The 69756-nt window shown below is 42.5% G+C and overlaps 7 protein-coding genes and 1 long non-coding RNA gene across 12 annotated transcripts; 3 read left to right on the top strand and 5 right to left on the bottom strand.

Moving 5' to 3' along the window:
* Window positions 3091–4294, bottom strand: LOC8068877 (NAC domain-containing protein 104). 2 transcript variants are annotated; one of them, XM_021458895.1, is made up of 3 exons: window positions 3843–4294; window positions 3444–3748; window positions 3091–3326 (listed from the first exon to the last, which is right to left on the bottom strand). In XM_021458895.1, the coding sequence occupies exons 1-3, from the start codon at window positions 4000–4002 to the stop codon at window positions 3177–3179; spliced, it is 615 nt and encodes a 204-aa protein (XP_021314570.1). In that variant the 5' UTR covers window positions 4003–4294; the 3' UTR covers window positions 3091–3176. The 2 variants fall into 2 exon arrangements, with proteins under 2 accessions (XP_021314570.1, XP_021314569.1); XM_021458894.1 differs by having other exon boundaries at window positions 3444–3772; window positions 3843–4279.
* On the bottom strand, window positions 6254–10105 carry LOC8064267 (pentatricopeptide repeat-containing protein At2g13600). The gene has a single exon (XM_002452218.2). The coding sequence runs from the start codon at window positions 10092–10094 to the stop codon at window positions 8253–8255; it is 1842 nt and encodes a 613-aa protein (XP_002452263.2). The 5' UTR covers window positions 10095–10105; the 3' UTR covers window positions 6254–8252.
* Window positions 10177–13831, top strand: LOC8068876 (GPN-loop GTPase 2). The gene is made up of 10 exons (XM_002453936.2): window positions 10177–10479; window positions 10813–10857; window positions 11006–11085; window positions 11179–11253; window positions 11630–11733; window positions 11816–11972; window positions 12109–12196; window positions 12706–12778; window positions 12849–12979; window positions 13378–13831. The coding sequence occupies exons 1-10, from the start codon at window positions 10388–10390 to the stop codon at window positions 13445–13447; spliced, it is 915 nt and encodes a 304-aa protein (XP_002453981.1). The 5' UTR covers window positions 10177–10387; the 3' UTR covers window positions 13448–13831.
* Window positions 19404–21389, bottom strand: LOC8064266. The gene has a single exon (XM_002452217.2). It carries the CDS (start codon window positions 21087–21089, stop codon window positions 19740–19742), a length of 1350 nt encoding a protein of 449 aa, XP_002452262.2. The 5' UTR covers window positions 21090–21389; the 3' UTR covers window positions 19404–19739.
* On the top strand, window positions 24004–32462 carry LOC8064265 (phosphoinositide phosphatase SAC7). The gene is made up of 19 exons (XM_002453935.2): window positions 24004–24220; window positions 25167–25543; window positions 25664–25755; window positions 25942–25999; window positions 26546–26602; window positions 26875–26908; window positions 27337–27417; window positions 27670–27776; window positions 27915–28001; window positions 28094–28171; window positions 28476–28546; window positions 28649–28747; window positions 29332–29431; window positions 29910–30018; window positions 30116–30188; window positions 30665–30758; window positions 31162–31254; window positions 31340–31406; window positions 32059–32462. The coding sequence occupies exons 2-19, from the start codon at window positions 25178–25180 to the stop codon at window positions 32187–32189; spliced, it is 1797 nt and encodes a 598-aa protein (XP_002453980.1). The 5' UTR covers window positions 24004–24220; window positions 25167–25177; the 3' UTR covers window positions 32190–32462.
* LOC8064264 lies at window positions 36793–50788 on the bottom strand. 4 transcript variants are annotated; one of them, XR_002451890.1, is made up of 20 exons: window positions 50528–50788; window positions 47353–50430; window positions 47059–47266; window positions 45028–45167; window positions 44821–44900; window positions 43422–43553; window positions 43225–43341; window positions 42999–43091; window positions 42641–42718; window positions 42426–42482; window positions 41570–42239; window positions 41436–41491; window positions 41095–41171; window positions 40938–41020; window positions 40769–40848; window positions 40302–40381; window positions 39839–39884; window positions 37498–38919; window positions 37144–37247; window positions 36793–36982 (listed from the first exon to the last, which is right to left on the bottom strand). XR_002451890.1 is itself a non-coding variant. In XM_021458327.1 (18 exons), the coding sequence occupies exons 2-18, from the start codon at window positions 50309–50311 to the stop codon at window positions 38161–38163; spliced, it is 5715 nt and encodes a 1904-aa protein (XP_021314002.1). In that variant the 5' UTR covers window positions 50312–50430; window positions 50528–50788; the 3' UTR covers window positions 36793–38160. The 4 variants fall into 4 exon arrangements, 1 of the variants encoding a protein (XP_021314002.1); XR_002451889.1 differs by having other exon boundaries at window positions 37144–38919; XR_002451888.1 differs by having other exon boundaries at window positions 36793–37247.
* LOC110434533 lies at window positions 65315–66306 on the bottom strand. The gene is made up of 2 exons (XR_002452040.1): window positions 65986–66306; window positions 65315–65644 (listed from the first exon to the last, which is right to left on the bottom strand). It is a non-coding gene; the product is annotated as an uncharacterized LOC110434533 (long non-coding RNA).
* Window positions 67127–68374, top strand: LOC8068874 (protein transport protein Sec61 subunit alpha). The gene has a single exon (XM_021459548.1). It carries the CDS (start codon window positions 67127–67129, stop codon window positions 68372–68374), a length of 1248 nt encoding a protein of 415 aa, XP_021315223.1.

Genomic DNA, 69756 nt, shown 5'->3' with positions numbered 1-69756 from the left:
TTCAGAAACTTTCTAGAGATATGAGGTATGAGTTTGGTATGTTTCTCCAATACACAGTCCATTTTAATAAGGCTTTGTTAATTGTCCCTTTCTTGGATATACTGGCAATAAATGCAATGGATTCAAAAACTCATCTATTATATTGTTAGGGAAGTTCAATCATAAAGTTTGCCCATCGCAATGATTTCCCTCTCAAATGTTAACTGCTAACTCCAACAACGTGGAATTCACGGGAGATGTTAGGAGGGTACCTAATTTTTGATACCTGCTAAGCAAGGATCTGTTTGTGGTCCCATGAATGGGCGTGGGCTACTAAACTTGCTAAACCAATCATAAAAAAACAAAACATTTGAGCTATGCCTCAGAAGCTATCTCAGTGCGCAACCTTCTGCTTATAAGTTGTATTCCTCTTACCAAAAACCAATATGGGACTGTCCCAACTTTCCAAAACCATGAGTGTGTAAATGGGGTATGAACATAACAACTGAAGCTAGTAGATGAGCTAATAGAAATGTATAATTTCAAAAGTTGTTAGCTTTTGAAATGACTTCAGGGGCCCTACTTGCGAGTTAGGCCTATGTCCTCTTCAAAGTGTGGGGTAAATGATGTTAATATGGAGCATCTCGACTATTGATTATAAGATTAGCATCATTAGCTGGTTTGAGGAGCTAAAGTGATCTCTGGTCGTGTATACAAGTGAAGTGCAATGTGAACTATCAGATTTCATTCCAATCTAGGTTGCAGGTTCAACTACTTTTCAGTTTCCAGACATTTGCTGTAAGGTGATGTTGCTAACTAAGGGTATGAACTGGATTTTTTATGTTTAAAGTTATGATTTAACATAGTTGCAGAAAGCCAAAAAATTGTTGCTACTGAACATTTGGGAAGAAAATGACAATTGTTCTCCTGTAAAAAATTTTAAAAGGTCTCTTGTTTTACAAGTGGGGTCAGGATCAGGATTCGCAAACATTGCTATTGAATTATTATCCTGATATGGTTCATTCAAACATAAGGCATTGGACAAATCCCTTAACTGAAAAAAAGGATCTTCGAAAATAAATCCTTTAACTGAAAATACTAAGCTAACATAATGCTGCTGTGCTGTAGGATTTTCTGAAGCACTAATTGTATTGCACATCAACTCCACTTTCAAATTTAAGTGAAAAAAGATCCTATCATAGTCCTTTGTATCCTGGATATCTATGAAACTCAGGTGTTTGCCTCTGCAATTTGTGCTTGGCATGGTTGGTTTTATACTCTTATCACTGCACTGATGCTTTATTTTTTGGTTTGGTACTCTTTAGTTCTGCATGATTGATGAAACTGCTTCTAGTATAGCATGCATGCTGCATTTAAGATAAGGTCACTCTTATGTTCTTTTGTTATTGCGAGCTGATATCATATATGACCTAAGCAAGATGCATCAGTTCTTCAAAATGAATATGTTAACAGATCTAGGCTCTCCTTTCAGCTAGAAAGTCTGTTACGTTCTAAAAGAAAAAAGATCATGACGGAACAATCAAAATGATAGCATGTGCATGTATATACCACTAACATAGCTATAATTAATCTTTTTATTATTTATCCTTTGAAGTGTCCCCATTCAGTTATATATGTTGGACCTTTATCATGTTCGTGATGTCAGAAAAATAGGACAATAGGACATGCATGAATCATGAAGAAGTAATATAAATTCAACCAATACAAGGGTTAGTTATAGAGGAAAGTCCTCACATTCTGTACACCAGTATGATCTAGGTGTTAAGCTTGAGCTGGCAAGGCGTTTGTGTAAAATAGTTATCAAGGCTATCGTTACTGGGTTTTGGGACTGTTTAGACTGCTCTAGAGCTGTAAAATCTTTTGGTCCTGAACGTGTATCAATGGACCGGGTTGTGCCATGGAACTTTTTTTCTCTCGAACACGCAGGAGAGTTGCCTATCTTTTATATTAAAAACAAAAAAGGTATAAGAAATTCTAAAACAACAAAGATAACACCTTAACAGACCCCGACACATACATCCAGAACAAGCCCACAAATACTCACAAAATAAACACTCCCAGACACAAACAACCACAACAAGCTCACACACATAAACAAGGGATGAACAACCAATAATCCAAACAATTATGCAACACCGCTAGATCCCATAACTTTACTTCAAAAGACCAAAGCTAGAATACCCTGCACCATCAAAGACACTGATTCCGATGGGTTCAAAGTGACGTGCCCTGGAACCCTAAAATGTTCTGTGCACCACTAAATAAGTGTGAAATTCCTAACTGATAGTGACTTTTGAGGGCATGAGTAACATTTGTGGGTTAAAATCAATCTCAGCGATCCATCCAATGGTATATAAGGCCATATATATGAAATTATTCAAGTTCTTAGAAACATAAATTTCTACTTTTTTTCTCTAAAAATACTTGGGTATTAGAACCTATGAGTTTACTGTGCAGTCACTCTCCTGCAATTAGTGACCTAAAGCCATCATTAGGCAATGAGCAACCATCAGGGCTTTGCACTTCAGTTTTGCAACTGGTCTGTTCATGTGTGCACTACTACTTCCCGCATGCAAACTTGCCTTGTGACTGCATAGATGTACAATCATACGACTTTGAAAACTTATCTTATTGATGACATAGATAACAATATGGTTGCGTATGCTCCAACCGCCTTTTCCTTCTTACTCTCTGTTAAATAGAAGTATCTCAAATTCTCAATGTCCCCTTCTTGTCGTGAGTGAAACACCATTTTTCACATAGATGCAATGGTAGGTTTGGGAGAAATCAACAATCTGCTGGTCATATTTCTACATCAGTCTCTTCATCCACAGGTAGTAAGCAACAATGATCCACAGAAAATTAGTCAAATTAATAAACCACCAAATGCTTGAGAAAGTTAGTTGATCTTTAGCTAATAAGTGGCTTGTGTTCACACTCATATGACACACGTCATGGTTACCAGACACAAGCTCAAGCTTTTAACCCATTGCATGATAGTTAATTACATGGTAATGATTTAGGATAGACTGGATTAAGTTCGATGCCTATCAGGCCATCTGAATCATACACAATGCAAATTGCAACCACTTACGTAGATATCACCATCACAGTTATTAATTAAATGGCCTGATAGGCATAGAACCTATCGTGAGCTCTACTTTCTAGCTATGGTTCTAATTATTTGGCAAACTCACTTCGTCATAGTCATCTAACGACAAAAACACCTCATCTAAGCATGAAAGCTCTGTGCCCTCATCATGGAAGCTCACTTGTGAACCGCAGCTTGATTCGAACACTCTACATATCACCCAGTTGTTGGACTCCTGCAAAAGAATCATCATTGACATTGATTAGTTTGTGTACCCCAGTCAGTCGCCACATATATAAACTGCTGGCTGCCGAGAAGCAATATAATAGGACGTGCGAGATCAATCACTCACCGTGCTTGAGTGAAGTCTCTTCCTCTGGGATTTCCTACTGGAGCTTGAGCTACTTGAGGTGCTGCTACCGCTGACATTGTATCCTCCATCTTGAAGGTGGTACTCATGCATGATCCAGTTTGTTTTGAAACCTTTGAAAGGCTCCCCGGTGCAGAAGATGAGCGTCTTCTTCAGGCCAACAATACAGCCACTGCTTGTTACTGTTTCATCGGCACCAACGGGATTCCAGTACCCATTCGGAGAGGTTCTGCTCTGCGCGGCATGGCTAAAGAAATACCATTGGTTTCCAGCTTGCAGCGCCGTGCCTTTGGAAGTTGGAAGATTATTAACTGTTGTAAGCACACGATGTTTTACCATGCATATATAACAAATAGAGAGATGGCTGAGAATAATGCAAACCATTCAATTCCCACGGATCGTAGCGGTGCAGAAGTATCGTCGGGACGATGTCAGGGCGGCATGGGAGGTTGGCCACTTTGCGACGGAGGAAATGGACGATGAGATCTTCATCTGAAGGGAAGAAATGGAAACCAGGAGGTAGGTTGGTAGCTCCTCCCATGCTAGCACTAGCAGTGCAACTTCAATTTGCTGGCAAGGACGACGATGACGAAGAGGGTGAAATGAGACGAGGTGAATATGAGGGAGTAGTTCATGGCGGTCATAGCTAGGGTGGTGCTTTTATAGGGAGCATATGGGTGTGGGCTGGCTTAGGCTTAGCTCAGTGAGAGAGGGAGGGAGAGACGTGCAAGTCAAGGAGTGTTGAGAGGTTTTGGAGGCGGCTAGCTGCAGCTAACACAAGGAAAGAAATGCGCGGTTCGCCTTCCTCATCCCCCTCCCCTTTATTTCTTTCGTGGATGGAGCTAATGATACTAGGAGGAGACAATATATTCGTCAGATCATGATGGAGTCCTATATATCTGCCCTGCTGTGCAGTAGAATGTAAATTGTATTGATCGATTTTGAACTGAACCAATCATTACACTGTAAACAAAAAAAGATTATCAAGAGGTTTACATTCAAAATATGCTTAATAGAGGTTCTAATGATTGTGATTTTTGGAAGTCCCGTCATGGAATGGTACTGTAAGTAGAAAAGCAGGAGTAGCTAGTTAGCTAGGCATCATGTTTGCAGTTAGTGGCAACACCACCCTTTAATCTCTTCTCCTGAGAAGAGTACATTTATATGTTGCAGTTCCAATTTATGCATGCTTTCGCTTTCTCTTTCCGGTTTGGTAGCCTAGCCAAATAAGTTCGTATTAGTCATCCAGCTAGCTTTCTAATCTGCTGGTGAACCTCATCAACATGCTGTTAGACTAGCTATGTGCAATGGTCACATAAAGTGCCGGCACCCCAATATATAGGTACACTGTACTGTACTGCTGTGTACATGCTTTTTTTTTTTCGCGAACAAGGCTGCAGCTCTGCTGGTGAAGAGTGACGAGTGCACTCTTCCCCCATGTCATGCATTCGTCACCCTTGTCGATCGATCGATCAAAGCCATGCTGCTTCACGGTTCTTGACCACAGAGCTAGTATTATAACATATAGGTATATAGGTAGATATATAGATAGATAGCACCCACAAAGGCTGCACAGCACAGTTTTGTGTGGACTTGTGTGAGTTATTAGTACAAGAGCATCGCTTGGTGAAGAAGCAACGACCCAATGCAAGGATTTCTTGGTTGGTTCGTTCCTGCGTCTCTAGCTCATCTGTGTGCATGTTGCTGCGTCAAAGGGGCACATCAATCATTTCAAATAATTCCATGTATATCAACTGGGCTAAATTATATGTATCCCTGTCTTTGCAGGCACTATATGTCATCATCATTGCAAACTACAAGCGCGCAAAACAAGATCTTGTCTCTTGGATCATGCGAACAAGTTGCGCCGCAAGTGGTAACAAAACAAGACCCCTCCTCCTCCTCCTCCTTCCTCTCTTGGCAACAAAACAAAGCATCCACATTCTATTCTGAATTCTGAATCATGAGTGGAGAAGGGAGAAACTCAAGAGCAGAGAGATGATATCAGAATGGAAGGCCATGCCATTCTTCTTCTTCTTCTTCTTCAGTAATAGTGTGTATATGCCAAATATATAATCAGCTACGAGAACTGCTGTAAATGGCCTGTTATCGAGATGCTTATCCTCATGTGAGGATCGATCGAGCTAGCGTAATCATGGTCTCGTGGACACCGAATCTTCCAGCAAACGTACTATGCCTAGCTCTCAGAAAAAGATCTGGCTCCACCAAGTGCATTCCATTATTTTCCTTGGTGCACAATCACCAGTAGTCTGCTGCCCCCACACCCACACAGTGTCTCCAGGCACCACCCTGCTGCGCTTTTGCCTTTGCCTTTTGGGTGCCCCAACCCTCATGCATGCTCGCTCGCTCTCTGCTTCTTTAATGGCAGGCCATCAAAGAAAGCAGTATTAGGCTCAAGTCCACCACCGGAAGAGAAGCAGCCGTGCTGCCGGTAGTACACGTGAGGGAAGGCCACCCACCCACCCACCTAATAATCTCGGGACCCCACCTGTCATGTGTTGTTTGTTTGGCGCCATGCATGCATCCCCAATGGTGACGTGCACATGACGCAGTTGTGCGTTCAATCTGTCGCAAGGTTGGGAATCCTTGGAACGTGGATGGCAGATGCCCACGCGCGCTACTGTGTGTGTTTTTACTGAATGCAGGAGGTTTCGATCGAGGGGCGGGTTTTTATTTAAGAAACAAGGCAGAGGTGGCGAATTCTAGTCCAACCTTATTGGCAGTGGCAGGGCAGACGTCGTTATGGTTATGGGGGGAGCTAGGACAGGAGAGAAGGGAGTACGTCTCTGCATCTACAGAGCAGCATCCGATGAATGCAGCAGCAAGAGTTTAATTTGTTATGGACCCCGATGATGAAGCACTCATAACATAAACCTGCCTTCCCTTTGCAGCACTTTTGCATCCGGTGAGCGTGCGTGCACACTGACGAGACACATGGGGATAGAATATAAGAGGAATGGACACGGAGGAGTGGCAGGCCTCCACATTCCTCTCTCGGCATATGGTCTCAACTCAAGGATACCATACCATACCGGCACGTTCTGTCTCACGCGCGGCGCGGGATAAGGCAAAGTGATGGATGGCAGCCATGGTGCCCGACCGTACCCCGTGGTTGCTGGCTGCAGGATGCACCAGATCGAGACGCCAGGGGAGAGGAGAGGACACACGGTGTGCCACGGCTGCTGCGTGTGGGTGGGTCGCCCACTCGTGCGCGCCGGGTGTCAGGCGGGCCGGAAAATGCAGCTCGCTTCGCTAGCTGGTGTGGTGGCAGCTAGACTGGCCTGCAGCGGCAGCGGGGCCTGGGCCGGTGAAGTGAATGAAACCAACGGTGATGCCCGTCCCGCCAGTTCAGTGGTGTGGGGGAGTACTGGATGGCCACTCCCCTTTTGCTCCTCGTGTCTGTCTTCATGGGCTTTTGTTACTGCGTGTCTACATCACCTGTGACGATCGCATGCTACTCCCTGTACATTCCCAGTTTTTTTTTTTAACAAAAAAAAAATCATCAACTTTTTGTTTGTTTCTTTCTTCTTTTTTTTTTCATGTTACCAAGTTGTGTTTTTATATGTTTCTAACTTATGCTTTTCTTTTTTCTCATGTTACAAAAGTATCTATATATGTGATTTGTATAATGATGATGATGAATGGATGATGATCTGGTTATATTGATGGTGACATGGTGAGAAGATTACCTCTAACTGGCCATGGAGTGTGGGTTGCATTGCATGCATCTGTCGTCCTGTCAACACAGCACAGTGCCGCCCAATATACAACAGCCATCATCGCTCAAGGTGTTCATCCATCCAGGCACCTTCTTATCCAATTGCTGCGGCGTTTATGTGCGTACATCAGTGCTTACATTCTCTCCATGTGCCCCACTTCCATATTATTCTCTGCTGCTGCAACCAGTGCAAGTGTCCATCAACCTGCAACCCGGTTGGATGGGAATCAACTCGCAGCCTTGCAGGGAGTCACGTTCGGCGCACGCTCAAACTGAGTGGCCCGCCAGCAGCAAGTGGCAACTGTTGGCCTGTTGCACAGAATACGACAGATGCTTCACAGACCCCTCTTCCAGCGCTCCAACACGAACACAAACGACCTCTAGCTTGAAAGAAAGAGACCTTCAAAATCTTTGAGCGATAGAACTCTTCAACCACAGCCCAAAGACTTTCTGAGCAGCAAATATGCCCGACAAATTATCCATTCACACAATTATTTGGATGCTCAGAACTATTTCCCTCGATTTGTACAATAGATAAATCAGCTCACATGGTGGTGCCACAGCTACAGACTTAACTAAATCAGAATCTCTCTGAACCTTCTAACATAGAATCATCGTTCTCAAGAATCAGTGTTTTTTTCTTAAGGAAAGGGAAAGATCAGCCGACAGCACAATGCAGAGGAATATTAGACTGTGAAGTCAAGGAACTCAAACTGAAATGGATCAAACTCTTGCAGCTTCTGCTGTGGTTGAAGCCACAGATTATGCCATGACCCAAGACTTGGAACATTGAATCAACTGCAGGTGATTCTCTGGGTAAACCTCGTTGAGCACTTGACCTCTCAAACTGAAGGTTCAAAAAATCAGCACGCACAGAAGCCCTGACTCTGGAGCTATTTTGCAGTCTCACAATGTTTTAACAGAGTGTATGACAATGAATGAGGATGCTGATGACAACGCAGCGGACCTTGCCTACCATCATCATACCAGAGTGAGTGTTCTGGCAACACCAGAGCAAATGCTTTTTATACATGGGTGGTTTCTCTCAAATGTCAGCAAAAATTAAGCTGGTGTTCCGTAGGATCCTCTGCTGTGCTCATATGGTCGAGAAGCTTGCCCAACATCTCATATATCTCGTCTGCCTCGCAATGAGACATGTCATCAGCAACAAATACGTGCTTTAAACTCCGCACCTCAATCCAACTGTAAGCCTGATCCTTCTTCAGGCCCTTCTCCTTCATGAGCCCCCTGACTCGACGTGCATCATCCCACTGTCCTGCAGCTGCATAGATGTTTGACAACATGACATACCGACCACTGTTGCCAGGCTCTAATTTGAAGAGAAACTCTGCCACTTCCTCTGCAAGCTCGATATTTCCATGAAGGCGACATGCACCTAGGAGAGCTCCCCAGGACCCAGCTGTACCAGGACCAATCCTGGATGGCAAATCTTTGATGAACTCAATTGCTTCTTCCAACTGCCGATTCCGACCAAGAGCATCAATGAAGGCAGCATAGTGTTCAGCCCTTGGTTCAACACCATGGTCCTCCATTGATTCGAGAATGAGGCGTCCATTAGATACTAGACCGGAATGGCTGCAGGCTGTGAGGACAGCGAGGAAAGTGACATGGGTTGGACGAACTCCAGCCACCAGCATCTCCTCAAAAATAGCAAGCGACTGCTTTCCCAGGCCATTATGCGAGAACCCAGTGACCATGGAGTTCCAAGAGATAAAGTCCCTCTCAGGCATCCGGTGGAACACTGCCATGGCAGCCGTCATGTCCCCACACTTAGAGTACATGTCAACGAGTGCATTGTGGATGAAAATGTTGAAAGGGTCAGAGCCAATGCTCCGTCGCAAGATGGAGCAGTGCAATTCCTTCCCCCGTGTGACAAGCCCAAGTTTGGCACATGCACCCAAAACTGATACCAATGCAAAAGTCGTTGGTGATACTCCCTCGGCTAGCATCCGTTCGAACAGCTCAAGAGCAGTGTCCTCCTCTCCATTCTGCTCATGCCCAGAAATCAGTGCTGTCCATGCAACCCTATCTTTATCTGGCATCATATCGAACACCTGCAATGCCTCATCGAGCTTCTTCACTTGGCAGTACCCAGAAATCATCGACGTCCAAGTGACATTGTCTCGAATGCTGATCTGATCGAACAAATGCCTTGCTTCTTCCACCCTCCAAGCCTTGCTGTAGGCGTTCACCATGGCATTGGCCATGATGACGGTCAACTCCATCCCTGATACCACAACCGCGCCATGCATTTCCCGCAGCGGCCTGGCAGCTCTGATTCCCGCACATGCAGTCGCCACGCTGACCACCGTGAACCGATCCATGGCCAACCCTGGCCCCAAGAACCTGTCTCTGGCCAGCCGCGCAACCACGCGGAGCGCCTCCGCCTGCCTCCCGTGGTGCACGAGGGACGACATGAGGGTGTTATAGGAGACGAGGTTGCGTGCGTCGGCCGGCATTGTGTCGAACAGGTGGAGGGCGTCGGGGAAGGTGTCCGGCCTGCGCAAGAGCGCGGCGAGAAGCGTGTTGTAGGAGTGCGCGTTCTTGTGCGGAAGGTCGTCGAAGGCCGCGACCGCAGCGGCCGACGATGGGAGCCGGGAGTAGAGCGCGACGAGGCGATTGGACAGGAGCGTATGGCTGGTGAGCGCCGTCTTGACGAGGCGCGCGTGCACTGCGCGGCCGAGACGGAGCACGTCCCCCGTGGAGATGGCCCGCTCCAGGAGCGGAATCAACTCCGGGATGGCGAACGCGCTTCCGCCGGCCGTGGCCGCGGCTGGAGGAGGTGCTGGGACTGGGAGGCATGGCGGCGGGTGGACGGCGAGCGGCGGGAGAAGGCGGCGCATGCGTTCCCGACGCGGCGAACGGCAGCACATGCGCTCACAGACGCTCAAGCTATTTTACTGGGCCGTGTACGGTAGCGGGCCTTTGGGCCAATCAAGCGGGCCCAGTGAGTACTAGAAGGCGAGCAAGCTCTCGAGGCGTCTTGTCGCCTTGCGAGTTGCGATTCCAGAACCGTCCTTTGCTCGCGTCGCCTCGCCGCCGCTGCCGCTGCCGCCGACGCGGCTATATACGGCGGAAACCCTACCCTGCTCGGCGCCCGCGGCCGTGGAGAGATAGATCGGTGACGAGCGGGAAACTCGTAGTCGGAGCAGAGGAGGGGTAGGGGATGGTGTTCGGTCAGGTGGTGATCGGCCCGCCGGGCTCCGGCAAGACCACCTACTGCAACGGCATGTCGCAGTTCCTCTCCCTCCTCGGCAGGTACGAACGCCGCCTAGTTCCTCACAATCGCTTCGGTTGCCCCTCACGAGCTGCTCTAGCTAAGTAGAACACGCTTGCCCTTGACTTGCTGTTTACTAGTATTTACCTGGAGTCCGGCTCCTTGATTCAATTACTAGTAACTACGGAAGTCAATAATAGTGCCCTCCTCTGCTAAGGTTGATCGCGAATGTTAACTGGTACCGTATTGCTGGTACCAGAAGTTGTGCTGAGAGTTTAAACTTCACCCTTGGCTTTGTTTTGGTTGGACTAAAGTTGAAGTTGATAATTTGCTCAAACGGATTGTTTCGTTTATGTGTTTTGTTCTTGTTGCAGGAAAGTTGCGGTTGTCAATTTGGATCCTGCAAATGACGCATTGCCGTATCCTTGACTCTTTGAGCACCACCTTTTTTCTCTGTACTCACTCTCTTATATGTCTTAAAACATACCTTATATGTCTTAAAACATATTCTCTCTCCTTGATGTTCTCTGGTCACAATTGAAAATTTTCCTTGACAGTGGTAAATAGGTATGAGTGCGCCATAAACATTGAGGACCTCATAAAACTCAGTGATGTCATGGCTGAGCATTCGCTTGGCCCAAATGGAGGTTGCTCCTTGTCCTCTATTGCTGTCCAGTAACCTACCTGCTTTTGTTCTAATAATATGGCTTCTTTCTCTATGGTGTTAAAATCTATGTCAGGGCTTGTGTATTGCATGGATTACTTGGAGAAGAATATTGACTGGCTTGAAGAAAAACTGAAGCCTCTTATCAAAGGTGAGTAATGAATACCTCTCTGAAGTCTGCACATATCTTCAGTAGCAATATCTGTACAATGGTCATATCCCAAAAGGGCAGCATCTGCACTTATTGCTGATATCAATAAACTTGTTATTTTGCATTACACAGGGCTTTCCATGTGCTTGGACTGAACCAATTACATACTAATAGATAATGATCCAACCGGAATTAGAATTGGAGTTAGAATTTTATAAACTGTATTCTGTTATCCTGAAGATTGCACCTCAGTTAGTTTAAAAGTATTTCTGCTGTTTATTGTGCTATTTCTTAGTGTTCAGAGTCAATAGACTTATAGGAGGTGAGCTCTGAACATTGTAAACCCTCATACTGCTCAAACTAAATATTTCTGCAGATCACTATCTGTTATTTGATTTTCCGGGGCAAGTGGAACTTTTCTTCCTTCACTCAAATGCAAGAAGTGTTGTTAATAAACTCATCAAAAAGATGGACTTAAGGGTATGCGTGTGTTCTTGGTCCTGTTTAGATCACCTTAATGCAAATGAACTGGATGGTTTGATGTTTTTTCTGTATTCTGCAGCTGACTGCTGTGCACCTTATCGATGCTCATTTATGCTGTGATCCTGGAAAGTATGTGAGTGCTTTGCTTCTTTCACTGTCCACAATGCTACACTTGGAATTGCCACATATCAATGTCTTGTCAAAGATTGACCTAATTGAGAACTATGGAAATTTAGGTATTATGCTTTGATCTTCCTGTAATTTGAACATTTTTTGTTGCTCGTGGAATTGGATGTCCACACCATCTTTTATTGATTAATACTCCTATATTTCTTTACTGTAGTATTTATCATTCATCTTCTTCATTGGCAGCATTCAACCTTGACTTCTACACTGATGTCCAAGATCTTTCTTATTTGCAATATCATCTTGAGCAGGATCCTCGCTCAGCCAAGTACAGGTGAATTTCTGAACACAAATGTTACTGCAGCAGCTAGGATTGCTGAGAATTTAAACTCGATAAATTTTAAGTATTAATATGTCTCCAATTCACTTGACCAAATACTGAGCAGTGCCTATTTTCTAGTTTGTATTCCCTTGTGAGTTTAGTTTTAGCTGCCATCTACTGTACCTAGATAAAATTCTTGCAGTCACCCTGTTCCACGAGATTTATTGAGTTTTATTTGAGCAAAGGTGGAGATCTAGAACTGGGTTCAGGATATGTATACTGTTTCAACATATCTAGGTTGCTAGTAGATTATTCTTCATTCATTGCAAATCATTACTACTGTTCTTGTCCACCAATATGACCTGCAGATTCTGTAACCTCTATTTGTGTATACAGTTGACACTGACAGTGATATATAGCAATGTCATTGGTCATCATATCCTAAGATTTGTATTACCCATTTTCAGTGCGAACCTTTACATTGTGCCATTTATAACCTTTTTGAGTGAACCTGCTGACAGGAAACTGACTAAGGAGCTCTGTGATGTGATTGATGATTTTAGTTTAGTCAACTTTTCAACTTTGGACATCCAGGTCTGTATTGAAAGACTATTAAAATCTAATTTCTCATTGTTTAGTTCTTATAAGCTTGTGTGGCCTCTAGGACAAGGAAAGTGTTGGCAATCTTGTGAAGCTGATTGACAAGAGCAACGGATATATATTTTCTTCTATTGACAGTAGCGCTGTTGAGTTCAGCAAAATTGCGGCGGCGCCTCTTGATTGGGACTACTACAGATATCCTTTACTTGTTCTTTTAATAATATTCGCAAGCAAGTCTTTTATCTCCTGTAATTTCTATGTTATCTTCAATGGCCCAGACGCCCACTATCAAACCACTTGCTTGCACAGGTATAATATACTCACAATATGGACTAAGCATTAGACTTCCTTTGCAGATCATGTAGGCCATTAAATTTTGCAGCAAAGCATATGGTTACTGGATCGTAAGTCAACCATGCAAAATTGCAGCCAAGTATGCTGATTTATTGCCAGCTTACTGTTGCTGTGCTGGGTTGTGAAATCTGGTGTAATAATATTTCTCTGTTACGTATGCCTTAGAATATATACTGTTGCACTTGGTCTTGTGCACCAACATCTTGCAAATTGCCTTTGTTTCCTTGACGTGTGGATACAACAGGAGAAGTGCAGGAGAAGTACATGAAAGATGATGAGTACGTGCAACAGACAAGCAGGATGCAATGACCATTGAGGCTGGCGGTGTCCCCCACTTTTGTAGCACTATACGGGTGAATCACGTCAGTGTGGTACAAGGCACATCGAGAACTTCGGTTGCTAGAACGACGTGAAACCTGTCTGAACTCATGTAGATCAGTTGTAGATGTTTTCTGAAGCTGCTTGCTAGTTGCCTGATGTGGAGTGGTAGGGTACTGCCATTATCTTCTGGTAGTATACTTTTGGGCAGTATAAGAAATGCACCTATCACCTGTAATCAACCAATCATATGGCCATCTGTTTTGTTTTATGGGGCAAACTGATACATGTTCGTTGTTTAGTTTGTCCTGATCCAATCTCAGATTCTTGAGCAAGTACAATTGAATAACCAAGGGACCGTTTGGTTGTGTGAAACGATTCGGATCCTCCGGAGAATCACTAGAAATGGCACTGAGCGAAATGTTTCTGCTGAGAAACGTTTCACACCCTTTGCCTTCAGTCCTGAATCAGAAACGTTTCACACCCTTTGCCTTCAGTCCTGAATCGGCCAAAGGTTTCACAGTGGCTCTGCTACCTTTCTTTTTCCCTTCCGCATGACCTACTAATTTTATTTAGTTATAATACTTTTTTGGTATAATAAATTAAATGTGTTGTATTTAAGTTGTTCTTCACCTTAAAAAATTTAGATTTTTTTGAAACGTATTTTTATTTATATTTTTTAAAAAAAATATTTTTCTTATGAATCAGAATCTAATCTACTAGCCAAACAATTTCATAAAGTGATTCTAATTCATCTCATGAAACATTTTTTGAGAAAATCTAGATCCAAGCAAACAGGTTGCAGGTTTGAGTCCTTGTTTAGTTCTCAAAAAAATTTGTAAAATTTTTCAGATTTTTCGTCACATCGAATTTTACTGCACATGCATGAAACATTAAATATAGATAAAAAATAACTAATTGTATAGTTTGACTGTAATTTGCGAGACGAATCTTTTGAGCCTAGTTAGTCTATGATTAGATAATATTTATCAAATACAAACAAAAGTGCTATAATGTTTATTTTGCAAAAAAAAAAAAACTAAATAAGGCCTGAGAGTTTTCCCTGCATTTGCTGGTAGTCAATATGAGAATTTCATAGCCATGGCAGAGAAAATGAGAAATGAGTAATGGCTGACTTCCTCCACACATTGGATGCCAGTATTCTTCCACGAGGTGATGAGGTGTCAAAGGGCTTGTGGTTCGGCTATCTATGCCGCAACATTCGACTGAATGAGCAGACGCCGGGTCTCATCGGGGGAAAAGCACGCCCGCATCACTGTGTGGCCGCACGGGCTATCTGAGCCATTGCACCAGTTAGATGGGGTATGAATAAACAAATTCACTTATGCTAGTTTCAGTGGAGGTTTCACCAGGATGTCATGCACATTTATTAGAGCGCCATGTCAGCAAAACTGCACTTTTTGCATGAAACGAAGAGGAGAGAGAAGGAAGTAGTTTCACCATGGTGAAACTCCGCTGGCGTTGTTTCCTACGCGGTGAAACAGGATGAAATTCCCATTGAGGACTAAATCGTTTCACCATCTTACATGTGATCCAATCATTTTGCAGTAATTAAATGTTTTGCTCAGCCTAGAAAACATCAAGGTGAAACTCATGCATTGTAAATGTTGTTTCATTGTTCGTTTCATTGATGCTCTGTCAGCAGATTTGTCTTGGAAACAATGCATTGAAACGGACCATTGAGACTGGCCTTAATACTTGCGCAAGGAATCAACACAACCGATTCACATGTGCCGTTTTTGCTGTTTGTAACACTACAGGTGTGGCTTGGTTGCCAATTATTATTGAAAAAATGCAGATGAAATAAACCAGCACGGGGTGATTTCAGAAAACATTTTGTTAGCCGAGAGGTTGAAACTAAATGTTAGTGTTGAACTAAAACTTAGACTAACAGGATTTTAACTTAGCCTAAACATGATCACTAACTCATCTTAATGCGGAAATTAATCTTAGATACTAACCAAAGTCTCGAGATGCCATCTGAATACCACCGTGGACGACGTATATCTTAGTTTTCACCAGATCAGGGCTTGATGCTCCTAGTTGGTGAAGAACGCGATGAAGATCTTGCAATACCTGGATAGACATGGGTAGAAGGCCTTCCTAAACCCTCCGACGCCTAATTGATCGGTTATGTGAATAGTCACATGGATGGATGAGATAGTGACGCCAGAGGCGTCTCTCTTATATTTATAACTAGGTGAATTCCCCGCGTGTTGCTGCGGAATTTTCTTAAAAATAAATCATTATATACATAGCACTATTATACGGTATTTAGTCTATTATGTATGTACATATATGAATTTGACTTGCATGTATTTTATTGTATTAGATCTAGTAAAAAATTGCTAAGCTAATAAAACAAAAACTAATATTTAGTTACATTATAGAGGAATTAATTGGTGATGAAACAAATAATGTATGTACATGACTTGTATGTGAATATATTAAAGATTTAAAGTATTTCACATGATATAGATGACATGGTTATTTTTTATAATTAATATAAAATGACATGAACTTAGTGGAGAATGATGTGGACATATTTCATGAAGAGATAAAATATTTAGTGGATCACTTAGTGGAGAATGATGTGAACACCTTGCATGAAGAGAGAATTCATCTAGTGGGGTTTAGCTTTATAAGAGTTGGGGTTTAGCTTTATAAGAGTTATAGATAGCGATGTGGGTCAGGGATCCGAACTCTTGAAATTATAAGGGCTGACACCGATCATGGCAGTTTTTATTTAGTTTGAAATAAATGAGAGTGGGTTGACCAAAAGTTTAACGTTTAATTAATCTTGTAATTAAGTTCGGGATTAGCCGAACCAATCACATTCTAAGAGTTAGGCCATTCATGTGCTTTAAGAGTGTCACATAATAAGCAAGAAGGTGGCCTTTAAGAGTCACTTCTATGAAGCTGCAAAGCAATATGGTGAGAAGAACATAAGTTTTCTGATTGGTGATTTCCAGGTCTCCTTTAGAAACTTGCACTATTTTGCCTTGTGGCATTTTAGTTTCTACGGTTTTCATCTAATCACTTTCTAGTGGAAACCCTGCAGTATTTTGGCCTAAAAGAAAGTGAAGTGACCCTCCTCTTCATACAAGCATCTTCAGCAAGATATATCAAACCAACTGTGGAGCCTGATCAAATCTTACCCTGGTTGAAATAGTACACAGTAAGGCCTAATTTTGATGCGACATCCCTTATCTTCTGTTTGCCATGCATCCATATTCTTATTAAGTGATCTTGTATTGGCTTGAAGTCATTTTTTTCCCCATGGTTCTACGAAGGTCTGTTCATGTAAGATTACTAGGATGGTACCTTATTTTTAGTTTCTCTTAACTTGTCTTTGGCTTTTTGTTCATGTAGGATGGTACCTTATTGACACACATTAAGTCAGATCCAATTCCAGCGGTTAACGACCAACCTGTTAAGGATGTTGTTGCCAATAGTCTTTGATGTGGTTTTCAACTCTGGAAAAATGTTCTTTACAACTGGTTTCATAAGGAAGTTGTGGTTTGCAACTTTGCATACTCAAGTCTTTTACTAATAAGGGATGCTATCCATAATTGGTATGTTTTTCTGTAGTGCAGTTTTATGCGCCATGGTGTGGCCATTGTCAGAAGCTGGCCCCAGTCTTGGATGAAGTTGCAGTTTCTTTGGAGAAAGATGAAGAATGTGATCATTACTAAGACGGGTAATGTGCAACATGATCCTGATTTAATCGTGTTTTCTTCATTGCTTAAGAAGATATATTATAAAGAATAAACTTAAGAAACCGTAAATCTTAGATTTCATTTTAGGATCTAGAACCTTAAGACAGTACTGCCGAAGATCACATGATCCTTTTGCTATTTTCAAAACTAATTCCATGTCTGAATCTCAGGTTGATATTTGTTTTGTTTGGGTATATTCATCGACCTAAATTCCTTTATTTTTTGAAAAGAGGATGACCTCTGCTTATAAGAAAGCAATCGACCTAATTTCCTTTGCTTCTGCAGGATCGCACCAGCAGTGACATACCATCGGATTTCGCAGTTGAGGGCTAACCAACCATGAATTTCTACTCATCTGCTGGAAACCTCCTTTCATACGAAGGCGGGAGGACAGCCGCGGATATCATTGACTTCATAAAAAAGAACAAAGGCTCCATCCAAACCAGGTGAAGCCGATGTAGAGGGTGCCACGGTTGAAACTGTTGGCATGGAGGTTGAACAAACAGCATCAGCGTCTGTTATTGTTCGTTTGGTTGATAAGCCATGGCAGAAAGTACCAATTCGGCTGATAAGCCTAAACGAAACTGTGACCAAGGTGTGTATCACTCAAGATCCTACATCTCGAAGCGCCTGTGTTTTTTTTTGAGACTTGAGAGGATACTGAATTGTATCTTTTGCTACACCCACTGGTTCTGGTCTTGTTTAGTTCCGAAAAAAATTCGGATTTTGGTACTGTATTATTTTTGTTTTTATTTGACAAATATTATCTAATTGTAGACTAACTAGACTCAAAAGATTCATCTCGTGATTTACAGTCAAACTGTGTAATTAGTTTTTGTTTTCGTCTATATTTAATGCTTCATGCATGTGCCGTAAGATTCGATGTGACAGGGAATCTTGAAAATTTTTTGGATTTCGGGGTGAACTAAACAAGGCCTCTTTGTATCTTTTGCTAACGTTTTGATGTTGTAGTGTCAGTACATTACTCGGGTCTGATTTATAAAGTCAGGTTGAGCTTTTCAGACAGCCTCTGCCAGACTCAAATTAAAAGGCGTGATGAGAAATTCTACAGGTGAGCTGGCTCGTTTGAGGATACTGAATTGTCTGAATCGGTGAGCAATCCAATTCGCTGGACTCGACCAGCAGATTGTTGAGATCTCAGCTACTCCTGTAGTTCTGTACCTTTCTGACTGTGGTCCCCTAGACCCCTATTATCAGTACGGCGTCCGTGACAGTGATGCACTCTGAATCTCACTACTTCAGGGAAACGCTTAGCTCAGGTCTTCAGTCTTCTCGTGAGTAAATGGTATGCTCAGTTGCACTCTCCTAACATCATTTCTGGACAAGAATCACATGGTGGGTGTGCCCCATTCGTTTTGGCCCAGACGCACCATTTGGTCTAGACGAGGGTTTCTCAAGTCTCAACGGGGAATTCTAATCTATCTATATGCGTTGCGCGAAAATTCTCGACAGAAGCAATTAACGTTGACATTTGGGAGACGTCAAAAACTGTAAGGCCTGCTGCAATTTCCTTTGGATGCCTACTAGTATATTCTACTTCTATACTTCCGCGACATTTCTTCGTCACCTTGGCACACGTACGGTACGTGTAGGCATTAGTTGGAGTTGGGACCGTGGACGACCGCTATAGCTTCTTCCGTCCGTGCTTCCATATGTAGCCGCACTTTGACTGGTGGCGGCAACGGCAAAGTGCTCCGACGTCGTCATCAGAAAATAATCCCACTAATGAACACGCACTGATTGATGGCCCCTGCTAGCTAGCTGTGTGCTGTCCGTCGCCGGCGGCCCACCGCGCTTGCGCTTGGTGATGGCGAAACCATTCACATGCAGGCTTGCGTCGCGCTGGCGGCGGCTGCCTCGCCTGTGCTTGCCTGGCCGCTGGCGCCGTAGAATTAAACGTACCTACAGCTCCGCCGTCGCACTCACGCCGGTCGTTGGCTGTCGCTGTCCTCCGGGCCATTAATTGGCCCTCCTCTCTTTCCATGCGAATCATTCATTCATCACACACACACAGTTCCTTTCTCGCTCCTTAGTTGAGCTACCACTAACTTGTTGGTTGTTGCATTATACTATTCAGAAGACAAAATTAAAGGAGAGACGCACTTTATCATCGCCACAGAACAATGCTGCTGGTAGCTGCTGCTGCTGCTGCTTTGTTTTGTATACTATACTCTCTTGACAAATAATTAGCAATGCTGTCTTTCCCTTTAATCACCACACACATGCCAATATCCCATGCCTTGGCAGCACCTCATCAAAAGATACACGGAGCACAAATACATGCATCAGATTCACTGTGGATATTTACTAAACCCTACTCTCTGTTCTTGTTTCAGGGAGAGAAAACAGACGAACAGGCAGTGTACAGACACTTTCGTTAACTAATCATGCAATGCATGCATCTAGTAGCTAGTTTTTGTTTTTGACGTAAAAAAAAAGACGAGGAGCTGTGAGTGCCGTACGTAAAATTCTGCAAATTAATCAGTTGGAGACAAGCAGGAAATGAAAGTGAGCGGTAATGATCATGGCACGTAGAGGCTGCTGTGGCTGCGTGACGGCGGCGGCGCCGTCTTGTCGACGGCGAAGAGCCTCCGGAACAGCCTGAGCAGGAGCGCCCACCCTGCCGCCGCCCCGCGGCCGCGCCGCCGCCGTCGGCCGCCGGTGCCGGGGCTGGCGGCGCCGCAGAACTGGCCGGCCCCGCCGGCGCGCGACGACGCGCGCAGCATCGTGGGCGCGCACCCGTACCCGCGCCGCTGCTCCGCGGGCGACGACGCCGACGTCTCCCGGTCGTCGTCGGACGACTCGCCGCCGTCGTCGTCGGCGCCCGACGACGGCGAGCCGTAGTTGCAGAGGTACCAGCGGTCGTCGTCGTCGGCCAGACCACCTCCCGCTGCTGCTGCTGCTGCTCGCGACACCTTGATGTTGATGCCGGCGGCGGCGGCGGACTTGGAGCGGCGCGCTCGGTCTCGGTGCCGCAGGACGAGGTCCTCGTTGAAGCTCTCCCACAGCTTGTCCATCCGCTCCGCGTCGGCCAGCGCCGCGGCGCGCTGCTTGTCGTAGTCCGCGTCGGCCGCCGCGGTGGCGCGCTGCTGCTCCGGTGGTGGTGGTGGTGGCGGCCCCGCGTGGCCGCCGGCGACGCTCCTTGACTCTGCAGGCGCTGTCGCGACGGACCTGGTGCTGGTGGTGGTTGTAATAACTTCCCATAGCAGGTCCATCCTGTCCTCGTCAGTGGCGGCACGATGGTCCTCCTCCTCCTGCCCTGCCACGGCGCTGCGCTCTTGTTCGTCGTCCGACGTCGCGGGCGGGGACGCCGCCACTGCCGCCGCCGTCGTCTTGGGAACAGAGCCCGCGAACGGCCACAGAGGGGAGGCCGCGGCGAGGTTGGGAAGCGCAGGGAGCTGGTGCGGCAGGTGCGGCGCCGGGTCGTCGTCGTCGTGGCGGCCGAGCTGCCTTTCTGGCAACGTCGGCGGCCCCCTGGCGGTGGCAACGGTGGGGAAGGTGAAGTCGTCGTCGTCGTCCATCGCGTTGTTGTATTCGCTCGCGCGCTGCGCTGCGGGCTTTAGCTGCTGCTTCTTCTCCTGCTGCTGCTCGCTCGGCTCTGCTCTGACGATAAGGCAGAGTATCAGATGAGTGACTGTTGTTGAGGACTGACTGGCGGCCGGGGCTGTCCGCTGGAACAGTGTACGGCAGATCTGGCATGCGGGGGCGGGGCCCAGCAGCAGACAACGGCGGCGGTGGGGGAGGCCCGCGTGCGTCGTCGTGGAGGAGCACAGAGAGCACTCGTGTGGACACTGGGAGCTCCTAGGAGGAGTGCGGACTGCAGTCTGCAGAGCCAGCTCATGGAACCTTCTTTGCCGATCTGGCAGCAGCATCTCATGCTTTTTTATCAGCCGCTGATGCCGTGGATCAACCAGCAGTCTCGTGTCGGTACAAGGGGGCGTTTGGTGACAGGTGATGAAAGTTTAACAAGTAGCTCTTTTGTTTTATTTTATAATTAGAGCATCTCTAGAAATTTAGTAAAATAATTCTCTATCTTAATATTTTAATAAAAATAAAAGAAATAACTTTTCTCGGTAGTTTGATAAAATAGCTTCTTAAAACCAAAAGCTCATCTACGGTTGCTGGAAAATGGAAATACCCAAGAAATAATTATACCAAAATACATATCTATAGTATATGTATTATGAGGCTTACAATTCTCTCATCTATATATATATGTTGTCTGCAAATACATGGTGAGATATGAAATCGGTAAAATTTAGTGGATATATTTTGCTCAAATTTTATGTCAATCTTTGAAGTACAATATCCAGATTTTTTTAGAATTACATAGTACAACATATATACTCATAACACATGCAAATTCATCCCTATGATCACAATATGCAAACCCTACCCCATACCCTACCTTATAAGCACCTCTAAAGAATTAAGTTGGCAGATTACGAGATTCACGAAGTCACCACAGGTACCTCGCTGTCGATGGGAATGTCGCCTACTACTAAAAGCATAACATCATTAAATCCTATAATAAATCCAGAAAAATGCGGGCACCCGTGCCAAGTCAAATACTTGAACCCAGATGGCCGGATAAGTTCCACCATAAGGAACATAACCATCTGATTTGCCTAGACTAAAGCGTTCTTGACATGTGTAGCTGGTGTTGATAATGCCCTTAGTACGAACTCCAGTCCAAGTAGGGGTTCTCTTTTTTCTATGTAGTGCTTCATCTTGCATAACACAACATGGTTTTCCATAGGAATTTCATTAGTTGACCTCTCTTGATATCCAAAAATGGTTGCTTAGGTTGTAACGGATTTTCGGATCGTTATCGGAGGTGGTTGGTGTGGGGAGATCGGGAGCTTGGCGTATGTCAGCATGGCGGTAGCAAGATCTGGATGGGCATGAGTGGAGGTGTTGTGGTCGTAGATCGGCACTACGGAGGGGTTGGCAAACACGTCATGCTCCTACAGTTCCACAGAAGCGAACGGGACAAACAGAGATGGTCGAGTGAGGGAGTTCGACAAGCTCAAGCCACCTCCTCGACTACGGTGGTGGTGGTAGGTGTGGGCATAGGAGAGAAGGTGTAGGGAGGGATGGAGGAGCAACAATGTGCACATGCCTGAGACGACGACCTCTTTTGCTCTCTCTCTCTCTCTCTCTCTCTCTGAGTTTGTGTGAAGCGCCACCGAGCAATAGAGCTCCAGTGACACTGTCTATGTCCATGCACAACTAGTGCTCGGTGTTCAAGCGCGTCCTATGGCCATGCGCAACTGCTACAGTTGATCGTGCAGTGTCTTAGATACTGCCATACTGGGGAGCCTATTCCTGATTGTCGGCAAGCACAGAAGTGAGGCCGAGGAGGCGGGACAGTGCCGATGGGACGGAGAACCACCATTGGTAAGAGCAAAGGAAGGGGAGGACAAGTAGAGCCCACATGTTAGTGACTAGTGTGAGGAAAATAGTTCAGACCAACGAGAGCAGCGAGGGTCATCGCCTGCTGTTGTGCCCCCACCCTGCCTGCTGCTCAGCCCGGCGATGGGCGGAAGGAGAAGACGAAGGTGGCACCAGATCCACCCGTGCCCCCACCCTCACCTGCTTCTGCTGCTCGGCTTCGCCGCCGTCGTGACGACCGGAAGGAGAAGACAAGGGCAGTTCGAATTTGCCCGTGCCCGCCACCGGAAGAAGAGGCGAGGCGGGCCCACAACGAGGAGCAGGTGACACTCGGCGTGGAGGGAGGCGAGCGACGTTCGACGAGGTCTGGGGCTCGCTACTCGGGGTCTTTTGCTTGTGCGTTCGCTTGGAGAAGGTGAGCTTTTGGAAGCGTCAACAGTTTGGCAAATTTTTTTTTTAAATCTTGTTACTTGTCTACTCTTAAAATAATATTGAGAGGGAAAAAAGATCTCATCTTCAATAGTTTGGTAAACTTCATTTCAAAAAACCAAAAACCCGCTAATGAAATAAAGAGTCCCGCTAAACGAACGAAGAGCCCCGCTAAACATGAGGAGAAAGACCGATGCCAAGCACGGAGCCCGCGCGCATATTTGCACGCTACACACAAAGATATGCCAAGTTAGAAAATATGAGGAATTAGGATGTCAAACTGTTGGAGAAATTTTTTTCCTCATTTTGCTAAAAAGATTATGAATGAGAAATTATTTGCCAAATTGTTGAAGATGCTCTTAGGCTTTCCTCAAAATTTTATTTTTGTCTCATCACATCAAATCTTTGGACGTATGCATAAGTATTAAATATAAATAAAAAATAACTAATTGCATAACTTGCATGTAATTTGTGAGACGAATCTATTGAGGCTAATTAATCTATAATTGGATACTAAGGTCTTGTTTAGTTCGTAGATTTTTTTGGGTTAAACTACTATAACACTTTTATTTGTATTTGGTAATTATTATCCAACCATAAACTAACTAGGCTCAAAAGATTCATCTCGCAAATTGTAGATAAACTATGTAATAAATTATTTTTTATCTATATTTAATGCTTTATGTATCCGTCCAAACATTCAATAGATTCGATGCGATGAAAAATATTAATTTTTTTAAACTAAACAAGACCTAATTATCGAATAAAATAAAAACACTGTTTGCAAACTAAACAAGACCTTACCGTGCATCACCCGAACCATGGAACGGGTCTTTTTGGGTTTTTTTGTGTGTGTGTGTGTTTTTTTTTGAGATAGTCAAAGTCAGCCCATCGCTCTGGGGAGAGGGAGACCGGATCCCGCGGCGCACCACGAACTCTTCTTTCATCTCCGCTCCCCGCCCCTCCCGCCCTGCCTCCCGCGCCATCTCGCCTCTCATCGCCGCCCCGCCTCCCGCCCCGCCCCGCCTCGCCTCTCATCGCCGCCTCGCCTCCCTCCGTCCTTCCTGGCCGCCGGGCTTCCTCTCCGTCGCCGGCTACGCGCGTGAGGAAGGAGGAGGAGCCGCACCGCGTGGATCCAGGGCAGTGGTGTCCATCCCGCGTCAGAAGGGAGAAGGAGCCGGTGAGATCTACTTTTTTCAGCTCCATCTCTCGCAGCTCTCTCAGCGCGTTTTGCGCATATTCGTCTGTAGCGACGGCGGGGCAGTCCCAGGCTCGGCGGCGGCGTCAGCGGACCCCCTCCCGTCTCTCTCTCTCGAGTCGCCTCGCGCCCTCGCCAAGGCTGGAGCCAGCAGCCGCTGCTCCACCAAGGCGATCGCGCCGCTTTGGGAGCGCTTATGCCCCAAAGCGAAGCGTCGTTACCTGTCCGCTTAGCGCTTCAGCGTGCTGAAGCGTGCGCTTAGTGCCGCTTTTTGGAACCCTGGGGCCTATATAGACATATAACGATAATTATGGAAATGTGAGAAATATTTGGTGCAAAGGAGAGAAGGAAGAAAACAAAAGGCAGGCTGTTGGGCAACCATCATTGGCTAAGGGGGTGTTTAGTTCTTTCATCCAAAAAATTCTGGGTTTGGTCCATCATTTTGCATAATGGAACAAAACACCATACAAATTTTTTGATAAAAAAGTGGCTATTCTCCATTTTGGATTTTGGCCTCAAGAGGCCCCAAAAAGCCTAAAAGCGCTTGGGAGCCCGTGCCCACCACCACCAGCACCATGAAAACTTTGAAATTTTGGATGGAACTAAACACACCCATGAAAAAAATTGGCATTTTGCATTTCATCATTCCAAAGTACTTGGCATTTTGTATTTTGCATTCTGTAGTGTTCATTGATAACTTCCTTTTCAACACCTTATCTTTTTTCTTATTTTAGATTAGATTTAATGAAAGATGGAGGTGCCATGTGTCAAAAGTATTCACTATAATTCTTTTAATATATTTACCTCCTAGTTCCAAGTATCTTGACATGAATGATATTTTCTGATATCAAATTGACCAATACTCTAAATGAAAATCTAGCCATGTCATTGTGATGCTAATTGTCATCAGTTTCACCAATTATTTCAGGTTATCCCACCATGGATGGGACAACTGATGCAAGCCCTTCGTCAAAACTCCATACAAGACTCAGACTCTGGGAGTTTCCGGACTCTTATATATTTGAACCAATTGATGGCCTTGCTGACTTGTACTTGTCAGTTAGCCGGACCAGCGGAACAATGAATCTAGTTCAAGACTTGCCGTCACGTGGATCCACTACAAAATATAAAGTTCAAACAGTATATGGTGTGATAGGAGTGCTCAAACTTGCAGTTGGATCATATTTTGTGGTGGTCACGGATCGTGATTGTGTGGGATCCTACTTTGGACATGCAATTTTTAAAGTGACAGGACTAAAAGTTCTTCCCTGCAAAAATGCACATAACACTACCTCTGCTGAGCAGGTCTAACATATGCTTCTTTTGTTCTCAGCTAAATTGTCTGCGGCACTTTGCTTGCTTTTATGAATTGACTTCCAAAGTCCATCAATATTCCATTTGAACATTCAAATATGCTGTTGGCAGAAAAAAATGGAAACAGAATTCTCGGAACTCCTGGATGCTGCAGAGAGGACTGTTGGCCTTCACTTTTCCTATGATATCAACCTAACACTTTCGTGAGTATCTTATTAACATTTTCAGTTACATTCTTGAGCTCTATACTTGAAACGTTTAGCAGGTTTAGCTTTTCTAGGCAGAGAGAAGCTATAATAGAATATGCACGTCTCAATTAATTAAGTATTTGGAATATTTCTCTTTATTGATCGCTTACCGCATGCTTGTCTTTGTCTGTCATAATCCAGTGCACAGAGGCTACATGATCTAGGCGATGAGTATAAAGCTCTTCCTCTTTGGAGACAGGTTCTTTCGTTCTCCATTTCTAATTCCAGAGTTTGCTTACAGATGGAGGACTTATGCCCTTATCTTTCTCCATTTCAAGCTTCTGCTGCAGTGCTGCTTATGCTTTATTGGAACATGTAGTACCAGGTTACTTTTGTTAGTTGCTACTTTTATTGGTAGACAAAAAGAGTGTGACATAATCTGACTATTCCTTTTGGTGACAAAGTTTGCATTCTCTAACGCATAATCTCAAAGTATGCCATTCTGCGTTGGTAATGCTAATGACTTTTGTAATGCCATTCTCCTTCAACATGGATAATTTGTAGGACTGTTTTTATTTTTGGTAGAACTTTTATGGTGTGAGAAAAATCAAATGTATTTGATTTCAACCTCGTAAAGTTGATTATGAATTTTTTCACTTAATCACCTCAAAGAACACTGCAGAAATATGCAATCTAGCTCTTCCAAGTTAAGCATCAGTGCTTAACAATTTCTTGTACTATAAATCCACGATGCCTTGTGCTTTTCTAACTACTATTACTAATCAATTAACACAATTATTTTCAGGCGGAACCAAGATTTCTATGGAACGCGTACTTGTTAGAACCTCTAATTGAGAACAAGGTAAGATTAAGAGTGTCTCTAGGTATTCTATTTGGATAGGAGGGGTTAGTAACCGGTCACCTTAGTATTCAGCTCACATTTGAACGAAATCCTAAAATTTTGTAAATTGTAATAGTAATTTTCCCATTCTTTATTCTTAATATAATGATGCGCAGCTCTCCTGCATGTTAAATAAAAAATTCCCTTTCTAGACAGGCCCTTAGTTCATTTTACTTTTGATTTAAGAGCCGATATCTGCAAAGTATTCTGATTTCTTCTTTCTCCCTTGACAGCTGAACCAGTACTTATTGCCAGTAATTCAAGGCAGTATCCTTGGTATATCGTGACATTTTCAACAATTTCACTACTAGAAAAATGGGCCTTGCTATGGTACTCCGAGAACCCCTTAGGAAACCGCGTTACAACTAATTCTGTTGAAAAAAGTTACCTATATAGTATAATGCATCTAACGTGCAACTATCATATACATTTTTCATAACATGTCACACATCTGTGACATAATAAGTCATGTTAGCATACACACTTCTATTCATGTCTCCTTTTTTTATGTCACATTCAAGAACTAAAAACTTTATTCCTAGGAGGTAATAGTTGATCATAGCCATCTAGATCTAAGTGGATGGGTCCACAGTAATTTCATAGTACCATAGCAAACCTGTGGAGAAAAAAGATATGTTCTATTAAAATTTTGACTCAAGTTTTCTGTGAGTTTCTGCAACTTAACTAAACATCAGGTTTTCAAAATATCCAAGCAGAAGTTGGGTCAGAGAAGGTAAATGTGACCCTGATTGCACGTAGGTGCACACGAAGGATAGGTGAGGGTTTGTTGTCATCAAAATAAGTTTTTCAGGTTTTTCAAATTTCATTAACATTTTAGTTCAATATGTGGTTGGCTGGTCCTTTGCCAGCCTCCTCTTGTACAGTTCTTTTTGTTCCCTTCTTCAATAAAATCTTAACAGTCCCCCCCCCCCCCCCTCTGCTGTGTTTAATGTTAAAAAACCAAATCTGTCTCATTTCCAGTAAACTCAGTTTCTTAGCATTGAATAATAGCTCTCTGGTTTTTTAAGGTACTCGAATGTGGAGACGAGGAGCTGATGCAGAGGGTTATGCTGCAAACTTCGTTGAATCAGAGCAGATAATGCAGTCAAAAGGGTTTACAGCATCCTATGTACAAGTAAGTTTCTTCACACAATCTAAAATCAACCAATAACATTGGTTTTTGGTTCCCACACTTTTTAAGTTGTGCTCCATTCTGAATTAGTTTGTTGTTATACAAATCTTCCAAATATTTAACAAATTATATGTTTTGTAGGTTCGAGGCTCTATGCCATTCTTGTGGGAGCAGATTGTTGATTTGACATACAAACCTAGTTTTGACATTGTTAGACAAGAGGAGGCAGTGAGCTCACTTATCTCGTTCCTTATTTTGTTCTTTACCTTTACTTTAATGGCACTATGCCTAATTATATGCTATCTGTTTCTGTTGTTCAGCCTCGTGTACTTGAGAGGCACTTCCATGATTTGCAAAAGAAATATGGAGCTGTCTTAGCTGCTGATCTTGTCAATACAGTAAGTGCACTGCTCTTGGACTTTGAACTAACTTTAGTGCTATTATTTTCAAAATTAAGAAAGTCAGAAGCTCCTTGGTTAGAAGTATATGCTCCATGACCATTGTGTATGAGATTTGCTCCTCTTTCCAAAATTGAATTTATTTTCTTCATATTAGGATTGACCTCTGATATGCATTCTGCATACTTGCATGCTTTTTTCCCGACTGAGCATATTTATTTCATTGAAATGCAATACCGTGATTCCTTCGGCTTATGTTGTATAGAGTATTTTACTCGCTTATTGGCTTTATTCTATCTTTCAGGGTGGCGGTGAGGGTCGCCTCCGTGAAAGATATGCAAAATCTATTGAACCTATTCTTAGTGAAGATATAAGGTAACAATTTCTTCCTCTACCATTGAATGCCCACTTCTCCTGCCTCCTAAGTCCTATCATGTTGTATTAGAGCTAAGCATATATGAATGCCATGTCTTGCAGATATGTGCACTTCGACTTCCACCGAGTTTGTGGTCATATTCACTTTGAGCGCCTTTCTCAGCTGTATGATCAGATCAAGGACTATCTTCAGAAACATAAGTATGCTGTTAGCTGATACAGTATATTCAATGCCACGTCCTTTATCATTTGTGTACGTTCTTGTTGTCTGTCAAAGGAACCTTGTTATATTGGGGCCAAATCAATCACAATCGTGCTTTGGTAAACACAAAACCACCAATTTCATCAAATCTGCATGCCAAAAAAAAAAAAAAGCACAGGAGTCACGCTCGAGTGAATCATTTAGTTCTTTAATCTGTTGGCATATAGATTTTACTCTGATTAAGCCTGATGCAACGAACTTCTCTGCTTGAAGTTAAACCTATCTAATCTTGCACATTGCCACCTGAAATACTGGTTGGAGCCTTTAGGGGCTATAGTACAGATGCATTAAGGACCTACCGTGCAGATTTTCTTTTTCGTATTCGGAGTTTTTGGCTAAGCAGTGCATTCATTCACTAGTCATACTGTTATTGGTTTGTTATCTTCTTGTCTAGTGACTAGTGAGTTCTTCTCTCTTCTGTATATCTAGCAATATGTTCCTTTATACCTTGTTTCCAAAGTCTCTACATCTCTGGATGTTATCATTTACTTCGCATGGTCTTGCTAATATGGTTATATGATAGGTACTTCCTTGTAAATGATAAAGGAGAGAAAATTGAGGAGCAGACTGGCACTGTAAGAACAAATTGTATAGATTGTTTGGATCGCACCAATGTGACTCAGGTACTTACTAAAATTTATCACATTCACTCGTACTTCAACATTTGTTGAATAATCTGTCTATGCAATACCGTTTGCCATCCAGTTACCTACTTTTTCAAACCAGCGTATGCCATTTATTGTTTGTCGAAGGGCCCTTCATGGTTCATATAGCATTGGTGTATGGAATATGGATTGATGTACTTTTAGGACTGCATGCTCGATACTGATCATATGGTTTAAGTTGCACTCTTGTTTGGTTTTTCAGATTGTTTGCTCTAAAACAGCACACACTAGTGATACATTTCTTTTTTACTGGAACATACACATAGTAGCAATACTGATGCAATACGAATCCCATGGCTGGACTTGCAAATAGATAATCGTTGCACTCTTGTTGATACTTTTATGACATACCATTACTATTGCTAGATATTTTATGTTATAAGTTCTCTTCCTGTTCAACTTTCACTTGTATATCTAAACTGACATTCCTGAACAGAGCATGATTGGGCGAAATATTCTGGAAAGCCAACTTCAACGTATAGGAGTTTTTGGTGCTGGTGATACAATAAGCAAACATGCAGCCTTTGATACAAACTACAAAGTTTGTGAGTATTATGTTTGCCATTTAATTAATCCAGGTTCATGGTTCTATTTTTCCATGCCATATAAACATGTTTCTATAGTAAAATGAGCCTTTTTCAGTGTGGGCCAATCATGGAGATGCAATAAGCATTCAGTACTCTGGAACTCCTGCTCTGAAGGGAGATTTTGTTCGGTAATTTATTTAGAAAAAAAAATCATGTTTCTTATTTTTTGTTCTTTTATTCTATTTCTATTTGTTTCCATTTCTATGTAGCAAGGACAGAAACTACTTCTAATTGTACATTAACTAAGAATAGTTGTAGCTTGTAGCCACTTTTACAATGATCTCTATACTCGTATCACCCAGATAATGGGCTACTGTAAAGTTTTATTAATCATCTGGAGGAAAGTCTCTGTCTAACCAGTAACCAGTAAATTTCAGTGCAACAGGGCACAAGATGGTTCCACATGTCCACATTAATATTGGCTGACCAAGTGCATATTAAGTAGTGTACTTTTGTTTGTCAGTCTCTAGATTACTTTAATTTATATTCATTTTGTTTGTAGTTGGGTGCTTTAAAATGAAGACAAATGTGGAATATTTTTTATTCTATTTCTACTTTTCTAGGATACTTTTGTCCATAGCTTGAATTTGTGTTTGTCTATTAGGTATGGGAAGCGAACTACTGAAGGAATTCTGAACGATTTGAAGAATGCACTCGGTAGATACTACTTCAATAACTTCGCTGATGGGACTAAGCAGGTAAACAGTTTTTTCTCCCAGATGTCAAATTTCCATAACTTAGCCTAGTACTATATTATGTTAATCATATATTAGTGCCAGTGCGATTCTTGAATCGGTGGTGGGGGGTGGGTAAGCCTAAGCAAGAAAGTGCTGAAAAAAATATGATGAAAATGGCAGCTTACATGACTTTGTATGATTTAATTGAGTGGTAAGGATTTTCACTAGTGTAAGAGGACTATTATGCCAGTTGATTAAGCATCCTCTATAAAACCTGTTGCTAATGTCTCCACTCTCCAGTCTAACTGATTTCATATGAGGCTCAGCTCTCTTTCTTCTGAGTTCCAGTTTACCTTTCGTTGAAATATTTGACTTATGTGCTGTATAGGCAGTGGCCTCAGTATTTATTTATTACCTTACACAGGATGCCATGGATCTTCTTCAAGGACATTACATGACATCTGTTAGTCGAGACATGGCAGTCCCAACCAAAGCAGGACTTCTGGACAGTTATGCGGTGGGTACAATTAGCTATAGCTTGAAGTTGCATTTTATGTAAGCTATCACATTGTAGACTAACTTGTGCAGTTTTTCTTTCGCAGTCCTTCCGCCTTGCTTTTGCATTGGTTATGGGAGCTCTAATGTTCATGATGATGTCACTAAGACAAGGTAAGAATTCTGAATCGTCTGGAACAGACATTTGGGGGTGTTCTGCTATAAATTTATGCTGATTAATTATCCCCTGCAATTTGGCAGGCAGCAACATTTGCTCTGTGTTTTTCTATCCAACATACATGGACTAAATAAAGGAACAATTTCTTAAAAATCTTGCATTTAGTCTCATCCTTGGAAAACAACTTTACCACTAAATATGCTGCCTTGATATTTTGTTTGGCAAATAAAGAAGATTGTGCATTGAGCAAATAAAAAAACAATGAATTCCACTTGCACAAATGTTTATTCCTTATCTTTTTCTTGGGTCAGTGAAGAGTTGTGGTTGTGTGTGTGTGTGTGTGGTCAAGTTGATGTGCCAAGCAGCATGAAAAAGTTAATGATGTGTTTGCTAGAGACCTGACCACAATGGCCATGAAGTCTGACTTGCAACAGTGACTTGGAGGATCTTAAGAAATCAATTTGGAAGTTGAGAGTGAATTTAGATTGCATCACCATTCTAAAGACAAATATGAGATTTTTTTTTGGTTTTGTTATATGCATCCTTGATTGATTTTGACTATTTTAAGTGTGTGAACAAGTCAACTATACAGGCTGATGGAATTTTTTAGTTGACGTTCACAGCTGACTGCTACATCATTTTTTGCAGCCCGGAATGATGTTCGCCATTTGTTGCTGTCACTTCTGTGGGCTGGTCTTTGTATTGGCATCACACAATTTGTTAAAGCCAATGGTCGCACGTTCACTAACCGACCTAGGTTTCACAAGTCACGCCATTGATGGATGCAAGCTCGTCAGGCGACCTAGGTTTCACTTGTTGATACACATTCGTTTACATGAAGTGTTGCATTTTTTTGGCACGGTACTTGCCCTATGTAATAAGTTTTCTTCTATTTTGTAACAAGTTTTTGTTTCCTTCTCTCCTACTTTTGATTCATACTGTTCTGGCCATCATGGTCTTTTGGTAGAATTCATTTGTAAAAACCAAGTGAACACGCCTTCAGCACATATCAGTGCATTATGATTTTTTTTTTCATATTACATATTTGAGTCCTTGACATTTGTGCCAGCAATGGTTTCTTCTTCTAACGAAAAGGTGATTCTATATCCATGTTCCTTGGGTTTAAACTGAGATATATAGCCCTTCCTACATCTACTTTATTATCTACTTAAAATATTCAGACTCAAACTGCCTATCTGATGTATAGGGCAAATCAGTTATGCACTTATGCTGTCAATCCATCACCTGATGTTTTCTGTCATATAACAGTTTCAGCCGTGCAAACACGATTCGATCTTGAATTACATAAGCTGCAGCGCTAAAGCTGACCCGGATGCATATGCATCATGCTAATGCATTGCCCTTTTGTGCATTCATCCTGATGCACTATCATATATATGATCCTGCAAACGATCATTAAACTAACTTCTTTAGCCTGTCCTTGACCTTTTTATGTTTTCTTGAAGTCCTGCTGAAGCATCGCAAGAACGGTCGTTCCTGTCTAAAAAATAAATAAAAAAATCCTTGGCATATTTCCTTTTGTACGTACTTTTTACTGTTCCTTGTCAGCTCTGTGTGTGCTCCATCAACCTGTCCAGCCTGCACCTACAAAAGCTCCTCGTGCCTTTGGTGTCAAGTCCTCTTCTTCCCCTCTACCGGCCGTCGTTTTTTTTACTTGACCTCGACACAAGGCCTGTATTCCTCTGCTGCAACTCCTCCCTTCGGTGGGTGTTTGAAGTAGAAGCCAAGACATGGCCAGGAACGATGTCTACTTCACCGCCCTTCGCCATCACCATGCCGCCGCATCGCGTTCCTCGCACTCTTTTGCACCATGGTGACTGAAGCGACCGCCGCGAGCCGAGCCGAGGTGGACACGTCGCGGCCGTTCCAGTCGGTCCGGGAGGCAGTGGAGGTGTTTGGCGAGCGGCGGCACGCCGGCGGCGGCGGTGGCAGCGGCAGCAGCTCGAACGGGAGCAGCGCGCCCCCGGCGGCAGCGGCCGTGATGCTGGAGTGCCTGAAGAAGCTGGAGGAAGACCTGGCGGAGGCCAAGGGCGAGGTGGTGGAGCTGAGGCAGAGGCAGGCCCAGATGGAGGTGGCCGTGTCCAGCCTCAGCGTGCAGTTCAGCAAGGGCCTGGCCGTCTACTCCAGCCTCAGCAAGGGTAAGGAGGTGGCCGTCGTCGTCGGAGAAGAAGAGGAGGAGGAGGACGGTGGTGGCCATGGCCGCGTCCGCAGCGACCGGTGGGACGAGAGCCGGGCCGAGGAGTGGGTGGCGAGCCTCGAGTACCTGCCGAGCTTGTCGGAGGCGCTGGCGATCAAGATGGTCGAGGATGACCTGCAGGGCGACAGGAGGAAGGTGAAGAAGAAGACGACGAGCAAGAACAGCAAGGGTGCCAGTGCCAGTGCCAGTGCCAGCAGGACCAAGAAGCACAAGAGCGGCAGGATCTCGTTGCAATTGGTTGGGGGCATGTTCTGCTCCAAGAAAGCCAAGTCCAGGTGATGGTGATCGTTGGCCCTTGTGAGATGTGTTTCTATTTATGTTGGCAAGAACAAGACAATGCAACCTTTTTTTTTTCCTACCTTGTTTTTTCTGTTGAAAAATCTGCCTCATATATAAGCACATGTATGCATTGTGCGGCAGCCAGTCTGGAACATAGGAATTTCGCCAAGGATTTCATGGAAATGTGTATTGCATGGAACAATTTGATCTGATCCCCGTGTAAATCCTGCGAAATCCCTATTTGTTCCAGATGGGGGCCTGAGAGAGTTTTGACGTTGATGCTGCTCTGTATGTTTTTTGTTTTCCTAAAGTGAAATACATGTAGTACATTGTTTCTTTACCATATATCAAGCTATATGTAACGAGCGTTAACAGGTAAATTCTGCACTTGGTCAAGTACGTATGATCTTTGAGATAATCAGGTTTGTTTGTAGAACGATTTTAAAAGGTTGTGATCGGTAGTGCTTGCTGTAGCAGCACTGCACACCAAGCACTGTTGAAATCAAACAGCTACAGCGGGACTTGTTAAGTTCAAAAAAATTTGCAAAATTTTTCAGATTTCCGGTCACGTCGAATCTTGTGGCACATGCATCGATCATTAAATATAGATAAAAGAAATAAATAATTATAGATTACTTGTAATTTGTGAGACGAATCTTTTGAACCTACTTAGTCTATGATTGGACAATAATTATCAAATAAAATAAAAGTGCTACAGTATCTATTTTACAAAAAAATTTGGAACTAAACAAGTTATGGTGGCTAGGGGTTACATCATATATCCTGGGCGAGTGAAACCATATTCAGGTTGCATGAAGGGATGCAGAAAAAAACTGAGGCCTTGTTTACTTCCCAGAAAATTTTGTAAAATTTTTCACATTCTCCGTCACATCGAATCTTTAGACGCATGCATGAAGTATTAAATATAGACAAAAATAAAAACTATTTGCACGGTTTGGTCGAAATTGACGAGACGAATCTTTTGAGTCTAGTTAATCCATGATTGGACAATATTTGTCAAATACAAACGAAAGTGCTACAGTATCTATTTCCCAAAAATTTTCGGAACTAAACAAGGCCTGAGTTGTTTGGTTACATGCATGAGCAAATGACACGTGGGCCCACAAACACATCATCATCCTGAATGAACAAATGCAATCTGCTATGACACGAGGGCCCACAAACACACCATGCATCCTTCAGGTCTAGCTCAACAGTCAAGGCTAATTTTGGCTGATGCGGACCACTCACACAATACGTGCAAGAACCTAACATCCTTCTCTCAGAAAATATACACACACGTCCAAATACAGGCTGACATGCGGGAACCAAACACACCCTCTGATGATGAAAAGGCATTACACTGCATGTACTCCTTTACATGTTACGTACAGTACCATTCTTAAAACAAATCAACATGTCAAGAAAGGTATTAAAAAACTTTATTAGTTGTTAGGCACTCATTCTTCACCATCAGTCTGTTTAAAAAAAACTCATTTTCCTATATTCTTGCATAAAGAGAACTGAGGTGCAAAACATAATTACAACAATTCCCCTTTTTCTATTTTTCCCCCACATGAGAAAAATCCTCCCTCAATCCCGTACGCTTTATTTAGATGCTCATGTATTCATCTCAATCCGCATCTGTTGAAGTAGATTGGAAATTTCACTCATCACATATGAATTGAGATGATATACATGCATCCAAACAAGATTTTGAGAAAAAAAGAGAAACTCGTCTCTTTTCCCTTTTCCTCTCCACGCCAGGTATACCTGGGCAACGGGCCGGCCCGGCACGTTGCCTAACGGGCCGAGGGGGCCCGTCGTGCCCTGCGGGCTGTGCCTTACCGGCCTGCGGGCCTAACCTCCGGCCCAGGCACGGGCCCGTGGGCCTTTTTGCGTACCGGGCGGGCCCGTCAGGCCGGGCCGGCCCATAGCCCGTTGAACAATAACATATCAATAAACACAGAGTTAAAAGCATATTTCAAACACATTCATCAATTCATCACTTCATCAGTATAAAGAACACATTCAAATACATATGACAGATGTAGAGAATAGATTTAGATATCAAAATGAGTTATTTTATACAATGTTGTTATTTGACGGGCCGGGCCGGGCCGGCCCGCGGGCCTGAAGTGCGGCCCAAGCACGGCCTGCAGCCCCGTGCCGTGCCAGCCCGGGCCCAATGACCTTCGGACCGGGCCGGGCTAGGGCCGGGCCAAAATGACGGGCTTCGGCAAGTGCTCACGGGCTCGGGCTGCATGCCCAGGTATAACGCCAGGCCATCACTCACGCAACCCAAGGGATATGAAAGCACCTATATATTTTTTACTTAATACAGAATATCTATATTTATTGGTTGAGGGTTAGATTTACCAAGTGCTTATCTTTAATGAATTCATATACAAGCTCATCTAGGGGCTGCTTTTCTTTTTTATGCTAAAAGAAATTGTGAAGTTATTTAGGGAGCTCTTGAAGATGCTCTTACTAGAAGAAACAATTCTTGATACTACCTCTGTCCAAATAATATGCCGTTGGGACAAGATTTTGTTATTACGATTTTAAAAGATACAAACATAAGTAACAATTGCAAGCTATATGCTGATATGCAAGTGTATTCAAAATACTTGCAAAATCACTTGATTTTTTTCTAGGATTTTAAGAATACATTCTATCCATTCCAGGGAAAGTGCAAAGCCTAGATCATTTTAATCATTTTTAAAAATAATGTTTATGAATAAATATTATTAGATATTTGATGCAATATGTTTTTATGGTATACGGTACCTATTTAGATTCATCCCTAATCATTAATATTACTTTATACAAACTTAGTAAACTTAAAAGGTTTGACTTCGATGAGAATTGCACTCTTAGAGAGATCGCGAAAAAGTATACGCATAGAAGACCGCGTAAGTATTTTACAAGCAATTAGTGATGAAAGATAAGCATAAAATACAGTGTAAAATCAATGCTGAGCACTTTTGACCTAAAGTATTATAACAAACATGCTTCAGGAATCTACTACCATGTCTGAGTTGTCGCATGTTGTTGAGTAGCCAAGCTTCGCGTCTGCCATTTCATAGCCAAAATTAAATCATTAACAAGAAAAAACATAGCCTGTAGTCTCGACAAACAAGCTGACCCCGCACCGAAAAAAAAATAAATTTGTGAGTGCAAGGGTCACGGTATACAGACATGGGGCACCCAGATACCAAATAAACTAATCTCACCATTCCCATGTTCCAACACGAGGAAGGTGTAAGCTCTCAACATTTCCAAAACCAACCATATACGCCACTGCGCCAGGTATCAACTGTTGAGTTCTTCGAAGCAGCTGTTTCAAATTTAACCCAAAATAAAAAATAAAAAATGAGACATTAGCTAATTCGGACAGATATCACAAAATGACGCTAACAGCATAGCCTTTCCACATTCCAACAAGAAAACACGAGACATTAGCAAATTTGGTCAGATATCACCACATAACAAAAGCTAGCAAATCGTGCTCCAGAATTGCATGACACAACTTATATAATGAGACATTCAAGGAAAATGTGCTCAGATTTGGATTCAGGACAACTTACCTGTAAGTCCTGTAGCAATGTGTCAGTTCATGGGTGTGCCCGTTCAGTAGAAGAGAGGAACGACTAGGAATCACCTTCAGCTATATCATAAGATTTTAAGTACAGGAGCCATCGTAATGTAGAAGCAGCAAGAGGACTAGAAATTATGAGCACTCCCAAAAGTTGAACAGATTCAAAAGCTTCCTCATGTACAAGATCCCAAAAAAAGCTTACTTACCTATTGGAGTGGAAATAAAATGCAAAAGCAAAGGAAACAAACACATGAACACTGCACCAAAAACAGAAGCTTTACGGAGAAAGCAAAAGGGGAGAGAAAAAAGCGTAATTAAGGAAACGAGACTACAGAGGATTGTTGATAAAATTGGTTAGCTTTATCACCTGTAAAAAGGATTAAATCAAATCATAAAATGTTCCTATTAAGAATACCCATTGGGAGAAAAAAAACAATGACCAAATTAATTAGTAACACTGCACTGGCAATGACCTATGTGCAGCATCTGTTCTACCCCCAATGAACTGAAAGTTACACTCTTTAAACATAGTTAAAGGCTGACACAGTTTCTGTTACACTTCTGACGAGAAGGAATTACCATGTATACCACCACTACTTGAGGTTCAAAAACTGCAAGGCTGGGCCCAATCACTGCCCTGAACCCTTAATCACTATTGAGGTTTTGGAGGTTCGAATCTTTCAACTCTATGTGTGCTCGAAAATTTCCTTCCTTGATGATGGTATGGCCATTTTGATCTTGGCCCATTTCGCCATGACCTATGGACTCTCCCATCTCGGCCCATGATCCTTCCGCATTGTCCAGAACTGTTATGTTTAACTTGGGGTGCTCCATCATGCTGAAACATCTGGGATGACGAAGTGGAGGGGCAAGGACTCCCTCGTGGATAGGGAGGCAATGGTGGAAAAGGACTAAAAGGCACGCCAGGTGCAACTTTCCATTTTTGATGGCATTGGCCTCCTTCAGATTCAGGGGTTCCAAAGTGCTGAACAAGAGTGACAGGAACCCCATATGAAATACTCAAGCTAGGTTGGTACCTCTCCATGCAAAGTCCTGGAGCAACCTCACTGCCTATGGAAAGTTGTGCAGGCCGACACTCCAGCTGAGACTCAAACCCAGGAGGGGCTTCATCATCTGCACCCTGTGTTGAACTTCCCATGCCAAGAACATCATTACAATAGTTGTTTGCGCCCTGATTCCTCTGCGACTTATTTCTCATAAAGCCAGAACAAACTTTTTGGATTTTTAGTCCCACCATCTTATAATGCTCGTCAGGTTGATAGTCCCAACGGCTCTTGCGTTTCCTCCTAGCAGAACTCCAGACTGTATTAGTCCCCTGGACATCATGCACAAATGTGGATGTATTACGGGGGATCCATCTATCACGGAAGCTCCGAGCAATCTGATGAACCTGTCACATGTAGGAAAGAGTATTTTAGGCTTGACAGATTGATTCACGTATTAAGGATTGCATGCATACAGATAAAAATCACATGACACTTTCATCAGAGAACTAATAGTACAAAGAAAAAACAGATATGAGATGTCACCAAACAGTTACCAGATAATTTCTGAGGGTCAACTGCAAAATCATAGACACATGCCGCTTCTTGGAAAAGCAGTGCTTGGTATGTAATTACTGGTAGTGGAAGTGGTTTATACGAACACAAAAGCATGTTGAGGTTTAAATTTGACTGCACATGGAAGTATGGTAATTATGTTGTACATGCACCGCTTATAGAGTTATAGTGATATACTTTCCTTTCGAAACTATCAAAAGTTTTGCCTGTTTTTCCATGATAAATTGGTCAAAAAAAAAACTACCAAAAAGTAATACTAAACATCCATGAATCCAAAATATAAGTGAAAACAAAACTGCGCCATTTGCAACCCAACGAAGAAGTATAGCAGCACATCCACAACATTAATCCAAAATGCATCCATGTGATTTTTGTTATCATTCTACAGGTGTTTCCCAAATTACTAAGTGGATATTAAGTTTCCAGGTGCAACCTAACTTTACCACAACTCACTTTGCAAACATAATAGTTTGTAGTCGAGGCTGTGTTTTTGCCACACTTTCGTACTTAGTACTTTAGTCTTTTGCAACAAGTTTTGGCAATCAAGACTCACATGGTCAGTGTACAGACCATAAACAGTCATGCTTTAACTAGCTTTGCCACAAGAGTAGTGGCCATTTCGGTGGTCAAATGCGTGGAAGCCTAACTCCATGCATAACCTTTACATTTGAAATCTACCAAATAAGTAACTATGCACATATTTCCAAAACATAAAGCTGAAAGACTGCATTAGCATGGTATGTCCTTTACCTGAACGTCGTGATGTCTTGTTAAACTCAGCATCGAGTCTCTGAAGCTGCAGTACAAGTTCCAGATGAAGTTATAGAAAAAGTGAATTGTGATTAAAACTTCAAGGAACAAAAGTAGGAGCTATCTCTAGATTCATGATCTATGTTAAATTGTCATGCACTGTTACTGCACTGACCAAGGCTTATAGTTTAGTAAACAGTGACAGTTTGAAAACTGTCCTCCCATTGCATAACAAGAGAACAAATTAGAAGTTAAGGAACCACAAAGTAACAAGCAAGAATGTCATTTGTTCTTAGATAAGGATTTCATTTCACTTAGAGAAAACCCCACGCTAGTTCAGGTAAAAAAGGCATTACAAATAAATAAATAAATAAAAGTAACGGTCCCTAGAAAACAAACTGAATATGAAACTCTTCAATTGGTACCAAATAACACTGGAATAAACAAGTTTAAATGATCTAACCTTTCAACTCCAGCACATCGAGGACCTCCATTTATATGTTCAGATGTCAAAATTCCTTTCTGAGCTAGAAACTCAAGTACCTGAAGAAAGGTGCCAATATCATACACAGTAACACCAGGTTCAGGTGATATAACCCTGATTATGATGTATTACCTCCAATAAAGAATGTCATTTAGGGTTCCATCAGTCAACATGATTAAACTTTGACCATTGATTTCTCTCAAATATTTTCAATAAATTTTTGAAAATGGTATGGTCAGATTTGTCTTTAAAAGTAATTTCAGAAATTTAAAGCTTCACTAAATTCTGCGTTAATTTATACTTTAGAGACCATGTCACTGTCCAAAATGACACTTATTTGTGACAGGAGGGAGTAATGTGAAAATAATAAGATTTCAACTGGAAACAATACAGGATGTGAATATTATGGTAGCTGATAACATTTTCTTAGAGAATGAAGTGCAGACCTTCAGAAGCTTCCGTGTAATAGGTGTCCGCTGGAAGATGCCTCTATTCTGCTTCAATATATTATGAAGCATTTGCAGTCCTGCCACAAAATAGAACAATAAGGTTCTTAATCGGTGACTGAAGCACTTCCATACAGAGAGTTGAAGGAATGCTAGGAAATATTATTACCATTCTTATTGATGATATCCAACAGAACCGAATGTGATTTTGTTTTTAGAAGTGCCTCAAGAATCAATGAAAGATCCCTCATACTGAAACAGATAGAAAGAAATTAGCATATTTTAGGAGAGGAAACCTTGGATCACAATTCATCTGGTGATCAAACCTTTTGGATGAGACCCCAGCATTGCCACCTTCTGCTGCAGTCATAACGAGAAGCTTCAAGTATCCATTTGTAGCATCCTGCTCCAGAAGATACATTGACTAGTTAGAACACAGAAATGTAGAACGATAACTCACGATGCAAAGGCTTTATAATCTTCTAAAGCCATGTGCCTTCCAAACTTTCATAACATTGTATCAGACCCAATTGGAATGATTTTGTGTCCAGCATACGGAGATTGCATCATAATTAGAATCATCTACAAAACTTTTGCAAAAGGATCTTGTGTGCAAACCTGGTACTCTAGATTATGTACAATTAAGGGGATAATAATAGTTTCATACCTTTCGCTTGCTGATACCACCGTCCACATCCAGTAGGCTGTTCAGTGTCCCTTCAACTACATATACCAAAGGAGAGATCACTAAGACTATCACATTTCAAAGTGGGAAGAGGAAAGGATGAGGCAGAATAGTACCTCCCAAAATGTGCTCATTGTCAATTGGAGATGATGGTTGCGGTTTCTGATTTTTATGTTGTTTGAAGTTTTTTCTCTTGGTGGCACTGAAAGTAGGCACCAGATTGCCCCTGAAATCAGAACTAAGCGTCGATCCATTTATTATATTTGGAGCCTTTGATCCTTCCGTTGAGATTGCAGTCTTTCTCAAAAGATCTGATGACTGAGTGTCATGTACTGGGAACGTCTGCAAAGAACTTTCAAATGCCCGTGACACATGCACAGGCGTGCGACTGACATCTTCATCTTCTGGTGGGCTCCATGCTTCAAAGGAATGTTCGGGCTCACTAGTTTCAAATGGGGTTCCTCTAGTTTCCTCAAGCAGGTCTAACTCTACTTTTGCAGCTGAGGGATCATGTAGATCTTCCCCTTGAATAGAAAATTCAGTTTCTGAAATATTTGGGTGGCTACCATCAGAATCAGACCCATTTGGACCCAGCAACTCAGAATCTTTGTCAACAACCATTTGTTCAAAATGATCTGCTTCTGTATTGTCTTGGGTGACGATGGTATCAACAATTGATACGTCTCCACCAAGGTAACCCCGACATTTGGCGGTACCACAGAAGCATTTTTGAGGAGCAGCACCAGATACACGAACATAATTGTAATCAAATGTCAATTCTTCACCCTATATTATAAGAACAAAACATAACCGTTACACGCTGACAGTTGCCCAGTATTATATGACATGCATAATATAATTCACTGATTCAACTTCAATTATAAATGAAGCAAACTAACCCTCACTCTTTCTATTAGATGAACTAGATCATATGGGGACATATTGTAAGAATCTGATAGTTTCTAGCCTTACCTTCTTGATGTTCCTCAAAGAAAATATTCCAATGCAGACTTCTCCATTGACCATCCACTATAAAAAAATAAGGGACATAATTTAGCAAACTCTGAGTGAAAGCACAACTATAGATCATTATATCAAGAGAACCGAAAATATTTTGATGGATAAGGATTTAATGGCAGTAAACATAGTAGACAATACACACAAAAACGAAAGAGATAAAAGTCAACCTTCTCTGTGCGGCAGTTAGGGCTGCAGCTATGATTGATGAATCGACCCAAGTTCCCCTTAGTGCAAGCATCTATTACCTGGAAGAATTGAAACCAAAAAAATGGTTAAAAGTTCAATGGAATGTATTCAATTGTGTCAACATCGTGATGGGTGTATTAAGAAAAGTGAGTATGACACAAAGTCAACATAATACACTAGATGAGGGAAGGGAATAAAAGGAGGTGATCGGATAGTTCTTCACTGAATACAACTTTCAGACAAAAGAACTTGCAGTAAAAAATGGAGGGCATGTAATGTGCAATAAAATAGTAAATCTGAAGAAGATTATGGACAACATATAAAAACCAAAAGGCATACCTCGCCACCATTTAGAGCCATGAAATAGAAATGTTTCTGGCCTTTTGAAGCATAATATCTTTGGCGGGATTCATAGGATGTTATGTCAAGGACCTGAAAAAAATCATTCAGTAGAGAGTCAAAAGAGCTCATTAGTCATATCATATAATCAACAATCATCACACTAACATAATAACAGGTTATGTACAAGGACATAAACACGGGAAATAACGGACGACACCAGCACCTCTCCAACATATTCAATAAGAAACCTTCCTTCAGTAACGTCTTCTTGCAACTGCAGTCCATAGCCTTTCTTGCCAGAATAGAACCATCTCAGTTTTGCATAGCTACGTCGCTGAAACTGTTTCACAGATTTTACAGTCAAAATCAATGTAGCAGAGAAGAACTTGACTGAATTAAGGATAACCAAGAAGCAGTGACCTTCTGATTAGAACATTGTTCTCCACAAGGACATGTACGCTTGGCACATTCAATGTTGAGCATCCTGTTCAAACAGCCATCTCTGCAACCCATTCGGCCATCTTGGGGCGGCTTGCAGTTGCACACCATGCTCTGGTCATAATTAATAAAAAACACACAAATTAGGTTATCCTTCAAAATGTCAGCAAGTACTCAAGTCGCAAGGAGTATAACAAAGAACCAATATATTTTTGTACAATAGTGCATGATAGTTTGATTTATCATGGACCACAGGAAGAATAGAAGGATTTCTAGTGGTTGCATGGTAGGATGATTGAAGACAATTGTACAGGGTGGTAAGGAAGCGGCGGCGGCTAGGGTTAGGATCTAAACCTAGGCGAATGATACCATGAAGGAGAATATAAATGGTGGAATATTGGATTTTGGATATATTGCATTGGGTCTCATGGGCTGATTATATAGGGTACATAGGACTAACACCTCATGTGGGTACTGGGTACACAATGTGGTACTATTCATATTTACTCTAACAGCGAGGCATGGCGACCGACTACTGCCTTAGCCTTATGCTTAAGTGGCTATGGCGTGAGGGAGGCAACATCTTACATTTGAAGGAAAATGCAAAATAGTAGGATAGAGCCGTGGAAGATGGAAAAAAAAAAAGAAAGGAGTAAGAAGTGGGCTAGCCCACCCCACCAGGCAGCACATGTGCTCCTACCCTCCTGCCATACAAAGTCCCAATCCTCTCTCTCCAGCGCCACCGCTCCCCTCTTAGTCTTCAGCGCAGCCGCTCCTCTCTCCCGTTCTCCAGTGCCGCTGTTGCACCTCTGTCCCTCTCGCTCGCACTTCCCTCTCTCCTCTCTGCTGCTTCCCTTCCCTTACCAAACAAGTATGCACCCCTCAGATCGACCATGGCTGGCATCCCCTTCCAAATCAAGGGATTGACAAGCGGGAGATGGCAAAATCAAGCTAACAGCAGCAGAATCAAGCGGGCCAGAATCAAAGTTGAGTGGGCCAGAAGCAAAACTGAGGTGGAGACAGCGGAATCAAGGGGGTGACCACATATGCCTAAGCTTTACCTTGCGTCCTTGCCTCTGTGGTGACCCTAGACTGTTCCAATGCTTAAGTGACACCTTAATAACCATAAAAAAGTGTGTGCCACACATATCCCTGATTCAGAGTGGCTACAGTATAAATATTTGTGTTTTATGCACCTTTTGACCAACTTTTCCTTACCTAGCCTGCAAACAGATATATGAACGAGAATCTATAACGACCTTTTGAACTAAATGTCCTTACAAAATTGCAAGGCCTATAACTAACGGAACTATATGTGCATAGAGAAAAATAGCTGAAACATAAGTCAAACCAGAGGGAAAAATTTGTTGGCAGCACTGACCTCATCAATGGATTGTGTCCTGCGGTTTCGATGCAGAAACAAGTTTGACCTAACAAGAGTCCATGATGGTGGTTTGCAAGCTACTCAACAGCAAGATGCAAAAAGGGAGTAAAAGAATCAGAAATGATACATGTAATTGGATTATTTTACATTATATTGAACAAAAAATGGTATTCAAGAAAATAGAAGGATGCAGGGGTTCAAAACCTTTTGAGTTAGATCCACCATTGTCTGCTTCATCAGCTGAAACATCTGAAAGATCAAGTTCTGCATTAATCTCAGCATTTGTTTTCACTTGTGGAATAGAACAGTCAGCGAACGCCTTGTCTCCATTGTCCTTACAAGTCCTTCATAGTAAGAAAAAACGATGATTAAGAATTAAGAAGCATAAACATTCAACAGATGAACCAGAAAAAAGTAAAAGAAAAAAGTGTATAACACGTACACATTAAAGTAAAATGATGACTCATGAATGTAATCAAGAGACAAGAATAGGAGGAACTTATGGAAGATCTAAAATAGAGATTTGCATAAGTGGTAATAACAAATTAGATTGCGAGGTTTCAACCCTTGAATACACTTGCTGCTATATCTTATATGAGTAGTTTCTCTTGCTCTAAGAGATAAGTGCAAATCGACCGTGGAATTAAGCATCTCTGGTGTAAGTCTGAAGATGCGGTTTGTAAAGAGATGATATATAGGGTGTGGCAGCAAAGGAAGAGCATAGATGATGAAGAAACACAGTGTAGTGTATCATACACACTAGTCAAGAAATGGATGATGCATGCAAGTTGAGGTTGGGCTATTCCATCAATCAACATATTCTAGGTCCACTTTACCAGACAACCAGACGTGTACAAAGGGTTACCCATCAGCAAATCCTAGTTCTTTTGCTTTACCAGACTTTTACAAAATAAACAACAACCAATATTTGAAACTCCCTCCAATCTAAAATGTAGGTCGCTTTAGATTTACCCAACGTCAAATTTCTCTAACTTCGACCAAGTTTATATTAAAATTGAAAGGACAAAGATACAGGTCAACTAGAACTCACTCCGAACTAAAAGAAACACACAAACAGAGTAATATGGTGCCTGCTGAATACACAGCCAAGAGCCTACAAATATGGCTGCGATAACCTCCTAGTTAATGCAGAGAATTACTACCTCAATCAGCCTATTATTTTCCTTAACTACCAGCTAGAATCCTGCTGTGTTTATTTGGATTAATCCATTTGAAACTTTAAGGGCACTCCCAATGCAGAAACCAGCACAGTTTTTATGTATATTAATTACCTTGTTATGTAATCATTTTGCTGATGTGGCAAGTGATTTATTATGGGAGAGGGAAAAATGGAGAAACGATTTCTACAGAAGAAAACTGAGTCCTCACACACATCAATGCATGAAGAAACCATCAAAGCTGCATTGGGCGGAGGCTGCTCGTTCCTATCCTCTTAGTCTAGATCCGCTACTCCAACGCTCCCGCGAGACCACGACCCACGTGCTGCTGCTCCGATCCCCTGAGCCTGCACGCGTGAAGGAGGCCGCCCCGCGCTGATCCTTTTCTGTTTGTGGCAGCAAGAAAGGATATATGGCTGCTTGCCATGGCTGATCCTTTTCTGTTTGTGGTGTATGTAACTGTCCTTAAATTTTCTCCTCCATAGAAACTATGCATTGGGAAGGTTAGGTCTAACTCGAACTCTCTTTCCTTAAGGAACTACCTATAGAAACTATGCATTGGGAGTGCCCTAAAGAAACCAGGAACATAAAGTGGTATAGCTGTCATTAGATCAGGTTTTATGGTAGAGATGGAAATTTCTGTTCCAAAACTGGGGTAGAACCTAGTACAAGTACAAATTGGAAAGTCCACATGGAACAATATATGAATAATTCAGGAAAAATGGTAGAACCTTTGTGGAACAACAATTTGCAAAAAAAAGCAAGCTACAAAAATGTTACCATTTACCAAGACAATGAAGGTTAACAAAACTTGAAATACCTTCTCTAGAACTGTATAAAGGTTAAATCAGCATGTCAGCTTTACAAAACTGAGAAAACAATATAGCGACCCATGTTGCTAGGAACAGTTATATTAAATGAGGAAAAAGAGGGTTTCTAAAACAGACCATACAGACCTACTGAAGAGCATAGCAGTACAGTACATATCAATTAGAACAAGCAGGTTGGTGCAATCATTTAAACTGATAACTGAAATAACAGGAAGGAAAATTAATACCATCTGCAATTTGTTTCTCCAATCACATCTGCTAGTTCAGCAGGTATGCACCTCCACTTTTGGCAATCATCACAACACACCCATGCAGCACGTGGTGGCACTGGTGGTACAGATGCCACATCCATTTTGCATGCAACATTTCCAGGTAAATCAGTAGATATGGCACCAGAGTTCTTGAATGCAAGTTCGGTGGTAGGATCAAGATTACCTATGTAAAATGAGAATGTAAATTCCTTCTGAAGCTGACTGCTATATGCTATGGAAAAGGAAGAAATGATAAATTCAAAGACGTACTCTGTTCATTCATATGAGGTGCTGCCCGTTCAGTAGAAGGCAAATGTAAAAGTCCATGATCAAGGGAAGTTTCGCCCGATGTATTTTTCTTTTTACCTTTTTCTTTCTTATGTGGGTCTCGCACCTTACCCTTCTTTTTTGCATTAGTATCCTTTATCTTGCGTCTTGGTGATTTCATACTGTCAAATGCACTCCCTTTGTCACCATGCACTACAGAGTGACTCTGTATGCCATCATGTTCATGCATACTAAGGTCCTGTGAGCCTGAAGTTAGGGCTTCAAAGCAAGACCCGTCATCTGGAGGCCCAGGTGAAATTGGACCATTAGAGAACGGACTAAGTTTTGAAGATTCACATGGAGAAACATTGTTGCATCCTATAACATTCTTTTTTACCGCTTTAGATCCATCTTTCTTTTTGCAACCTGCTTTTCTGACAATACCATTTTTTCTCACAGATTTTGACTTCTGTGAAGCTCGCACCTTTCCTTCACCAATATGATTTTCTACTGTGCCATGAGATGGACCAACCTCTTCCTTTCTGGTGTCCTCATGCAAAGTACTTCTAGCATGCTGCTCCAAGTTCATCAATGATGAAGCATGTTCTTTTCCACAGTCAGAAGTAGATAAAACGGATGGATCACCACCATTCAGTGCACCAGCATCGGTTGAGTTTTCATGTAACATAACATCATGGCTTGCAGAAGCATTACCTTCACATGTAACAGAAGCAACCTCCAAAACAGAATCCGGCGAAAACCCAATATGCAGCATGACACTGCCATTGGCATTGTCCATAGGCTCAGAAGTTGAAAGGTTAGTACACTTTCCATGGACGTATGCGGCGCATGTTTCTTTAGTACAACTCACCAAGGCTCTTTCTCTTTGCTGCACATCAGTCTGGATACACTTTGATTCTGTATGATGACTATCAATAGACTCTGTAGTTTTGCCAGTACTATCAAGAATAGTAATTAATTTATCAGAAGACAAATTTGAAATGTTTCCTCTGTGACATTCCAATGAAATATCAGTATCAGCCACGATTGAGAAGGTTGGTTGCTCATTCAATTCACTAGCAGCATGCCCTATATCAGCCACAGTTGTTAAGGTTGGTTGCCCATCCAGTTCATTAGATGCATGCCCTATTTCAGAGAAGGTAGAGCATTTAGTTTTTGAAGATCTTGAACTTCGACTTCTCCGAATACTTGGCTGACTTCTCTGATCAGATCTGTTATACGATATTCCTTTGTCCAGGCAAATTGGATGAGAATTAGAAGTAGATGGCCCATAGCTTGGACAGCAATCTAATAGCTGTTCTAGATTGCCCCAAGTAGAAGATTTTGGTGGCCTGTTCATACCACTTCTTCCCTTAGTGATTTTGTTGGGGAACATATCCATGGTGCTTTGGTGTAATGAGCTCATGATATCAACCTTTTTAGGTTTGCGTGAGCCACTGCTCCCTCTGCCTATTCGATCTTGCTTCTCAGAATTAAGACTTCTTGAAGAAGCAGCTCTTTTTGGATTCCTACGTATGAATACCTGTAATGCTGTCAGCTTTTGGCTCTGTGATTCTCCATCATTAGCATTACTGATAAAATCAACAGAGCTGTCATCAGCAGAATTACAGGCACTGAGCCCTTGGTCCAAATGGTCAGATCCACCAACAGCACCTTGATGACCTAGGCATAGAGCAGATGGTTCCTTGCTGCTACAACAAGGTTCATCGTTGCAAAGTTGGTTATACGAATAAACACACTGGTTTCTATCTGGAGGTAGTTCAGGGGCCCCATATTTTAGAGAGACCTGTTGCAACTCTTTATCAGGACAAGGGCCAAAATGCTGATTGCCATCATCATAAGCCTCCATCTGGAGCTCAAGAGCCTGACCATCTAAAGGCACATCAACGGAGCTCCCATAAATAGAAGGAACTGAAGTTTCAACAACTGGGCAGAAGTGTACTGCATCGACATTTGGCAGGAAACCAACCTTTTCCAGCTCATAATTAGCACTGGTTATCAATGTCAGGCCCTCAGCACGAGATGGCAATTTCTCCGAGTGATGCTTCCCTGGGTCTGACAAGTCCCCATTGTCATGGGCTAAATCACCATTCCACATCCCTCTGTCAGCCCCATGGCACTGACCTGCCTTTCGATCCAAAGTGAGATCAATACCCCCTGAAATGGAAGGAACTGAATCTTCATGAGCTGATCTCGAGACAGCTTCAATATCCGATATCAAACTATCTGACTGCAGCTCATCCTTTGCACACGTGATAGATCCTATGCCATCAACACCACGTGGCTCTTGCTCGCTGCCATGATCCATCAAAACTGACAAGCCTTCATAACCACATTTTACTTCGTTACAAACCGTCCGTAAATCTTCTACAGTTTCCTTTACTTCCCCCACCATGACGCCACAATCATCTCCGTTACCCATCAAACCCACCTGCTCAAACTGGCTCCCCTCTGTCGTTTTCTCCAAAATGTTAAACACACATATAGCATCCTCGGAACAGACCGCTTCATGGCAAGGAGAAGGTAACGTCCTATTTGAAAGCCTGCCATTGGCCTCATGACAAATCTGCAGACTGGCATTTTCAGCGGATGCCGCAGGAGCCAAACTACCTTCCTTCCCTTCCTCCATGCCCATGACCCTCTGCTCTGAACTCGAACCGTCCTCCTGTCCTATCTGAAACCTTCTTCCTTGGAGGAAGGCAGAAGCACGCTCGACAGGAGTCACCAATCCAAGAGCAAAATCACTCCCTTTGTCATCTATCTCTGTGTACAATCTAGCTTCCGGAGCGCGGCATACCTCTACTGTGTCATCCCCCAATCCATGGACCGGTACAGGGGCGGTGGCAGTAGACAGAGCAACAACCTCCGCTGGCCCCAACCGTTGGGCGTCAGCAACATGACCCTCCTCCCCGCCGCGCACGGCCGCGCCAGGCTCCTCCATTGCGGCAGGAGGTCAGCAGGGACACGTACGGATCGAGAACATCCAATGCCCGCTCACCCCTCCACACCCGCGCCCGCCTCCGCACCCGATCACGCCGCCGAAGCCAGGCCTCCAAAACCCTAGAATTCGAGAGCACGGGCAGGGAAACTCAATCAGGATTCCGCGAGCAAACGGCACCGCCCAACCCTTATCAACAGAAAACAAAGAGAGACGAACCTCCGGGACCCGCGTGGCCGCGAATGCCTGCAGCGCTGCGGCCGTCGGGGCCCGCGCCGTTGACCTCCGCCGGTCTCCGGCGACGGGCGCGGGAGGAGGAGGAGGAGGCGCCGGGCTAGGTAGGACGTGCGGGAGGCGGCGGTCGTCGCCGCGTTGAGGAATGAGGAGGGCGGCGGAGGCGGATAGGGGAAGGAAGGGGGAGGAGAGAGAGGAGGCGAAGTATATTATTTTTAGGAGAGAGAGAGAGAGAGAGGAAAAAGAAAAATAAATAAACGGGAAAAGGGAGGAGGCTGGAGGAGGAAGCGGAATAGAAAAGGTCTCGTCTTGTTTTTGTTCTCGAGACGAGTTCGTGACGGGGGGCAGCAGGAAGAAGAAGATGGTGATGACGCCGCGCTGGCAGATGACGCTGTTGAAATCCGAGCGTACAGTATTTGTTTGTTCGAGGAAAAACAAATCTGTGGTGTCTATGGATTTCAGAGCGGAACAGAAAGGACATATATGGCTGGAATTTAAAAGGATGCGGTTACTGTTTTTAACTGCTTGTAACTTTTTTTAGAAATAAATAAATATATATGGGTGGCATGAAGAATACAGCGAGATGATCATCATGAGAAGAAAAAAATATATGTGTAGCAGCATCCACAATTGTGTTCCTTAATGTCCAGTAGGAATTTACATTTTCAAAATGGTAGGTATATGTGTGAAAGAAATATAAACTATGCAGCACCGTGCGGTAGTTGCAAGTGTTGTAGACCAGGGTGTAGAGTAGAGAGGGGCGGTTGGTGGCAGTTATCCTGGGTCGTTCTTGACTCGATCAGCGGTTCAGCCATATCCACGCCAAACCAGACCAAACTCTTCGTAGAACGAGGTCTGTACAGTGCTCCAAGAGTCCTACTAGTAGCCTAGGCTTTGTTTAGATTCAAATTTCTTTTGATTTTGACACAATAGTAGTTTTGTTTTTATTGGATAAACATTGTCCCACTATAGAGTAATTAGACTTACAAGATTGTCTCATGATTTATAGGTAAACTGTACAATTAGTATTTATTTATATTTAATGCTTTATACATATGAAGTAAGATACGATGTGACGAAAAATTTTTAAAAAATTTTGGTTTTCGGTGAAGTACTGAAGGCTGTAGTGCTACTAGAAGACGTCACATCATCGAGACTTATCATCGTCGCATCGCAGAGTGGGAAAAAAATCCCGCTGATCAAAACTGCGTCATCGTCTCGTTAGTCGTCACGTCAAATTTCGTGCACGAATATAAAATCCCCACGGCACAGTGCACTGTGCACGGTAGGAGTATACAAATAATCAAACCGTTGCCGTTGCGGCTGACGGTTGGTAGAGTAATACCGTAGACTTGGAGGGGCCATACTGCAAAAGGCACCGAAAAAATATCTCCGCAGCTACGACGCGCACCCGCTCCGCGTCCATCTGACGCGTGGGGACAGCGGACTCCCGGAATCCAGACGTCAGTACGTGGGTTGGGGACTTGGGGTGGGGTCCGCGCCTGCGGGCCCCCTGATCTTGTGCTCAGAGGAAGACGAAGATCCGGCGGCAGTGAGGAGGACCGCGGGTGCGTGGCGCTGCGGCGGTGGACTTTGCTGCGCGACGCGACGTTTTTCCCCCTGCTGGTGCGAACTCGTGTGCCCCTCTTTTTGGCGACCATGCATATATCACCTAGCAAATATCCATATTATTTAGACTATTTTTATATTTTTAAAATAAAAATTAAAGTATAATAGATGTGTTATCTAAATTGCTAAAATAGCAAATTTGCTATGCCTAAACTTTCACAATTATGTTGTCTTTATTACTAGCTATCCTATATGAAGACTGTTGTATAACTTTATTTTTTGAGTGAGTCTTTTATTTTATACAATGGCTAAATCTTGTAGTTTATAATATAAAGAGTTTGGATATAGAGGTAAATGAGGATCAGCGTACACAACGAGCGTCATACTACAACCTAGCAGGATTTGCACCCGCACAATTAAGGCCTTGTTTAGTTCCAAAATTTTTTAGAAAATGTGATAAATATTATCTAATTATAGATTAACTGGACTTAAAATATTTATCTTGCAAATTATAGGCAAACTATGTAATTAGTTTTTGTTTTTTGTTTATATTTAATGCTCTATGCATGTGTCCAAAGATTCGATATGATACGAATCTTGAAAAAAAATTGGATTTTTGGGAAGAAACTAAACAAGGCAAAACAGTGTTGACGTGCAGCCGTGCACCGTATGGACAAAACTGGTTTCAACCTTCTGGGCAGCCAATTTGTCACGTACGTACCTACTGGAATATGCGTTGTCAAAAGTTCTCTCCGTGAATGGATCTAATTAGGTCTTACTGATAAAGCTCAAATCTATGCATTTAGGTCTTACTGATCAAATATTTAGGGCACGTTTGGCTCCCACCAGACCGCAGCCATCCAAAACTGTGGCCGTGTCGTGAGTGTGGCCGATAAAACGGCCTCCTGATAATTGACGAGTTGGGACATGCATTCTCAACCATAGGCCGCCACGACGTGCATCAAACCTGTGGCATGAGCTTTTGGCTCCTGCGGCGTGCCACACTGTGACACAACAACTTGCATCACGGTTTGAAAGCGATCCTAGCCCTAGAAAATGTTAGATCTAACGTTGTAAGCATGCCAAGTATAGTTACACGTTTATACTTTAGATTAAATATAAAAAACACTTTAGTTTAGCTAGAGTTATGCCAGACGGACCTTAACAACTCCTCCCAAAGATCACAACCTCACACATTAAAATATAGGCTTGGAAAAATTAAAAAAAACATTAATATCTCTTCAGATAACCACTTATAAAATTACATAAAACTATTTCTTTGTAGAAAGCTAAGAAAAGCTAACCAGCCATTCTAATGCCTCTATAAAACTTGGCTTAGAGCAACTCCAAACGTACTCTCTGTATGCTTCCTAATTTATAGGTGTAGAAATTTTGAAAAAAAAAATAACACTCCATACAGCCTCTTTTATTAGATCTCTAGATATAAACATTCTCTATTCTGGATTTCTAGCAAAAAAAGAGGAAAGTGAGGATGGCTCTTTAGAGTGGGCACAATATATAGAAAAAGTTTTTAGAGGGTATAAAGTTATAGAAAGTGTTTTTACTCTCTAAACGATAATTTAAAGAGTAAACTTCATAAAGACCATTGGAAGTTTTGTTAGCCAGTTTTATTACCGATTCAACTTGGTTTGGTCTTGTTTAGTTTGTGAAAAGAAAAGTTTTTAGGTACTATAGCATATTTGCAACTATAGTAATTAGTGTCCAATCATGGATTAACTAGATTCAAAAAATTTGTCTCGCAAAATACATATAAACTATACAATTAGTTAATTTTTTATGTATAATACTCTATGCATATATCCAAACATTCGATGGAATATGATTTTTTTTTTTTGATGAAACCTAAATAAAGCCTTAGTCAAATTTGACTAACTGACATGTCTACCGTCGAACGCTCGTTCAATATAAACACCTGGGGATGAATGCATGCTAGCGTGTTAGACTTAAACCTTGTTTAGTTCACCCAAAATTTAAAAACTTTTTAAAATTTTCCGTCATATCGAATCTTACGGCACATGCATGGAGCATTAAATATAGATAAAAACAAAAGCTAATTACACAATTTACCTGTAAATCGTGAGACGAATATTTTAAATCTAGTTACTCCATAATTAGACAATATTTGTCAAATAAAAACAAAAGTGCTACAGTGTCAGAATCCTAAAATTTTTTTATCTAAACAAGGATGATGTCACCAACTCTTGTGAGTATTTTTCTTATGTACTCCCTATGTATAGTATTTAGATGTCGTTCTGGACAAGATTTAAGTTAAACATTTAGAATATAAATTATCAACAACTTTTAAATTGTTGAGTTTGTAAATGTAAAATTATATAAATAGATTTGTCTTAAAAATACTTTCATAAAAGTATACATATATCATTTTTTTCTAAATATTTTTATAAAAAATAAGAGGTCAAAGTTGTATTTTAGAGGGCGTATCGTTGTCTTATACGACTTTTACATCTTATATGGAGGGAGTATGACCCTTTTGGTATACTTCCTCTGTCTCACAATAGAAGTTGTTATGGGATATTTGTAGGTTAATTTTTTTCAACTTTAACTAGATTTACAGAAAATATATGTAATATTTATATCTCCAAATAAGTATATTTAACGATATATCTAATAATATTAATTATGTATCACAAATATTAATATTTTTTTATATATAATCAGTTAAAGTAAAAAAAATAACTTTTCGTGAAGCGAGAATAACTTCTATTTAGAAACGGTGAGAGTATGTTTCTCTATGCTCATTGATTTAGAAAAAAAAGTTTAACCAGGTACAGAACTATGGTTTGCGGTAAAGTTTGACTACGACTTGACATAGGCCTTGTTTACTTTCACCTAAAAATCTAAAAATTTTCAAGATTTCTCATCACATCGAATCTTTAGATGTATGTATGTAGTATTAAATATAAACAAAAATAAAAACTAATTGGACGGTTTAGTCAAAATTTACGAGACGAATCTTTTGAGCCTAGTTAGTCTGTAATTAGACAATAATTACCACAAACAAACGAAAGTGCTACAGTGTCACGAAATTTTTCACTTCATAAAGATCTTGTTTAGTTCACCCTAAAATCCAAAAAGTTTTCAAGATTCTCCATCACATCGAATCTTGCGGCACATGCATGAAACATTAAATATAGATAAAAATTAAAACTAATTACACAGTTTAGCTGTAAATCGCGAGACGAATCTTTTGATCCTAGTTAGTCCATAATTGGATAATATTTATCACAAACAAACAAAAGTACTATAGTAGTGAAATCAAAAAAAATTCGCATCTAAACAAGGCCTAGACACGGCTAACAATATGGGAGTGACTTACCGCTTGCCTCTTGCTGGTTGGGCCCGCTGTCAATCGCTGAGACAGCATGTGTTAAGTTCTAGAGAGTACTCGTAGTCCAGAAACGGCCCTGGCTCAGTGCGTTTTCTTGCTGACCACTGCGTTGTGCCGTCGTGTGCCCGTTCTTAAATTTAATACGTACAGTAAAATAAGGCCTTGTTTAGTTCACAAAAATTTTCAAGATTTTCCGTCACATCGAATCTTTGGTGGCATGCATGGAGCATTAAATATATACGAAAATAAAAACTAAGTGCACAGTTTATCTGTAATTTGTGAGATGAATCTTTTGAGCCTAGTTACTCTGTGATTGGACAATATTTGTCAAATAAAAACGAAAGTGCTACAGTTGCCAAAAACCAAAATTTTTGCGAACTAAACAAGGCCTAAAACAAAAGAAAAACACTACTGTATGCAGAAGCCCTGGCCTTGTTTAGTTTCCGAAAAATTTTGCAGAATTTTTCAGATTCTCTATTACATCAAATTTTTAGACGTATGCATGAAGTATTAAATATAGATGAAAACAAAAACTAATTGCACAGTTTGGTCGGAATTGACGAAACGAATCTTTTGAGTCTAATTAGTCTATAATTGAATAATATTTGTTAAATACAAATGAAAATACTACTATTCCTATTTTGCAAAAAAATTTGGAAGTAAACAACGCCCGGGTGTGGACGCAGAGCACAAGAGAAGGAAAAAAAAGGCATACACAGAAGGAAAAAAAAAAGGCATACTCCAGCCGCTCCACTAGTCCACTGAAAAGGAAGGTCAAAGCGACCGAGTAAACAGGCAATCCGTTGACCCGCGGTCGCCGTCGCGTCCGCATCTTCTCACGCACCAGTGCACCACACCAACCGCAACCGGAGTGAGGAAACAAGAGAAGGCGATGCATCGAGGATTGTTTAGTTTAAAAAAAATTACAATTTTTTTTAGATTTTCTGTATCATCGAATCTTGTGGTACATAAATAAAGTATTAAATATTGATTAAAAAATAACTAGTTACGTAGTTTACCTATAATTCAGAGCATGTATAATAATGGACTTATAACCAAACCAATGCTAGGCCTTGTTTACTTCCCAAAAAATTTTGCAAAATTTTTCAGATTCTCCGTCACATCGAATCTTTAGACACATGCATGAAGTATTAAATATAGACAAAAATAAAAACTAATTACACAGTTTAGTCGAAATTGACGAGACGAATCTTTTGAGCCTAGTTAGTCCATAATTGGACAATATTTGTCAAATACAAACGAAAAAACTACAGTATCAATTTTGCAAAATATTTTGGAACTAAACAAGGCCTGTAAAGGAGAAAAGACATGAGAGATGATAGTTTGGCTCTCATGCAAGCACCAAGCTAGACTGGTGGGTCCAAATATCAAGTGTTGTGAGTAGGAATAGTAAAGAGAAGTTGTCTTAGAGACAAGTATGGGACAACTTACTGTATAACTTAATCTTTTAGTTTATAGTCAAACACTTGGCTCTATTATTGACCATCTTACGAGACGAAACTTTTTAAGTCCAAATAATCTATAATTGGACAATATCTATCAAATATAAATGAAAATACTATAGTATCTATTTTAAAAAAAATTAAAACAAGGCAAAGTTTGCATCGCGTCGTAACGTTGACAAGCAAAGGCTTATACTACTGGCTGTTAAAAAAAACTTTGGCCTTGTTGAAAGGTCCTTGTTTGGTCTTGGTAATTGAGTGACAACTTAGGTGGACTAATAATGTTTATGTGAGATACACAGGAGATTAGTCCACAGGTAATTATATGATGATGGAGGAGCTCATTGCATATGAGACATGACATGGAGTCATGTGACCAAGGTGGAGAAGATCAAGATGAGGCTTGGCTTGATGGACCGGTTGCAAGAGTGAAGGGCAAGTCGGAGGCTTTGAAGCGAGGGACCGCGTGTGACGGTGAAGCTTGAGCAAGACTTGGCGCCGATGGACCAAGGCAACGGTGAAGAGCAAGTGAGGTCAAGATCGATGAACCAATACGGTCACGTGATGATATGAAGTGGATCATATCATTTGGTGATTGGTTGGTGCATGTGTTGCATCAACATTGAGGAGATGGAATGGAAAGCGCAAGGCAAAGGTATAACCTAGGGCATTTCCATTTCACCGGTCATAGGTGTGTAGAGAAGTTTATGACCGGATTTAGGATAGATGGCCGTACTATCAAGAGGGGCAAACTTGTTTGCATATCGGTCATCTAATGCCACTTGAACGATCTAACTTTGCATACGTGTTAGGATCGAGTGGCGTGGCAAGTTGAGAGGCTAACTCCTTTGAAAAAAATGTTTGTGAAAAATGCTAACACACTTGCACTTGGTGGTGTACACTTGGTGGTGTTGGCACACTTTTCAAAGGAGGTGGAGTTCCTAGGGTTGAGAGGCGTGTGGGCGGGATTCGGCGCTTTTGAGAAAATTAAGTGCATATTTTCTATTGCGCTGGTGGGAAGTTTGGAGAAGTCGCGGGAGTGCACCGGACGCTGGTGCTGGCAGCACCGGACGCTGGTCCAGAGCGTCCGGTGTGGTGTCTGTGGCGCAGGTGTGCACCGGACGCACCGGAGTGAGTCCGGTGCTCAGCGTCCGGTGTGAAGGCGTTTTGCAACCCTCTCTGCGCACGAGTCCGGTGAGCACCGGACCGTCCGGTGCCCAGCGTCCGGTGAGGTCGCGAGTTTGACACTCTCTCTGCGCACGAGTCCGGTGAGCACCAGACCGTCCGGTGTGGACTTGCAGAGCGTCCGGTGGTGCTGTGCAGGCGCGCGTGCGCAGTAGCCGTTGGCGGCAACAGTCGAGTTCAAACGGCTAGTGACACGTGGCGGTCAGCTGAGCACCAGACGCTAGGTGTGGAGCGTCCGGTGGCTCCCTGTGAGCGTCCGGTGCCCACGTGTTTTGCCCAGTGAAGGGGCAACGGCTAGTTTAGCCCTTGGGGCTATAAATAGAAGTGGTGGCCGGCCTTGGCTGGTGCTGAGCACCCTTGGGACTTAGTGTCCATGCTTGGGGAGTGCTAGTGAAGCCTCTAACTCACATATGCTTGATAGTGTTCATCCGATTGTGTGAGTGAGCGATTCTAGTGCTTTGCATTGAGAGATTGCATAGAGTGGCACTAGGTGTTCGTGTTGCAAGCCGGTGGTGCTTGTTACTCTTGGAGGTTGCCACCTCCTAGACGGCTTGGTGGCTTGTGACTCCGTCGAAGCACGCAAGGAGATTGTGCGGTGCTCCGGAGAAGAGATTGTGAGGGGTACGGTGCTCACCCCGCGGGGATCGCGAAGAGCAACTCTAGTTGAGCGAGACGTGAAGAGCGACAAGTGGTCCGGCTGGGTCAAGTGCTAGAGCTTGTGGTAAGCACTCCGCGTGGAAGAGTGTGACTTGCGGGTCACCACTAGCAAGAGGACCGGCGGCAACCTTGGAGCTTGTCTCAACGGGGACGTAGCTTGGTGGCAACCAAGTGAACCTCGGGAGAAAATCATCGTGTCAACTTTGTTCTTCCCGTTGGTTTGCAAGTTCCTAACACAAGCTTGTATTTACTTTCATATATTTGTGCTTGTGTAGTTGCTCTTGTAATTAGTTAGCTTGTGTAGCTTGCTAGTTACCTTCTTGCTTGTGTAGCTAGAAGTAGTTCCCTTGCGTGACTAATTTGGTTTGTGTAACCTTGTTAGTCACATTGCTTAGTTTGTGTAGCTAAGTAAGTTGCGCTCTCTAATTTGGCATTAGTTGCCTTGTTATTGAGCTTGCTAGTGAGCTTAGGCTTTGTGCGCTTTGCCTCACTAGTTTGTGAAGGAGCTCCCCCGGTTTGCAAAGTACTAGTTGCATAGGTTTGTGTGACCTTGCTTCTAGATTTGGTTAGGTGAGCTCTTGCTAAGGTAGCACCTTGTTCGCTTGTCTAGGATCTTTTACAAGGTGCTAGAGAATTTAGATAGAGGGGTGTAGTCTTGGCTAGACCGATAGTTTTAATTCCGCATTTGTTTCGGTTAGCCGGCGTGATAAGTTTTAGAAAGGACTATTCACCCCCACTCTAGTCCGCCATCTCGACCCTTCACTTGTACTAGTAGTTGAGGTCTTGTTCGCTTGAGTTTAATCTGTCAACCATTCAACAATGTTTTTCTCCCATAACAAATTAGCCAAGTACTTTCTGTCATGACTCATTAGCCAAACAAATAAGGCGCAGTTCACCCTAAAACCTAACTTTTTTTTTGAAGATTCTCCATTACATCGAATCTTAGGCACATATATTAAACATTAAATATAGATAAAAAATAACTAATTACACATTTTATCTGTTGTTGACCTCAATTTTTATGAGTAAGGACTTTTTGTGGGGTCGCTCCGTGGAAGGAAAGGTGGCTAGTTTGTTGGACCGGCTAAATAGAGGATTAAACGGTGATAGTCGATCGAGACGTGTCGGGGCTACGACAAGTAAATGAAGAGAACGTGTCAGACTTCATTACAGAGAAGATTGGAGTCCAAGTTACCTTTTTATTTCTAGAAGTCTTATTTCGTTAAGACTCGCGTTAAGATTTTCGGGTTATAAATACCGAAGACCCGATTATTGTATGATATACAAAATCAAATACAAAACCTTTTCAGCTCCGGTCACAAACTTTGAGTAGGAATAAAAGTAGATCTCGGCAAGACCTTCGACAAATCGAGTTGCATCGGTTGATTTTGATCTTTGGTTTGCTTGTAAGTATTGTCACGGTTCATATCTAGCTAACACGGCTGCATCATTTGATCTCATGTTAAACTTGATTTGAACTATTTATCAGTTTAGTTCTTTTGCTCCAATCTTTTGCGAGTAACTGATATAAGCTTGTTTTCGGCTTTACCAGATTGACAACTTGATAGATTCATTAAGTTATCAATATTGTTCATATTTAATAATTTACTTATTATAACAATTTTTGCCCAATCGAGATCTGATAGATTAGATTAAGCTTCAACTTTATTAATTTTCAAGTTGTCTTGACAAATTTCAATGTACACTAATCATTATCAAAATAGTCGATCAAGTCTACATTAACTAGTCTGTCGATCTAGATTGTTACATATTGTGCATTCGAGATACTTATTTGATTATAATTAATCTAGAATTAGAATAAGATTTAGCCTAATATCATTTGTTATGGGCTATATTTTCGAACCCCATTGCCAAGTATGTTAAGTTAAGTTTAAGTAGATCCAAATTTGGTTATGATAAAATAGATAGATCTCGTTCGTGCTTGATGGATACTATATCGGCTAAATAGCCGATCCAGTTATGCTTCAACGAATAGCACACATATGTAGATTCGTTTCAGATAACTAGTAATGTGTGTTGAATTTATTGAAACCTGCTGACTTTGAGATGAGATGAATATAAATTTAATGCATATTATAAAAATAATTTGTTAAGATCGTAGGCCTTTAGACCAGTCTTAGTAAGTTATTGTTTATTGAGAGATTTACTTGTATGGCCCTCAAAAAAATACCTCTTCCTTGTATGACATTTTTTTGAACTTTCTTCTATGGCCCTTAAACGAACTTTCATTCTTTCTATGGCCTTCCGTCCGTTTTCAGCACTTAACAGTGTTAAGTGGAGGATAAAAAGACCATAATGCGCCTGCCGTCAAATTTTTTTCGCAAAGTTTGGTTTGTTTCTTGTATATTTTTGAGTAATAGTAAACAAATAAATTGACAATTTAGACATTATAACAGTACATGTTTGGACATAATAAATATTTAGACGGCATCACAGTACAGTATAGTATGTGCTCAAAAATTTTCATTCTAGGGGTATTATGGTCTTTTTACCCTCCACTTAATACCTTTAAGTGCTGAAAACAGTCGGAAGGCCATAGAAGAAATGAAAATTTATTTGAGGGCCATACAAGAAAGTTCAAAAAAAAGGTCATACAAGGAAGAGGCATTTTTTAGGGCCACACAAGTAAATCTCTCTTGTTTATTGAATAGATGAAAAGAATAAATATTTGTAAGCTATTTTTTCTCATATAAACCTTGTATCGACTAATTAGTCGATCCAGTCGCTCTCGCTCATAACATGGTCATATGGTTTGCTTTGAAGAGCATTTAAATGGATTAATTTATGATACAACGTTATGATAGATTAATGAGTAATAAATATTATAATCATCTCGTCATTATTTGAGCATTGTTAGGAGTTGACTTTTTAGTCAATTTTCTTTCATCAACGGCTATTCTAAGCCATATATTTTGTAACTGTCTGGCAACAATCGACAACTTCCATAATTTGATATTTGTTTTTTTTCTTGTCAATTACAGGTCAAATTGACTCGGACGCCTTAGACTCAAGTCACCAGATTCGGCTCGTGTTTTGAGGTTCAGGAGATCAAGAACTCTAGCTTCTGGACGGTCTCTGAGGTCCTTCGAGTGTGTTACATGGAGACCATTTTTCACACTAACACCCATAATTTGCAAGACGAATCTTTTGAGCCTAATTAGTCTACGATTCGACAATAATTACTCCCTCCATCTGAAAAAAATCTTGAAGAGTCAAAGCATTTCAAGTTTGACTAAAATTATAGAAAGAATTATAAAGATTTATAAGATCAAGTGAATACTGTGAAAATATAATCAATAAAGAACCTAATGATATTTAGTTAGTATCATAAATATTATTATTTTATCATATAAATTTGGTCAAACCTAAGATAATTTAATTTTCTAAGATTTTTAAAATAACTTATAATTTAAGATAAAGAGAATATCAAATAAAAACAAAAGTGCTCTAATAAAAAAAATTCAAGTTCACCGACCTCCTTGACCTTCCGGGCAGCGCCGACTAGTCGCGACTACATGGAATTTTCAGCAAAATTTGATCGATGCCGAAGAGCAGTGGGTTTACAGTTTACACACGCTGCCCAATCGAACCGAGGGAAAGAGCTCTTGGCCCAGTGAAAATTACGCTTCCACGGCGGAGTACGTGCAATCAGCGTTAGCCCATGGAGGCCCACAAAACTGGACTGCTCCATGCCTCCATGGCCCTCCCAATTTTAACGATAGTCCATTTTCCTCAATTTATTAAGACCAAATCTTCAACACTCTTTAAATTTTAAAACCGTTTTCTTTTGTCTAAGTCAACCATGAGCTTAATAGAATTAATAAGATACTTATATCAACAAGTTGCAACTTCTTTTCCGGGAGCTCTTCTTCAAAGAACTCTAAAATTAAGCATGTTTGGCCTATAAAAATTTAGAGATGAGTGACAAACTGGGAAGTACCTCTCGAGTGCGCACAAGTGAGGACAAAGAATGCAGAGAAGAATGGTGTTGGTCTGTAAGATAGTCTATATTCTAGAAAAGCTACCACATAAAAAACGGGTCTGGCCTCATAGAGGCGGGACGTTATATCACGCCACTCAGTTACCACAAAGACATAAAGAGTTTAGGGCACTCACAATGCAAGACTCTATCACAGAGTTCAAGATAATTAATTACATACTATTTATGGTATTTTGCTGATGTGGCAGCGTATTTATTGGAGAAAAAGGTAGAAAAAATAAGACTCCAAGTCTTATTTAGACTCTAAGTCTACATTGTTCGAGGTAATAAATAACTTTAGACTCCATGATAGAGTCTGCACTGTGAATACCTTATGGGACTATTTGATTGGATTGGCTAACCCCATGAGACTTTATTAAGTCATTTTCATATTGTTTGGTTCCCTACTTTGGCTCTTTAAAAAAAAAAGCTGGAAACGCGACGGGTGTCCCTATTTTTAGCAAGCCTTGCTTGGGTACCACCTAAGGTTCTGTTTAGTTCGCTCTATTAAAATTTACTCTTTATATTTGGAGGTGTGAAAGATACTAGAGCTATGCTGATTTGGAAAAGTCCAGTACCTTTAAAGGTTAAGATCTTCTTTTGGATGGCTATGCATGATAGAATTCAGTGTGGAGTTCGGCTGAAAAAGAAAAAGTGGTCTGGCCCTGAGAAATACTTTGTGTGCGATCAATTTGAAACTTCTGATCATATTCTCTTCCAATGCCCCTTAGCTATTTTCCTTTGGACATTTTTTCGAGAATGTTTGGGTTGCGACGTGGTTGCGACAAGCTGTTTGTCGCTGTTTTTAGAGATCGTGGAAAAAAGTCGAGGTAAGAAACAAATGCTAATCATTTTTCTATCTGCAGGTGCCTTGTGGTCTCTCTGGAAATCCAGGAATGATCTAGTCTTCAACGAGAAAGTGATGGCGTCGCCGGTTGTGTTGATTCACAAGATGCTGATGTTGATCAAGTCCTGGCACCCTCTGCTGAAGACAAAGATGAAGCCAACGGCGGATGATATGATGAACTTAATCTCGGCGTGATGACACGAGGAGGACGGCAACCAGCGAGGCACAAAAGACGGTGGCGACGGCACAAGGCAGCCATATGGACAGTGCGGTCGAGTAGGAGGTGGATTTGCCGGAGCGCAATCCGTGCTAGAGGCATGTTTAGTTCACTCAAAAATCAAAAAAATTTTAAGATTTTCCGTCACATCGAATCTTACCGTACATGCACGAAGCATTAAATATAAAAAAATAAAAACTAATTATACAGTTTATCTGTAAATCACGAGATGAATCTTTTAAGTCTAGTTCATCAATGATTGAATAATAATTATCAAATAAATATGAAAGTGCTACGATGCTTAAAACTAAAAAAAATTAAGAATTAAACAAGGCCTAGGACGTCCGTGCCACCCCCAAAAGTGCTGTCGGCACCGTCGCACCTCCACGCTGCATCCTTCCTTGACTTTCCTTGTTTGGGTCCAGAATTGGTTTGCGTCCCAAATAGGCTTAAAATTGAACGAGAATCAAACACACTCTATTTGGTTTGCGTCCCAAATTCACCAAACCAAAATTCTAGCGTGTCGCCCAGTCGCCCTCACTTGTTTGCTTCTTAATATAAATCTAGGGTGCCACCCTTTTATATGGTTGACCGTGGAAAAAAACATTTGTGTGACACTGCCGCACATGGTGCCTCCTCCTATCCTAAAATAAAAGTCATTATCGCTTTTTGATAAGTCAGTTTTTTTTAACTTTAACCAATTATATATATAATATTTATAATATATAATTAGTATAATTAGATAGATCACTAAATATTCTATTATAATACTTTTTTTTGGTTATATAAATGTTGTATGTATATCTTTTACAAATCTAATCAAAGTTAAAAAAAGCTTGATCAACACACATCGCATAAATTGATTTGAAGCCATAAATATGAATACTATTTACTAAAAACTTAATCAAACGTGCATACCATAGTTGCATTCTTTTCATGACAAAGGTAGTAAAATAAAGTCTCAACAACATATTAATCACGTAGTAGGGCTTGTCGTCTTAGAAAAAAACATATCTTTCTTGTACTGTATGGTGTTGGATAAAAATATTTTGTATATGAAAATTATACCAGGAGATTAGATCTGCAAATTTTTAGTTTTAAATTGTGACAATTGAGGTCGTTAAGACGTTTAAAAATAATATAAAGTTTAAACTACGTATTAATCGTGCATGCTTGCCGTATTAGAAAATTCAAGTTTTCTCAGTGTTGGATAATAAATAAATAATAAATCTATACCTATATATAAATCTATAAAATTTTGTCAATACGTTTCTTCCGTTGCCCAGAAACCACCGTGCCCTGTCCGGCTTCCGAAACCTCCGTCGGTTTAACGTCGTCGGTAAGAGAGAAAAGGAAAATATAATGTTTTCTAGGTTCCCAATGTAAAATCTCGTATTATTGGAGATGCTGCGCGCCGGGGTGGATCGGGTAAATTGCTTCAGACTCAACGGAAACAGAAAGAAAGAAGGAAAAAAATCTGACCAAATCGAAACGATGTTGGATAACTAGACCGAATCAAAATCAAGATACGGGGATCGCACTATGTAACTACCAGAGTCCTTATCGCTCGTGTCTTCTAAAATCTTCACTAAATCATAGAGTAACTCGACTTAGAAGACAGTAAAGATGAGACTCCTAAAATCAAACCAATAAATTCATGGATTCTTCTTGCTCTATTCTAAAACAAAACGTTGGTGGAGCGACGCCTTGGCGGATGTGGGTGACCCTGGCCCCCCCCCCCCACTTCGTCGGATCTGAGGAAGAAACCAAGCAGCGTATCTCACTTCACTGGATCTGAGGAAGAAACAAAGGAGCACGTGTGAGGAAGAAACCAAACGCATACAAGACTTCAGGGACCCTTGCCCCATTTCGCTGGATCTGAGTAAGGAAAAAGAGCAGCAAAAGAGAAATAAACTAAAGCCGCCGGACACTGCACTGCACTTGTCGCTGGCTGCATCGGCCGGCTATATCCAATGCCGAACCACGCTACTCAGCCTTAGCGCCGTGCGTTGCCCGCTCCGCCGGGCTCGAGCGCCAAGAACAGCATGGAAAAAAGAGATTTTCCTAGGGGAAGAATTTTTCAAAAAAAAATTCAATGAAGAGGGAAAGAAGAATGGTCTAGACACAAACAGTACCTTGTTGTTGAGCAGGAAGAGCAACGGACCGAGCATGAGGTCGGCGCTACAGGAGTGGATGTGGACATGTGCAGTCGAGGTGCGTAGAGAGCCGCCGCGGGCACTGGCTTAAGGGTACAGCCGATTCATGGCCTGGAAGGCATCCTCAGTTTTTTTTCCTTTGGCGGAGAGGCTCAGACACCAGACTCCTCTCGCATGCAGAGTTGGGACTTAGGTGCGGCACCCTCCGTGAGATGAACGAGAGAGAGAGAGAGAGAGAGAGCAAAAAAGGAGGTGAGCTTTGTGGCTCAGGAGTAAGGATGGAAAGGATAAGGAAGACTACACGAGAAGGCTGATTTTTGTATCGTGGCGAACTGCACAGGGACAGGGCATTAAGAGCATATCTAATATACTAGGTCAAATTATATTGTTACTATAAGATTTAGCTATTTTGTAAAATAAAAAAACTCACCTAAATCATAGAGTTCCACAATAATCTTTGTATAGGATAGTCAATGAGGACGGCGTGCTATCTATGGCAAGTAAAAAGTTAGAGATAGCAAACTTGCTATTTTAGCAAACTACATTGTTGTATTTAAGTTTTTGCTTTAAAATTCTAAAAAAAATACTATATCTGTTGGAGTTGCCCTAATAGTGCTGGTCTTTTTTTCAACAAAAGCTCCATTATTCAAAGTACTCCCTTGGTCCCTAAAAATACAATTCTTGTTTTGGAAGATGTTAAACCATTTAAACTTTAACAAATTTTTTATATAAAAAATATTAACAATATGAAATAAATATCATTAGATTATTTATAGACTATATTTTTATAATAAATTTATTTGAAGACATAAATATGAATATTATTTACTATAAATTTAGTCAAATTTAAGCTAAATTTACCAACATAGTTTTCATAATTACAATTTTTTGGGATAGAGGGAGTACAATCAAATTGTAGACTTTTATGTAAGAAGCTATGAACACATCTGAAATCAACCATGCAATAATACATCGTGTTACCACACAAGGACATGTTTACTATTGGCACTATCAGACTATAAATTATATATTCTGTTGCAATGCATGGGCGTCCCATTGTAATGTATGTACAGAATTATTATTGGCACAAGTACTGGATAATAAATTTATGTCCCGATGCATGGCCGCCCGCGGTTCGTTTGTGCTGGACATGGTCCGGCCGCTGGCTGCGCTGATGCCGGCGGTGCGGCGCGCGGACAGAGCGGTTCCGTTCCACCGGCGCATGCTCTACGCGGGGCTGTCCGTGTCCGTCTTCATGGTGTGCAGCCACCTGCCGCTCTACGGCGTCCGCTACGCGGCCTCCGGCGCGGACCCCCTGTACTGGCTGCGCTCCATCCTCGCCTCCAACCGCGGCACGCTCATGGAGTTCGGCGTCGGCCCCGTCGTCACGGCCGGAACGGTGATGCAGCTCCTCACCGCCTCCAAGCTGATCCGCGTCGACAAAAGCGTCCGCCGGGACCGCGACCTCGTGGACGGCGCGCGGAAGGTGCTCGCCGTGACCATCGCGCTCGGGGAGGCCGCCGCCTACGTCCTGCTCGGGATGTACGGGCCCGTCGGCGCCCTCAACGGCGCGCTCATCGTCCTCCAGCTCTTCTCCGCTAGCGTCCTCGTCGTCTTCCTCGACGAGCTCTTGGACAAGGGGTACGGCCTGCAGGGGTGCTCCGCCGTCTCCCTGCTCTCCGCCACTAACACCTGCGGGAAGGTGTTCTGGCAGGCGTTTAGCCCCGTGACCGTGAACACCGGACGGGGCCCGGAGTTCGAGGGCATCGTCCTCGCCGTCATCCACCAGGCCGTCGTCCGGGCCGGCAACACCCGCGCGCTCGTCGCCACCATGCTCCGCCGCCACCTCCCGAACGTGACCAACCTGCTGGCCACCTGCCTCGTCCTGCTCACGGCGATCTACCTCGAGGGCATCCGGATGCTGCTGCCGCTGCAGTCGAGGGAGAGGCGTGGGCGGAGGGTCACCTTCCCGATCAAGCTTCTCTACACCTCGACCACGCCCATCTTCCTCTACTCCGCCATGGTGTCGGTCCTCTACATGGTGTCGCAGCTGCTCCACTACAGCCGCTTCGGCGGTGGCGTGCTCGGCCGTCTGCTCGGTGTGTGGAAGGAGGCCAGCTACGCCGCCGTCCCGGTCGGCGGCCTCGCCTATTACGTCACGCCGCCGTCCAGTGTGGCCGCCGACCCGCTCCACGCGCTCATCTACACCGTGCTGCTGCTCGCATCGTGCGCGCTGCTGTCTCAGTTTTGGGTGGTCACCTCGGGGTCGTCGGCGAGGGACGTCGCGAGGCAGCTCGCGGACCAGCGCCTGGCCATGCCTGGAAGGCGTGATGGTGCAACCTACGAGCAGCTCAAGTGTGGGGGATAGACCCCTATACCCTTACGGCTAGACTTGGGCCAGGAGGCTTGGCCCATTACGAGACGAGTTCAAGGCTTGATCCGACAGCCTGGAGTCTCGCACAAGGAAGCAAGATGTGGAGATCAAACAGAATTCTAGTCGGTTAGAATAGGAATTGATATCGAACTATCTATGGCAATTGTAACCGACTAGGATTAGTTTCCAGATCTGTAACCCTGCCCTCCAGACTATATAAGGAGGGGCAAGGGACCCCCCTAGGTCATACATCATATTCTCTCAGCACAAATCAATACAACCAGACGCAGGACGTAGGTATTACGCCAACTCGGCGGCCGAACTTGGATAAAAAGCTTGTCCGTGTCTTGCGTCACCATCGAGTTCGTAGTTTGCGCACCGTCTGCCGATAAACTACTACCGTGGGTATACCCCAAGGTAGACTGCCGACTAGCTTTCGTCGACAGTGGCGCGCCAGGTAGGGGGTGTGCGTGCAACTTTTCCGGCGAACAAGATGGTCACGATCCCAGCTTCCGCGACCGTGCCCGAAGGCCTCACGTTCACCGTCGGCCAGATCACGTGGACGACGTGCAGCGGCGGCTTCCCGACCACGGTCCCGAAAGAGATCCAGATCCAATCTGAGATCACGCCGTCTCCGACCACACGCATGACGGCACCGAACTCCCGACCACCGTTCCCACTCTACAAGGGAAAGGAGATCGGCTGCTCGGACCTCCTCCAAGCGCTCGATCGCGCCGACTCCAAGCTGCTCGAAGTCTCCCAACTAATAGATGGAGTTCTGCGCCGGCCCGACCAAGCCACTCAAGCGGATTTTTCGAAATCCCGCCGGCCAACTCGTGTCACCACACACGAACGGCTGGGAACGTCCCTGACGATAACCTCAACCTCCTCAGGCCGATCCGTCGAGCTCAAAAAGGGAGACCATCCTTGCGGCCTGAATAACTCGGCCTCTGTCTACTCACAGCATGTTCAATCCGTTTTCAGCAAAGCGGGCTGGTCGCCGACAAGGAACAATCGTCACCATGTCAACATGGTGACAATCCGAGAGCTACGGAACGGCCAGGTTTCCAGCACCAACTCAAGCACCGGCTCCGTCCCCACCGAGGTTATAAACACCGAAGACGAGGGCTACGACCTGGATTTCCCTTCACACCCTCCGGGTTTCGACCGGTTCCCGATATTCCCCCCCCCGGCGAGGGGATATTGTATTCAATGTCAGCGCCGACGAACCGGTTGTTGACGGAGAAACAGACGACCAGAGGCAACTCCGCGAACAGCGTAACGCCGATCGCGCCCGACGGCGTGCGGACGAGCAACAACACACGCCACCGGGTAACCTCAACGATGCCTTTGACATGGTCGGGGACCAGCCGGTC

The sequence above is a fragment of the Sorghum bicolor genome, chromosome 4, assembly GCF_000003195.3.
Source record: "Sorghum bicolor cultivar BTx623 chromosome 4, Sorghum_bicolor_NCBIv3, whole genome shotgun sequence".
Taxonomy (NCBI): Eukaryota; Viridiplantae; Streptophyta; class Magnoliopsida; order Poales; family Poaceae; genus Sorghum; species Sorghum bicolor.
This window is presented reverse-complemented; position numbering and strand designations above follow the sequence as displayed.

What these genes read in the sequence shown, in the direction of transcription:
- LOC8068877 (XM_021458894.1), bottom strand. Translation starts at nt 4,002, where the DNA reads ATGGGAGGAGCTACCAACCTACCTCCTGGTTTCCATTTCTTCCCTTCA. An exon ending in CGATCCGTGGGAATTGAATG is followed by an intron (nt 3,773 to 3,842) that starts GTTTGCATTATT and finishes TGCTTACAACAG; the next exon opens with TTAATAATCTTCCAACTTCC. An exon ending in AGAGACTTCACTCAAGCACG is followed by an intron (nt 3,327 to 3,443) that starts GTGAGTGATTGA and finishes ATTCTTTTGCAG; the next exon opens with GAGTCCAACAACTGGGTGAT.
- LOC8064267 (XM_002452218.2), bottom strand. Translation starts at nt 10,094, where the DNA reads ATGTGCTGCCGTTCGCCGCGTCGGGAACGCATGCGCCGCCTTCTCCCG.
- LOC8068876 (XM_002453936.2), top strand. Translation starts at nt 10,388, where the DNA reads ATGGTGTTCGGTCAGGTGGTGATCGGCCCGCCGGGCTCCGGCAAGACC. An exon ending in TTCCTCTCCCTCCTCGGCAG is followed by an intron (nt 10,480 to 10,812) that starts GTACGAACGCCG and finishes TTCTTGTTGCAG; the next exon opens with GAAAGTTGCGGTTGTCAATT. An exon ending in TTCGCTTGGCCCAAATGGAG is followed by an intron (nt 11,086 to 11,178) that starts GTTGCTCCTTGT and finishes AATCTATGTCAG; the next exon opens with GGCTTGTGTATTGCATGGAT.
- LOC8064266 (XM_002452217.2), bottom strand. Translation starts at nt 21,089, where the DNA reads ATGCTGCTGCCAGATCGGCAAAGAAGGTTCCATGAGCTGGCTCTGCAG.
- LOC8064265 (XM_002453935.2), top strand. Translation starts at nt 25,178, where the DNA reads ATGGATGGGACAACTGATGCAAGCCCTTCGTCAAAACTCCATACAAGA. An exon ending in CTGAAGGGAGATTTTGTTCG is followed by an intron (nt 30,189 to 30,664) that starts GTAATTTATTTA and finishes TTTGTCTATTAG; the next exon opens with GTATGGGAAGCGAACTACTG. An exon ending in GATGATGTCACTAAGACAAG is followed by an intron (nt 31,407 to 32,058) that starts GTAAGAATTCTG and finishes CATTTTTTGCAG; the next exon opens with CCCGGAATGATGTTCGCCAT.
- LOC8064264 (XM_021458327.1), bottom strand. Translation starts at nt 50,311, where the DNA reads ATGGAGGAGCCTGGCGCGGCCGTGCGCGGCGGGGAGGAGGGTCATGTT. An exon ending in CTAACTGCCGCACAGAGAAG is followed by an intron (nt 42,483 to 42,640) that starts GTTGACTTTTAT and finishes ATTTTTTTATAG; the next exon opens with TGGATGGTCAATGGAGAAGT. An exon ending in CAATGAGCACATTTTGGGAG is followed by an intron (nt 41,492 to 41,569) that starts GTACTATTCTGC and finishes TGGTATATGTAG; the next exon opens with TTGAAGGGACACTGAACAGC.
- LOC8068874 (XM_021459548.1), top strand. Translation starts at nt 67,127, where the DNA reads ATGGCCGCCCGCGGTTCGTTTGTGCTGGACATGGTCCGGCCGCTGGCT.